At 46.9% G+C, this 52,130-nt stretch overlaps 1 protein-coding gene across 1 annotated transcript; it reads right to left on the reverse strand.

The window, feature by feature from the left end:
• Positions 1–335: 335 nt before the first annotated feature.
• On the reverse strand, positions 336–29,767 carry LOC122916797 (NUT family member 2G-like). Its single transcript, XM_044264179.1, has 8 exons — positions 29,752–29,767; positions 27,810–28,509; positions 26,796–26,924; positions 26,256–26,395; positions 25,514–25,809; positions 24,683–24,799; positions 24,147–24,319; positions 336–504 (listed from the first exon to the last, which is right to left on the reverse strand). The coding sequence occupies exons 1-8, from the start codon at positions 29,765–29,767 to the stop codon at positions 336–338; spliced, it is 1,740 nt and encodes a 579-aa protein (XP_044120114.1).
• Between the last annotated feature and the right edge of the window lie 22,363 nt (positions 29,768–52,130).

The raw sequence follows: 52,130 nt of genomic DNA on the forward strand, positions 1-52,130 counted from the left end.
CTTGTGAGGCGGCGGTCTGGCGTCCACACTTGGGGACCTGGGGTCCGGGCGGCCCGTTGGTCTGGGGTCGGTGCTTGGGCGTTTGGGCTACCCGGGACACGAGGGTCTCGCTTCGGTGCTGGGGGATTTGGGGGTCTTTGCTCTGGTGTTTGGGGAACCAGGGGCCCGCGGGTCTGGGTTCTGCACTTGGTCTGGCGTAATGGGGGGGGGCCGAGGGCTTGGGGTCTGTGCTCGGGGATTTGGGGTCTGCATTCGGGCATCTGGGGTACTGGCACATGAGGGTGTGGCTTCCGTGCTCGGGGATATTAGGGTCTGAGTTCGGGTGTCTAGGACACTCAGGGCCCCCGGGGTCTGGGGTCCGCGCTTGCGGGTCCGGGGTCTCGTCCGGGGATCTGGGGTCCAGGCTTCGCACTGGTCACCTCCGTATCCCGGGGCCTGGTGTTGGAGCGGGTCGGCGGCAATTCGGGGCGGTAGTTCCGGTGTGAGTGTAGGCGCTGCGGCGAGCTGCGTGGAGCGCAGGTGGGGCTGATGGAGGAGCGAAGCAAAAACGAAGGATGGCGGTGGGTTCCCATCAGGTATTCGGAATGTACACACAAGAGTGTTGCAGCTATGTAATTACTGGTAAATAGGTGCTGCACATCCGTCCTGTGGTTCAAATTAAGTGTGTGTGTGTGTGTTTGAATTTGAATCTGTAAACATTTTTGGGGAGAGCTGGTTCTGATTGTGAAGACTTGGCCAGCCCGCTCCTGCGTGGTCATTTGGGACTTAAGGTGGTGTATGCTCGGATCCTGTGGGACTGAAGGGACTGTGTGGGTATGTTTGTAGTGCAAGATGTATGTCTGTGTGTTCATGGGTTGTTGAGATTTTGCACTTGTTTTGGGGGGTTTGTGGTGTGTATCAGGAAACGTGGTTTATGTGTCTTTGTGGTCTCTGGTGGATTGTAGAACTTCGTGGCCGAGGGTGGTTTTGTGCATGTCATATTGGAGTCTCCTGGGAATATGTTTAATGAATTCCTAGTTTGAGGTTTATTTGTGTTTTAAGATCGTAGGAATCTGACTGGGATATCCTCATGTGTGGGTTGGTGAGGTGGATATTTGGGGCTAACAGGAAGCCCTGAGTGTGTTTTTCTGAGGGTGAGGGGAGTTAAGTTTATTGAGAGGGTTGGAGCTGTAATTCAGGCACACTCAAGGTGTTTGAGTAACGCGTGTGTGATTTAGGACTTTGCGAATGTCTGTGTATGGGTGTTAGCCCTGTGAATGTTGGCAATTTGTGTGTGATGTCAGGTTTGGAAGGGTTATTACTCTTGGCATAGCGTCTGTGTAGATCTTTTCTGTGGAAATGAATAAAGGAAACCCTATTTAATAGGGACTCGGAAGCTCTCAGGCACTACCACTCACTCCCGTTGGTAGACCCGGTAGGAAAAAGCGTTCTTGACTACTCCAGCAGTGGAAGATCTTTCTCCTTGCCCAGCAGCAGCCCAGCGAATGAAAAGCTGCCACCAAACCGAACTCTTGATCTTCTCCAGCGAACTTTGATTCAAACCCCCTCCTCCCAGCTTACCCCTTTCCTCTCTAAAAACAAGCCCCTCTCCTTTGTTCTCTGCACTGCCTACTATTTATCGTAGTTATCGTGTTCCAAATTGTACTTCCTCTGCTGTTCCTGAATAAAGTCACTCTGCTGGTAAACTGACTGGCTATTTTATTTTTAAGGTTGACATTTTGATGTCATCATCCATTACAATTTTAGTATATGTGCTGCCGAAGCGAGCACTCATTATCCATTACAGACGGATCCTCTGTGCATTCAGGGCACACTGTCTGGCTACATGCATTTTTTTGGTGATTTTCAGGAGCTGTGAGCACATATCTGGGGGTGTAAGGGCAAGTGTGTGACTTACAGGATTGGTGGTAAGTCTCATACGTGCAAATGAATGGGTTGGCGTATGAATGGTGGGTGGGTAAGGTGTAGGCTTAATCTGTATTCTGGAAGATGGTGGAGTTATTGAGTATTTGAGAGTGATTGTGTGTATGTGGGTAATGTGAAGCTTCATGTGTGTTTGGGGGTATAAGGTGGTATGTTTTCATATTTGAAGCATGCTGGGTATTTTGGGGTATATTGGGGGTATGGGAAACGTGTGTTTGTTTATGTTCATGGAGCATGGCAGGTGGGATAAATATTTTTATGGCACGTATCTGCCTTTTTCATTAGGGGATTATTAGTACATATCTGGGAGTACTTTTGTACTGATACAGTAATGAGATACGTTTATACAGGGGAGTTGGATTGTATTTGCATGTACTGGGGGTATGGAATATGGTTTTGTGAGGATTAAGGAAACGTGGAAGTTTGAAATCCTTTTTAAATTGGGACCTGAAAGGGTTTTACATGTATTTATATATGATGTGCTAGAGATGTTTCCTTGTGTTGTAGGAGTGTTTACTGGTTTGTCTTTACATTTATCAGCACGTGGGTGAATTATATAAGGTTATTCATAGGATTTGGGGTTGTCAGGAATAGTGAAAGTGATTTTCTTTGGAGTATGCTAGGGTTTTTGTACATTTTTTGGAATGTCTGGGGATTGTGGTGGTAACATTGTATTCTAGAAGGGTGAGGATGGTGTATAGGGTGAGGATGGTGTATAGGGTTTTGGGTAATGTCTATTTGGAGATTGGGGGAGTGTATGTGTGTTTGTGTTCATGGGTGTGTAAGGGTCATGAGTGTAGGATACAAGGGCTGTTGGTGTTTTGAGTACATCTGAGTGTGAAGGGTGTATGTCTATTGATGGCTAGTTTGTGAGTATGTATGTTTGTGGGTTTAGGGATCCACTTCTGTTACTTCTGAATGTAATGGTTGAAGAAGTCGGTGGGGTTGCTTATATGCATGCTTTCAGTGTTTGTGGGGGTATTCTTTTATGGATTTGGTAAGTTAGGTTGATTGTGGCTGTGTGTGTATTTGGGTTCATCGGTGGCTTATGAGGTATGTATTCTACAAAATGCGGATGTTCGGTGTGTGTATTTGGAAACAGTCTGCGTAGGTTGTGTGTGTTTTCAGAAACTGTAGAGTATGTGCATTTTAGAGGTGTGAGATTGTGGGACTATTTTTGGGTGGTTCATGAAACAACTGTATATGTGGTATTTTTTGAGAGCCTGTCCTTTTAGGCTATTTTTTGTAAGCTTGTGGGTAACATGTTAGCTGTTTGTTTGTGTGTGGGCATGTGTGTATAGAGTTGTAGGCATGGCATGTGAGTATCTGAGGTTTGTAGGATTTTTTCTGTAAAAATCTAGTTAGTAAGAAGAGGTTTATATGTGTATTCAGGGTGCAGCTAGGAACTGTATGTGTTTAGGTGTATGGAAGACTGTACATTCTGAGATGTATTCTGGAAATACGTAGTGCGTTTCTGTTTGTTCAGGGTATTAGTTGGGGTACAAGTGGATTGTGTGCACATGTTCATATGAAAGGGGATAAGGTGCGATGGAACTGGCTTGTAGTAGCTTGGGATAGTTAATGGTGCATATATCTTCCTAGTTCTGTGACTTTAGGTGGAATTAGTCATGCCGAGAATATTAACACCAGGTGAATTGCTAAATGACACAGATTAATGCTTTACCACCCACCCCTAAGGAACATCTTATGAAGCATTTGCCAGTATTTACCACTGGTGTGTGTGAAGCAAGGATATCCGGGCATTGGTGGGTATGTTTATGGAGTCTCTGCATGAACTGTTTGCAGGGCATCTGTGGCTGTAGTGTTTGTATGTGTGCCTGGTCATTGTGAATCACCATGTTGCTCCTAATTGGTTCATCCATTCTTTGGGGCCAAAGAATATCCCCATTAATGTTGGTGATTTGGGGCTTCTTTTTTTAAAATAATTTTTTAAAAATAATTTATTTATTTGACAGACAGAGATCACAAGTAGGCAGAGAGGCAGGCAGAGAGCGAGAGGGGAAAGCTCACTCCCTGCTGAGCAGAGAGCCGATGCAGGGCTCGATTCCAGGATCCCAGGATCGTGACCTGAGCCGAAGGCAGAGGCTTTAAGCCGCTGGGCCACCCAGGCACCTCTTGGCTTCTCCTTATGCAGAAGGATTCAGGGATGTCTGTATGCTGTACAGTTGGATGCTCCTTCAACATTCATGTTATCTTGTAGCCGCTATTACCCCTTTACCTGATTCTCACACACTAAGCCAGTACTCCTCCTGACCTTAATCATCTCAGGGTTAGACACCAGGCAACAAGAGACAACCCCCATGGCCTAAAACCCACCAGAACTGTTCAAGCCAGGCAATCCTAAACTGTTTATTCAGCCCTGCTTTGCCTTTCCTATGGACACTCCAGTAAAGAATCTGGCATAGGCTTCCTCCTTACTCCTTTTTCTGCCTTGTGCCCAAACCTGGTGTTTCCCTGGGGCTGTACATGGTATGCTGTGCCCTCCTGTTTGGAGAAATGCGAGTAATGAATGCTGCTTTCAGTGGCATTGGTGCTCCATGTCATCATTCAGTCACCTCTATAAGTTAAATGCTGTGCATGGTTTGAGAACAATCTGCACAACCAGCAGCATGACTCAGTGTTCAGTAGAGGGGCTCACTCTGCACTGCTCTCAGCTGCCCAGCTGGTACTACCACACAGCTGGTTCCGCCCGAGAAGGCACCGCCAGCTGTTGGCACCGTTGTCCTCGGATGCTCCCACTTTGTGCCATGTCCTCTGTATGCTGCCTTGGCATTCCAACTAAAATTTTTATAGCATCTTAAAGGTGGTATAGTGTAGGTCTGCAGGGGCCACAGTTCCCTACTTCATGCCTTCCTCAGGAGGGTTGATCTCATCAGCCTTTTTCCTGAGACCTACAGGACTAGCTTCTGGGCTGGGGACCCCAGGGGTTACTAGAATGATGGGCTAACATACAAGGCAGAGGATTTCCCCAAATGTGAGCAAGGGGAGTCTTCCTCCACTAGACTGTGTTGGGAATGAGTCTGATCATCTAAGCCAATAGCGTTGATTCAGAAGTAGGCTACTGGTTTTTTCCATCGTTATTGAAGTATAATTGACACAGAACATTGCTTAAGATGTATGGTGTGATGCTTCGGTACACTTATACATTGTAAAATGATTGTTACCAGAGGACCTCCATCACTTCACATCATTTTTTAATAGTTAAACCATTTAAGATCTACTTCTTAGCAATGTAATATCGTTAATGATAGTCACTGTGTTGTAAATTAGGTCCCCAGAACTTACTTGCCTTATAAATGAAAGGTTACGTCTTCGACCAACATTGTCCTGTTTTCCCCGCTCTCTGGCTTCTGGCAATCACAACGATTCTGCTCGGTTTCCATGAGTTTAGCTTATTTACATTCCCTGTATAAATGAAATCATATAGTATTTGTCTTTCTCTGACTCAGTTCACTTCGTGTAGTGCCCTCAAAGTCTATCCATATTGTTGTAAAGGGAAGAATTTCTTTCTCTTTCATGGCTGAATATTCCAGTGTGCGTGTAATTATCTATGTATCTGTTGATGGGCACTTGGGTTGTTTACATATCTTGGCTGTTGAGAAAGCTGCAGTGACTATGAGAGCGGAGCTGTCTTTTTGGTGAGGTGATTTCATTTCTTTTGGATCTATACCCAGAAGTGGGATTGCTGGATCGTATGTTAGTGCTGTTTTAAAAAAAATTTTGAGGAACATTCATATTATTCCCCATAGCGGCTGTACCAGTGTACATTACCACCAATAGTGCACAGGGGTTCCCTTTTCTCCATTTGTTATCTCTTATCTTTTTGATGATAGCCATTCTAACAGGTATGAGGTGATGTCTCAGGGTGGTGTTTTTCCTCTTCCAACTTTTATTTAAATTCTAGTTATCTAACACATAATGTAATATTGGTTTCAGAAGCAGAATTTAGTGATTCATTACATACATGTAACACCCAGTGCTCTTCATAACAAGTGTCCTCCTTAATACCCATCACTTCTCACTATGTTTTTAATTTTCATTTCACTGATGATCATTAATATTGAGCATCTTTTCATATACCTAGGAGTCATTTGCATGTCTTTTAAAAAAAACTGTGTGTTTAGGTCCTCTGACCATTTTTAATTTGATTATTTTGGGGGGGGAGGTTTGTTCCTGAGTCATATGAATTCCTTATGTATTTGGAGTACTAACCCTTTTCACTGTAGGTTCTCTTTCCATTTAGTTGAATGTTTCTTCGCTTAAGCAGTAATGTTTAGTTTGATGTCCATTTTTAAAAAGATTTTATTTATTTATTTGGCAGACAGAGATCACAAGTAGGCCCAGAGGCAGGCAGAAGGAGAGGGAGAAGCAGGCTCCCTGCTGAGCAGAGAGCCGGATGCGGGGCTCGATCCCAGGACACTGGGATCATGACCTGGGCTGAAGGCAGAGGCTATAACCCACTGAGCCACCCAGGTGCCCCTGATGTCCATTTTTTTGTTTATGACTTTTTAAAAAGATTTTTATTTATTTATTTGACAGAGATCACAAGGAGGCAGAGAGGCAGGCAGAGAGAGAGAGAGGAGGAAGCAGCCTCCCCGCTTGAGCAGAGAGCCCGATGCGGGGCTCGATTCCAGGACCCCGAGATCACGACCTGAGCCGAAGGCAGAGGCTTTAACCCACTGAGCCACCCAGGCGCCCCTTGTTTATGATTTTGTTGCTGGTTTTGGTGTTGTATTAAAAAGCTTGTTGCCAAAGCTGATGTCAAGATTATTTTTTCCCTGTGGTTTCTTCTAGGAGTTTTACAGTTTCAGACCTTGTGTTTAAATCTTTAATCTATTTCTAGTTAATTTTTGTGAGTGGAGTAAGGTAGGGACCCAACTTGATTCTTCTGCATGTGATTATCCAGTTTTTCCAACACTATTTATTGAAGAGACTGTCCTTCCCCCAGTGAGTATTCTTGGCTCCCTTATCAAATATTCATTGAATGTGTATTCATGGATTTATTTCTGGGATATTTACTCTGTCCTGTTAGACTGTGTGTCTTTTTTTTTTTATGCCAGTACCGTACTGTTTTGATTATTGTAATTTTGTAATAAAGTTGGAAATGAGGAAGTTTGTTACCCCCAGCTTTATTCTTTGTCCATATTGCATTGGCTATTTGTGGTCTTTTCTGACTTTGTACAAATTGTAGGATTTTTTTTCCTATTTCTGTGAAAAATGCCATTGAGATTTTGATAGGGTTTGCATTGAAAATAGAATGGGGGGGCACCTGGGTGGCTCAGTGGGTTGAGCCTCTGCCTTCGGCTCAGGTCATGATCTCAGGGTCCTGGGATGGAGCCCTCCATTGGGCTCTCTGCTCAGCAGGGAGCCTGCTTCCCCCTCTCTCTCTGCCTGCCTCTCTGCCTACTTGTGATCTCTGTCTGTCAAATACATAAATAAAATGTTATTTAAAAAAACAGAAAATAGAATGGCCTTGGGTAGTGTGGATATTTTAATAATGTTAATTCTCCTGATCCATGAAATATGGCATATCTTTCCGTTTGTTTGTCTCTTCAGATTCTTTCACCAAAATCTTACTTTTTAAAAAAAGATTTTATTTCTTTGACAGAAAGCTCAATCCCAGGATCCTGAGATCATGACCTGAGCCAAAGGCAGAGGCTTAACCCACTGAGCCACCCTGGTGCCTCAAAATCTTACTGTCTTAAGTGTTTAGATCTTTCATCTCTTTAGTTAAATTTATTCCCAAGTATTTTATTGTTTTTGTTGCTATTGCAAGTGAAATTCTTTTTGATTTCTTTTTCAGATGTTTGGTTGCGAGTGTAAAGAAGCATCACTGAATCTGAAATGTTGATTTTTTGTATCCTGTAACTTTACCAATTTATCAGTACAGTTTGTTGGTGGGGTTTTAGGATTATCTGTATTTAAGATCGTATCATCTACAAACACAGTTTTCCTTCTTCCTTCTGATTTGCATGCCTTTTATTTCTTATTTTGCTTGATCACTCTGGCTAGGATTTCTAATACTTTATTGAATAGAAGTGGGGAGAGTAGACATTCTTGTCTTGATCTTGGAGGAAACCTTTCGGTATTCACCATTGAGTACAAAGTTAGCCATGGGCTTGTCATAAATGGCCTTTATTCCCAATGTGGTTTTTAAAAATTTTTTATTTTTTATAAACCTATATTTTTATCCCCAGGGGTACAGGTCTGTGAATCGCCAGGTTTACACACATCACAGCACTCACCTTAGCACATACCCTCCCCAATGTCCATAACCCCACCCCCCTCTCCCAACCCCCCTCCCCCCAGCAACCCTCCGTTTGTTTTGTGAGATTACGAGTCACTTATGGTTTGTCTCCCTCCCAATCCCATCTTGTTTCATTTATTCTTCTCCTACCCCCTTAACCCCCCATGTTGCATCTCCACTTCCTCCTATCAGGGAGACCATATGATAGTTGTCTTTCTCCGATTGACTTATTTCGCTAAGCATGATACCCTCTAGTTCCATCCGCGTTGTCACAAATGGCAAGATTTCATTTCTTTTGATGGCTGCGTAGTATTCCATGGTGTATATACACCACATCTTCTTTATGCATTCATCTGTGGATGGACATCTAGGTTCTTTCCAGAGTTTGGCTATTGTAGACATTGCTGCTATAAACATTCGGATGCACGTGCCCCTTCGGATCACTACGTTTGTATCTTTAGGGTAAATACCCAGTAGTGCAATTGCTGGGTCATAGGGCAGTTCTATTTTCAACATTTTGAGGAACCTCCATGCTGTTTTCCAGAGTGGTTGCACCAGCTTGCATTCCCACCAACAGTGTAGGAGGGTTCCCCTTTCTCCACATCCTCGCCAGCATCTGTCATTTCCTGACTTGTTGATTTTAGCCATTCTGACTGGTGTGAGGTGATATCTCATTGTGGTTTTGATTTGTATTTCCCTGATGCCGAGTGATATGGAGCACTTTTTCATGTGTCTGTTGGCCATCTGGATGTCTTCTTTGCAGAAATGTCTTGTTCATGTCTTCTGCCCATTTCTTGATTGGATTATTTGTTCTTTGGGTGTTGAGTTTGCTAAGCTCTTTATAGATTTTGGACACTGGCCCTTTATCTGATGCGTCGTTTGCAAATATCTCCTCCCGTTCTGTCAGTTGTCTTTTGGTTGTTTTTTTGTTTTTTTTTTTTTAAGATTATTTATTTATTTGTCATAGAGAGAGAAGCGAGAGCAAGCACAGGCAGACAGAGGCAGAGGGAGAAGCAGGCTCCCCGCCAAGCAAGGAGCCCGATGTGGGACTCGATCCCAGGACGCTGGGATCATGACCTGAGCCGAAGGCAGCCGCTTAACCAACTGAGCCACCCAGGCGTCCCTGTCTTTTGGTTTTGTTAACTGTTTCCTTTGCTGTGCAAAAGCTTTTGATCTTGATGAAATCCCAATAGTTCATTTTTGCCCTTGCTTCTGTGGTCTTTGGCGATGTTCCTAGGAAAATGTTGCTGCGGCTGCGGTTGAAGAGGTTGCCACCTGTGTTCTCAAGGATTTTGATGGATTCCTTTCTCACACTGAGGTCCTTCATCCATTTTGAGTCTATTTTCATGTGTGGTGTAAGGAAATGGTCCAATTTCATTTTTCTGCCTGTGGCCGTCCAATTTTCCCAACAGCATTTATTGAAGAGGCTGTCTTTTTTCCATTCGACATTCTTCCCTGCTTTGTCGAAGATTAGTTGACCATAGAGTTGCGGGTCTATTTCTGGGCTCTCCATTCTGTTCCGTTGATCTGTGTGTCTGTTTTGTGCCAGTACCATTCTGTCTTGATGATGACAGCTTTGTAATAGAGCTTGAAGTCCGGAATTGTGATGCCACCAACTTTGGCTTTCTATTTCAATATTCCTTTGGCTATTTGAGGTCTTTTCTGGTTCCATATACATTTTAGGATTATTTGTTCTATTTCTTTGAAAAAAATGGATGGTATTTTGATAGGAATTGCATTAAATGTGTAGATTTCTTTAGGTAGCATAGACATTTTCACAATATTTGTTCTTCCAATCCAGGAGCATGGAACATTTTTTCCATTTCTTTGTGTCTTCCTCAATTTCTTTCATGAGTACTTTATAGTTTTCTGAGTATAGATTCTTAGCCTCTTTGGTTAGGTTTATTCCTAGGTATCTTATAGTTTTGGGTGCAGTTGTAAATGGGACTGACTCCTTAATTTCTCTTTCTTCTGTCTTGTTGTTGGTGTAGAGAAATGCCACTGATTTCTGTGCATTGATTTTATATCCTGACACTTTACTGAATTCCTGTACAAATTCTAGCAGTAGAATTTGTAGAGTCTTTTGGGTTTTCCACATATAACATCATAACATCTGCGAAGAGTGATAGTTTGAGTTCTTTGCCGATTTGGATGCCTTTAATTTCCTTTTGTTGTCTGATTGCTGAGGCTAGGACTTCTAGTACTATGCTGAATAGCAGCGGTGATAATGGACATCCCTGCCGTGTTCCTGACCTTAGCGGAAAAGCTTTCAGTTTTTCTCCATTGAGAATGATACTTGCGGTGGGTTTTTCAAAGATGGCTTTGATAATATTGAGGTATGTGCCCTCTGTCCCTGCAGTTTGAAGAGTTTTGATCAGGAAGGGATGCTGTGCTTTGTCAGATGCTTTTTCAGCATCTATCAAGTGTATCATATGGTTCTTGTTCTTTCTTTTATTAATGTATTGTATCACATTGATTGACTTGCGGATGTTGAACCAACCTTGCAGCCCTGGAATAAATCCCACTTGGTCATGATGAATAATCCTTTGAATGTACTGTTGAATCCTATTGGCTAGTATTTTGGTGAGAATTTTTGCATCTGTGTTCATCGAGGATATTGTTGTGTAGTTCTCTTTTTTGATGGGATCCTTGTCTGGTTTTGGGATCAAGGTGATGCTGGCCTCATAAAATGAGTTTGTAAGTTTTCCTTCCATTTCTATTTTTTGGAACAGTTTCAGGACAATAGGAATGAGTTCTTCTTTAAATGTTTGGTAGAATTCCCCTGGGAAGCCGTCTGGCCCTGGGCTTTTGTTTGTTTGGAGATTCTTGATGAGTGTTTCAATGTCCTTACTGGTTATGGATCTGTTCAGGTTTTCTATTTCTTCCTGGTTCAGTTGTGGTAGTTTATATGTCTCTAGGAATGCATCCGTTTCTTCCAGATTGTCAGATTTGTTGGCGTAGAGTTGCTGATAGTATGTTCTTATAATTATCTGTATTTCTTTGGTGTTAGTTGTGATCTCTCCTCTTTCATTCATGATTTTATTTATTTGGGTCTTTTATCTTTTCTTCTTGATAAGTCTCTCCAGGGGTTTATCAATCTTATTCATTCTTTCAAAGAACCAGCCCCTAGTATCATTGATTTGTTCTATTGTTTTTTGTTTGTTTGTTTGTTTGTTTCTATTTCATTGATTTCTGCTCTGATCTTTATGATTTCTCTTCTCCTGGTGGGTTTAGGGTTTCTTTCTTGTTCTTTCTCCAGCTCCTTTAGGTGTAGGATTAGGTTGTGTATTTGAGACCTTTCTTGTTTCTTGAGGAAGGTTTGTACCGCTATATATTTTCCTCTCAGGACTGCCTTTGCTGTGTCCCACAGATTTTGAACCGTTGTGTTTTCATTATCATTTGTTTCCACAAATTTTTTCAATTCTTCTTTAATTTCCTGGTGGACCCATTCATTCTTTAGAAGGGTGCTGTTTAGTCTCCATGCATTTGGGTTCTTTGCAAATTTCCTCTTGTGATTGGGTTCTAGCTTCAGAGCATTGTGGTCTGAAAATATGCAGGGAATGATCCCAATCTTTTGATACTGGTTGAGACCTGATTTAGGACCGAGGATGTGATCTATTCTGGAGAATGTTCCGTGTGCACTAGAGAAGAATGTCTATTCTGTTGCTTTGGGATGAAATGTTCTGAATATATTTGTGATGTCCGTCTGGTCCAGTGTGTCATTTAAGGCCTTTATTTCCTTGTTGATCTTTTGCTTGGATGATCTGTCCATTTCAGTGAGGGGAGTGTTAAAGTCCCCTACTATTATTGTATTATTGTTGATGTGTTTCTTTGATTTTGTTATTAATTGGTTTATATAGTTGGCTGCTCCCATGTTAGGGGTATAGAAATTTAAAATTGTTAGATCTTCTTGTTGGACAGATCCTTTGAGTATGATATAGTGTCCTTCTTCATCTCTTGTTATAATCTTTGGCTTAAAATCTAATTGATCTGATATAAGGATTTCCACACCTGCTTTCTTCTGCTGTCCATTAGCATGGTAAATTGTTTTCCACCCCCTCACTTTAAATCTGGAGATGTCTTCGGGTCTAAAATGAGTTAATTGCAACATATAGATGGGTTTTGTTTTTTTATTCATTCTGATCCTCTGTGTCTTTTTTTTTTAAAGATTTTATTTATTTATTTGACAGAGATCACAAGTAGGCAGAGAGGCAGGCAGAGAGAGAGAGGAGGAAGCAGGCTCCCTGCTGAGCAGAGAGCCCGATGCGGGACTCGTTCCCAGGACCCTGAGATCATGACCTGTGCCGAAGGCAGCGGCTTAACCCACTGAGCCACCCAGGCGCCCCCCCCCGTGTCTTTTGATTGGGACATTTAGCCCATTAACATTCAGGGTAACTATTGAGAGAGAGGAATTTAGTGCCATTGTATTGCCTGTAAGGTGACTGTTACTGTACATTGTCTCTGTTCCTTTCTGATCTACTACTTTTAGGCTGTCTCTTTGCTTAGAGGACCCCTTTCAATATTTCCTGTAGAGCTGGTTTGGTGTTTGCAAATTCATTCAGTTTTTGTTTGTCCTGGAATTTTTTTTATCTCTCCTTCTATTTTCAGTGATAGCCTAGCTGGATATGGTTAAGTCTGCTTCCAATCTAATATTTTTACCATTGTATGTTACAGACTTCTTTTCCCGGGCTGCTGTCAGGATTTTCTCTTTGTCACTAAGACTTGTAAATTTTACTCTTAGGTGACGGGGTGTGGACCTATTCTTGTTGATTTTGAGGAGGGTTCTCTGCACCTGCTGGATTTTGATGCTTGTTCCCTTTGCCATATTGGGGAAATTCTCTCCAATAATTCTCTCCAATATAGCTTCTGCTCCCCTCTCTCTTTCTTCTTCTTCTGGAATCCCAATTATTCTACTGTTGTTTTGCCTTATGGTGTCACTTACCTCTCGAATTCTCCCCTCATGGTCCATTAGCTGTTTGTCCCTCTTTTGCTCAGCTTCTTTATTCTCTGTCATTTGGTCTTCTATATCACTAATTCTTTCTTCTGCCCTATTTATCCTAGCAGTGGGAGCCTCCATTTTTGATTGCACCTCATTAATAGCTTTTAAAATTTCAACTTGGTTAGATTTTAGTTCTTTTATTTCTCCAGAAAGGGCTTTTATATTTCCTGAGAGGGTTTCTCTAATATCTTCCATGCCTTTTTCGAGGCCGGCTTAAACCTTGAGAATCATCATTCTGAACTCAAGATCTGACATATTACCAATGTCTGTATTGATTAGTTCCCTAGCCTTCGGTGCTGCCCCTTGTTCTTTTTTTTTTTTGTGGTGAATTTTTCCGCCTTGTCATTTTGTCCGGATAAGAGTATATGAAGGAGCAAGTAAAATACTAAAAGGGTGGCAAAGACCCAAGGAAAATATGCTTTAACCAAATCAGAAGAGATCCTAAATCGTGGGGTGGGAGAAAGGGGATAAAAAGAGGTTCAGGGAAAAAAAAAAGAGAATTAAAAAAATAAAACGAATAAAGAAAAATATAAAAAAGAACATATATAAGATAAAGTAGTTAAAAATGTTAAAAAAAAGAAAAGTGCAAAAGTTAAAAAAAAATTAGCAGCAGAAGAAAAAAAATTGAAAAAGAGAAAAAATTAAATTAACTGCAAGACTAAAGAATCATGGGGAGAAAGCCGTGAGTTCCGTGCTTTGCTTTCTCCTCTGGAATTCCACCACTCTCCTTGGTTTTGAACCTGTACTCCTTGGTAGGTGAACTTGGTCCTGGCTGGATTTCTTGTTGATCTTCTGGGGGAGGGGCCTGTTGTAGTGATTCTCAAGTGTCTTTGCCCCAGGCGGAATTGCACCGCCCTTACCTGGGCCGGGCTGAGTAATCGGCTCAGGTTCGCTTTCGGGAGTTTTTGTTCCCTGAATGTTTTCCGGAGAGTTCTGGAGGACGGGAATGAAAACGGCGGCCTCCCAGTCTCCGGCCCAGAGGAGCCGAGAGCTCAGCGGGGGCCCACTCCTGAGTGCGCCCTCAGAGAATAGCACCCAATTACTCCCCTCTCCCTGGCCTCCGGCCGCGCTCCGAGCTCACCAAGCCTGCGACCGGTTCAAGGTAACCCCGGGCTGAGAGCTCACTCCTCGGCTCTGTCTCTGAGGAGTGACAGAGCGTCTCTGTCTCCTCCGGCTTCCCCGTTCTAATACCTGTAAGCTCTGCGACACTCAGACACCCCCGATCCTTCTGTGACCCTGCGGGACCTGAGGCCACGCTGACCCCGCGTGGGCTTCACCCTGGATTAGCCTCCGGAGCGATGTCCCTCAGCGGAACAGACTTTTAAAAGTCCTGATTTTGTGCTCCGCTGCTCGGCCGCTTGCCGGGATCCGGCCCCTTCCCCCGCAGTCTACCTTCCCATCATTTTGGATTCACTTCTCCGCCAGTCCTACCTTTCAGAAAGTGGTTGATTTTCTGTTTCTAGAATTGCGGTTCTTCTTCTCTTTGATCTCCTGTTGGATTTGTGGGTGTTTGCAATCTTTAGATAAGCTATCTAGCTGATCTCCTGCTACCTGAAGTAGTCTCAGCCTGCTACTTCTCCGTCATCTTGACTTCCCCCGTCCTCCAATGTGGTTTTTTTTTTTTTTAAGATTATTTATTTATTTATTTGACAGAGAGAGATCACAAGTAGGCAGAGAGGCAGGCAGAGAGAGAGGAGGAAGCAGGCTCTCTGCTGAGCAGAGCCCCATGCGGGACTTGATCCCAGGACCCTGAGATCATGACCTGAGCTGAAGGCAGCGGCTTAACCCACTGAGCCACCCAGGCGCCCCCCCCCATCTGGTTTTTTTTTTTTTTTTAAAGATTTTATTTATTTATTTGAGAGAGAGAGACAGTGAGAGAGAGCATGAGCGAGGAGAAGGTCAGAGAGCGAAGCAGACTCCCCCATGGAGCTGGGAGCCTGATGTGGGAATCGATCCCGGGACTCCAGGATCACGCCCTGAGCCGAAGGCAGTCGTCAAACCAACTGAGCCACCCAGGCGTCCCCCCCCCATCTGGTTTTGATTTGAATCTCCCTGATGGCTAATGATGATGAACATTTTTTTTTTTATGTGTCTGTTAGCCATTTGTATGTCTTCTTTGGAGAAGTTACCGTTCATTTCTTCTGTCCATTTTTGGACGGGATTATCTGTTGAGTTTGAGGAGTTCTTTATAGATCTTGGATATCAGTCCTTTGTCTATAGTGTCATTTATGAATATCTTCTCCCATTTCATGGGTTGCCTCTTTGTTTTGTTGACTGTTTCCTTTGCTGTGCAGAGGCTTTTTATTTTGTTGAAGTCCCAAAAGTTCACTTTCGCTTTTGTTTCCTTTGCCTTTGGAGACATGTCTTGGAAGAAGTTGATGTGGCCATTGTCGAAGAGGTTACTATCTGTGTTCTTCTCTAGGATTTTGGTAGATTCCTGCCTCGTGCTGAGGTCTTTTATCCATTTCAAGTTTATCTTTGTGTATGGTGTAGGAGAATGATCGAGTTTCATTCTTCTATACCTAACTGTCCAATTTTCCCAGCACCATTTATTGAAGGGACTGTCCTTTGTCCATTGGATCTGTTTTCCTGGTTTGTTGAAGATTATTTGACCATAGAGTCCATATCTGGGTTCTCTACTCTGTTCCACTGGTGTATGTGTCTGTTTTTGTGCCAGTACCATGCTGACTTGGTGATCACCACTTTGTTGTAAAGCTTGAAACCCGTCAGCGTGACGCCCCCAGTTTTGTTTTTCTTTTTCACCATTTTCCTTGGTGATTCAGGGTCTCTTCTGGTTCCATACAAATTTTAGGATTGTTTGTTCCAGCACTTTGAAAAAATGTCAGTGGAGTTTCTATCGGGATGACATTGAAACTATAGATTTCTCTAGGCAGCGTAGACCTTTTAACAATGTTTATTCTTCCGATCCATGAGCATCCGATGGAATGGTTTTCCATCTTTGTGTCTTCTTCAATTTCTTTCATGAGTGTTCTGTAGTTCCTCAAGTATAGATCCTTTACCTTTTTGGTTAGGTTTATTCCCAGGTATCTTATGGCTCTTGGTGCTATAGTAAATGGAATCAATTCTCTAATTTCCCTTTCTCTATTTTCATTGTTAGTGTATAAGAAAGCAACTGATTTCTGTACATTGATTTTGTATCCTGCCACATTACTGAATTGCTGTATGAGTTCTAGTAGTTTGGGGGTGAAGCCTTTTGGGTTCTCCATACAAAGTATCATGTCATCTGTGAAGAGAGAGTGAGTTTGACTTCCTCTTTGCCAATTTGAATACCTTTTATTTCTTTTTGTTGTCTGATTGCTGTTGCTAGGACTTCTAGTACTATGTTGAGCAAGAGTGGTGAGAGTGGGCCTCCTTGTCATGTTCCAGACTCAAAGGGAAGTCTGTCAACTTTTCCCCATTGAGAATGAAATTCGCTGTGGGTTTTTCAAACATAGATTCTATGAAGTTGAGGAATGTTCCCTTTATCCCTGTACTTTGAAGAATTTTAATCAGGAATGGATGCTGTATTTTGTCAAATGCTTTTCTGCATCAAATGAGAGGACTGTGTGGTTTCTCTCTCTTCTCCTGATTTGTTCTGTCACATTGATTGACTTGCAAATGTTGAACCACCCTTGCATCCCAGGGATGAATCCCACCTGGTCATGGTGGATAATCATTTTAATGTACTGTTGGATCCTATTAGCTAGGATCTTGTTGAGAATCTTGGCATCCATATTCATCAGGGATATTGGTCGGAAATTCTCCTTTTTGATGGGGTCTTTGCCTGGTTTGGGGATCGGGGTAATGCTGGCTTCATAGAAAGAGTCTGGAAGTTTTCCTTCTGTTTCCATTTTTTGAAACAGCTTCAGGAGAAGAGGTATTATTTCTTCTTCAAATGTTTGGTAGAATTCCCCAGGGACTCTGTCAGGTTCTGGACTCTTGTTTTTTGGGAGGTTTTTGATCACTGCTTCACTCTTGTTACTAGATATTGGTCTAGTCAGGTTATCAATTTCTTCCTGTTTCAGTCTTGGAAGTTTATAGGTTTCCAGAAATGCATCCATTTCTTCTAGGTTGCTTAACTTACTGGCATATAGCTGTTGATAATAATTTCTGATGATTGTTTCTATTTCCTTGGTGTTAGTTGTTGAGATGCTACCTTACACCAGTTAGAATGGCCAAAATTAAAAAGACAGTAAACAACAAGTGTTGGAGAAGATGTGGAGAAAGGGGAACACTCTTCCACTGTTGATGGGAGTGCAAGGTGGTACGGCCACTCTGGAAAACAGTGTGGAGATTCCTTAAGGGACTAAAAATAAAACTACCCTATGACCTGGCAATTGCACGACTGGGTATTTACCCCAAAGATACAGATGTAGTGAAAAGTAGGGCCATCTGTACCCCAAGGTTCATAGAAGCAAAGGTCACAATTGCCAAACTGTGGAAAGGGCCAAGATGCCCTTCAACAGATGAATGGATAAAGAAGATACGGGTCCATATATACCATGGAATATTGTGCCTCCATCAGAAAGGATGAATACCCAGCTTTTGTATCAACATGGGCGGGACTGGAGGAGATTATGCTGAGTGAAATAAGTCAAGCAGAGAGAGTCAATTATCATATGGTTTCACTTACTTGTGGAGCGCAAGGAACACAGAGAACATTTAGGAGAAAGAAAGGAAAAGTGAATTGGGGGAAATTGGACAGGGAGACGAACCATGAGAGACTGTGGACTCTGAGAAACAAACAGAGGGTTTGGGAGGGGATGGCATGGGGGGTTAGGTGAGCCTGTTGGTGGGTACTAAGGAGGGTACGTATTACATGGAGCACTGGGTGTGCTGCATAAACAATCTTGGAACACTGGAAAAAATAAGATTTTAAAAATTGTGTTTATACAGAATTTTTGGATAGTTTTTCTTAGGGTTTTATTTATTTGAGAGAGACAGTGAGAGAGAATACAAGTGGGGCGGAGGGGCAGAGTGTGAGGGAGAAGCAGGCTTTCTGCTGAGCAGGGGGTCTGGCATAGGACTCGATCCCAGGACTCTCAGATCATGACCTGAGCTGAAGGAAGATGCTGAATGACTGAGCCACCCAGGCGCCCTCCTGGATAGTTTTTAACATAAAAGTATGTTTTGTTTTGTCAAATGCTTCTTTTTGCGTCTGTGGAGATGATCATTTTATCTTTTTACCAATGTGGTATATTGCATTTATTGACTTTCATATGTTGAGCCAGCCTTACATCCCAGGAATAAATCCCCTTTGATTGTGGCTATGACCCTTGTTATATGCGGTTGAATTTGGTTTGCTAGTATTTTGTTGAGAAATTTTCACCCATATCTGTCAGAGATACTGGTCTGTAATCTCTTCTTGTAGTGTTTTAATCTGCTTTGGGTATCAGAGTAATACTGGTCTTATAAAATGAGTTTGGGAGTGCTCCCTCCTCTTCAGTTCTTTGGAAGAGTTTGAGAAGAATTCAAATTTAATTCTTCTTTAAATCTTTCGTAGTATTCACCTGGGAAACCCTTTTTTCCTGGGCGGTTTTTTTCTTTGTTAGGAGGTTTTATATTACTGGCTATAGCCTCACTTATGTGTCTGTTCAGACTTTCTGTGTCTTTATGATTCAGTCTTGGGTAGTTGTATGTTTGTAGGAACTTTATCTGTTTCTTCTAGGAGGTAGAGTTTCTTGGTGTATAATAGTTCATAGTAGTCTCTTGTGATCCTTTGTATTTCTGTGGTATCGGTTGTAATATCTCCTCTTTAATTTCTGCTTTTGAGGTTTTTGTCCCTTTTTCTTAGGCTACTCAGAGGTTGTCAATTTTGTTCATTCTTCCAAAAATCAGCTCTTACTTTCCCTGGATTTTTCTGTTGTTCTTCTGGACTCTATTTATTTTTGCTCTGGTCTTTGCTTTTTCCTTCCTTTTTCTAACTTTGGGCATATTTTTTCTAGTTTCTTGAGGTGTGAAATTAGGTAGTTTATTTGGGATCTTTGTGTTTTTTTTTTTAAAGATTTTTTTAATTTATTTATTTGACAGACAGAGGTCACAAGTAGGCAGAGAGGCAGGCAGAGAGAGAGGAGGAAGCAGGCTCCCTGCTGAGCAGAGAGCCCGATGCGGGGCTCGATCCCAGGACCCTGGGACCACGACCCGAGCCGAAGGCAGAGGCCTTAACCCACTGAGCCACCCAGGTGCCCTGGGATCTTTGTTTTTAATGTAGACATTTTATCATTATAAGCTGTCCTCTTAGAACTACCTCTGCTATATCCTTTAAGTTTTCATATGTTGTGTTTCCATTTTCATGTTTCAAGATATTTTATTTTCCTTTTGATGTCTTCTTTAACCCTTCGGTTTTTCAGGAGTGTGTTGTTTAATTCCACACATTTGTGAGTTTTCCAGCTTTCCTCCTATTACTGATTTCTAGTTTTATAACATAGTAGTGTAAAAGATGCTTAGTATTGAGCTCAGTCTTCATCTGTTTGTTAAGTAAGACTTCTTTTGTGACCCAGCATATGATCTATCCTTGAAAATAGTCCCTGTGCATTTTAGAAGAATGTATATTCTTTTTAAAAATTTTATTTATGGGGCGCCTGGGTGGCTCAGTGGGTTAAAGCCTCTGCCTTCAGCTCAGGTCATGATCCCAGGGTCCTGGGATTGAGCCCCGCATCGGGCTCTCTGCTCAGCAGGGAGCCTGCTTCCTCCTCTCTCTCTCTCTGCCTGCCTCTCTGCCTATTTGTAATCTCTGTCTGTCAAATAAATAAATAAAATCTTTAAAAAAATAAAAAAATTTTATTTAGTTAATTTTATTTTTCCTTATGTTCAGTTAGCCAACATATAGTACATCAGAAGTTTTTGTTGTAGTGTTCAGTGATTCATTAGTTGCATTTAACACCTAGTGCTCATCCCCACACATGTTATGCGGCTGTTGAATGGAATGCTCCGTATTCATCTGTTAGGTCCATTTGGCCTAAAGTATGGTTTAAGCTCAGTGTCTCCTTACTGATTTTTTTTTTGGTCTAACTGATTTATCCATTGTTGAAATATTATTGTATTGTGGTCTCTCCCTTCCAATATGTTAGTATTTGCTTAATATATTCAGGTGTTCTGATGTTGGGTGTATATAAATTTATGATATGTCTTCTTGATGAATTGACTCCTTATCATTATAAATGACCTTCTTATTCTTTTATTGCAGTACTTGAGTTAAAGTCTATATATCTAAGTGTAGCTATTCATGTTCTCATTTGCATGGATGATTTTTTTCCATCCCTCACTTTCAGTCTTTGTGTGTCCTTGAAGCTGAAATTAATCCCCTGTAGACAGCATATTGTTGGGTCTTTTGGTGGAGGCGGTGTCTTTTGTTTTTTTTTAATACTTCTGCTATGTCTTTTGATTAAAGAAGTTAATCCATTTACATTTAGAGAAACTACCGATAGGTAAGGAATTACTAATGCCATCTTATTAATTGTACTCTGGCTATTTTACAGCTCCCTGTTCGTCTCTTACTGTCTTTCCTTGTAAACTGATGATTTTCCATGTGGTATACTTTAATGCTCTTCTCCTTGTTTTTTGTGTATCTACAGATTTTTCTTTTTGGTTACCATGAGGCTTACCTAAAACATCTCATAGATAAAACAGTCTATTTTAAACTGATAACAACTTAATTTCAATTGCATACAAAAACTACACCCTTTTACTCTTACATTTACAATCTCGCATTTTTAAGCTCATTTTATGTTTTGGGTGTCGAAAATTGCGTCTTTTCGTATTAGGTATTCTTTAACAAATCATTTCAACTGTTGTTATTTTTAATACTTTTATTCTTTAGGGGTGCCCGGGTGGCTAAGTCAGTTAAGTGTCTGTCTTTGGCTCAGGGTATGATCCCCGTGTCCATTTCAGGCTCCACGCCTAGTGCAGAAGCCTGCTTCTTCCTCTCCCTCTGTTCTCCCCTGCCCCACTCATTTTCTCCCTCACTCTGCTCTCTCTCAAATAAACAAAATCTTTTAAGAAGGAGTTTCATTCTTTAATCTTTGTGCTAGAGTTAGCTTACTTTCACAACACCATACTACATTATTACTCTATTCTAAATTTGTCTGTATACTTACCTTTAGCAGCATGTTTTATATTTTCATACATTTTCATTTTATCAGTTAGTGCTATTTCCATTCAACTTTAAGAACTTTTGGGGGCATCTGCATAGTGCAGTCAGTTAAGCATCTGACTCTTGGTTTTGGCTCAGGTCATGATGTCAGAGTCATGGGATCAAGCATGCTCAGCACAGAGTCTGCTTGAGATTCACTCAATGTTGAAGAGGTTACTGCCTATGTTCTCCTCTAGGATATTGATGGATTCCTGTCTCATAGTGAGGTCTTTCATCCATTTAGAGTTTAACATTGTGTATGATGTAAGAGAATGGTCGAGTTTCATTCTTCTGTATATAGCTGCCCAATTTTCCCATTATTTATTCCCACCATTTATTGAAGAGACTATCTTTTTTCCATTGGGTATTTTTTCCCGCTTTGTTGAAGATTATTTGACCGTAGAGTTGTGGGTCCATATCGGGGCTCTCTATTCTGCTCCATTTGTCTACGTGTCTGGTTTTTTGCCAGTACCATGCTGTCTTGGTGATCACAGTTTTGTAATATAGCTTGAAATCAGTCAATGTGATGCCCCCAGCTTCGTTTTTCTTTTTCAAAAGAAGAAGGCTTTTGCACTCCACCAATACAGGATCCTGGAGGCTCCCTCCCCCTTCTGTTTATCTTTTTTTTTTTTCAAATTTCTTTTCAGCATAACAGAAATCATTGTTTTTGCACCATACGCAGTGCTCCATGCAATGCATGCCCTCCATGATACCCACCACTTGGCTACAGAAAGGGAAATTAGAGAATCGATTCCATTTACTATAGCACCAAGAACCATAAGATACCTGGGAATAAACCTAACCAAAGAGGTAAAGGATCTGTACTCAAGGAACTACAGAACACTCATGAAAGAAATTGAAGAAGACACAAAAAAATGGAAGACCATTCCATGCCCTTGGAGCAGAAGAATAAACATTGTTAAAATGTCTAAACTGCCTAGAGCAATCTATACTTTTAGTGCCATTCCGATCAATATTCGACCGGTATTTTTCAAAGAGCTGGAGCAAATAACCCTAAAATGTGTATGGAATCAGAAGAGACCCCGAATCGCTAAGGAAATGTTGAAAAACAAAAATAAAACTGGCGGCAAAATGTTACCTGATTTTAGCTTTACTACAAAGCTGTGATCACCAAGACAATATGGTACTGGCATAAAAACAGACACATAGACTAGTGGAACAGAGTAGAGAGCCCAGATAGGGGCCCTCAACTCTATGGTCAAATAATCTTCAACAAAGCAGGAAAAAAATACACAGTGGAAAAAAGACAGTCTCCTCAATAAAGGGTGCTGGGAAAATTGGACAGCTATATGTAGAAGAATGAAACTCGACCATTCTCTTATACCGTACACGAAGATAAACTCGAAATGGATAAAACACCTCAGAGTGAGACAGGAATCCATCAGAATCCTAGAGGAGAACATAGGCAGTAACCTCTTCTGTTTATCTTTTGATATCTGCCCATAGAATGATGGCTCCCCGCTTCATACCTCAAGACTAACCGCCTGAGATATTCTGTTTATAGAGATCCAGATATACCTCCTTACATCACAGGGACAGGGACAAGGCGCGGTGACAGGCAAGGGGGCGGCCTCTGATTGGGTCTGGTTGGGCCCCTGAGCCCCTTCCTCTCTGTGAGGCCCAGCTGGACAGGGAGGGGCAGCCGCTGGGGAGTGCGACCAAGAGGAAACCTCTGCTTCTGGAAGGGGCAGGAGGGTGGGGAGCATTCCAGAGCCGCCTGTCTGGAAAGGGAGGAGCCCTTGTGGGGTGGCCTGAGGATTCCGTACAGCAGGACAAGGACGCCGGCGTGAGTTCCTTTCTCCACCAAACTCTTTGCTGGGGTCAGGAGGAGGGAAGCCGGCGGCAGCCCACACGCCAGTAGGAAGACAGTGGCCCAGAGCGTTAACCACAAAACGAACTTTATTCCCCATTTACACACGGTGCCCCAGTGGCCTACTGCCACCCCGCTCCCACAGTCATGGCCTTCCTCCCTCCCTCCCTCCCTCCTTCCTTCTCTCCCTCCCTTCCTCCCTCCCTCGCTCCCTCCCTCCCTCCTTCTCTCCCTCCCTCCCTCCGTCTCTCTCTCCCTCCCTCCCTCCCTCTCTCATTCTCTCCCTCCCTCCCTTCCTCCCTCCCTCCCTCACCTAGGATCAGCACCAGGATGAGAAGGACCCCCTAGGCTCCTTGGAGGGCCCCGGGGTGTGCCGGCCCTGGAGGGTAGGCCCACTTCTCCCTACTGGCTGCAGTGATGCTTCCTTCTCCTCCCTGTGACCAAGGAGTCACACCTTCTCTTTGCAGGCTGTGAGGGGTGAACCAGCCCCACAGCCAAGGCCGGCCTCCCAGACACCCCGAGGTTGGCCCCAGGCAGGGGCATCTTTGCCACAGAGGCAGGACCCTCACACAGAGCCCGCTTCCTGGACTTTGTAGCTGGGGGGGCGGCCGGGCCGAGGCCTATTCTCTGAGGAGAGGGGGCCCGTGGAGCCCCCTGCGGCCCCCAACCGCCAGGGCTGGGGATGACTGAGGCAGGAGCGGGACTCTGGGAGAGCCCCCAGGGCAGCAGGCTGTGCTGAGAGGCCAGGAGGAAGGCCAGGCTGGGGAGCTCCTCCTCGTCCTCACTGGACCCATCCACCAGCCCTCGAGTGTCCCTAGCAGGAGGGGCCTCTCTGAGAACCGGGGCATCCCTGGGGCCCGGTCCAGGGGAGGCGCCCCTTTGACCCTGGGGAGGGGCGGGGACCCGTCCAGCCCTGGGTGCAGGGGCCTCCTGTCGTCCGGGAGAGACAGCAAAGGCTCTGGGCCTTGACAGGTGTGTCTGTGCTCGGCCGTGCCTCTGAAGGTCCTGGCCGTCAGTGTCTGCTGGGCAGGCTTTGTCGCTGACCCCCAGCCCCTTCCCGGGACCGGTCTCGTGCTCAGCACTGGGGCCCGACCGGGCCGCGCAGAGACGTGGCGGTGCCTGCACACCCTCCTCCGGATTCAGGGCCGCCAGTCTTTTCTCCACCAGCTGAGGAAGGAGGGGACAGTGACTGGCCAGCATAGGTCAGTGAGACGGGGGCATGGGATGGTGGCACCGGGAGAGGAAGGGAGGGTGACCCACGAGGCTGTGGCTCTGCTGACATCCCCGAGTCCCTCCCTCCCTCCCTTCCCAGGCTCCCCATCTTCCACTTCCCATTCTCTGCTCTGTGCCCACCCGACGCCAGCCTCCCCAGTGCTGTGATTCGCAAGAAGCAAAGGGGGACAGAGTCAAGTGGGTCTTTGTTTTGGAGTCCCCTCCTCGGGCTCACCTGGGACCCCACTCCCTCCCCTGCATCGCCTGGGTCCCCTCCATCCCCCAGCTTGCCTGGAACCTGTCCTTCCCCTGGCTCACCTCTGCAAGGCTGAGCCCTTCCTCCTGCTCCAGTTTCTCAGCCAGGGCCAGGAGGTCCAGCTGTGGTTCCGAGGACAGCAATTCCGCCAGGAAGCTGGGGTGGATGACTGCCTCCACCTGGGACAGAGGAAAGAGGCTGGGGCCATACTTGGCAGGGAGCCCCCTGTGAGCCAGGAGGGTCTGCAGGAAATGTGGAAAAGTGAAGACGCACCCATCCTTCGCCAGACAGTGGGAGAAGTTTTAACGTTACAGTCACTGGCCCCCCTCTCTCTCTGTACCTCTCTCTATCTCTCTCTCTCTCACACACACAAACATTCACACATATGTGTACACAGAGAGACAAAACCTGGACATGCAAACACACACACACACACACACACACACACACAGAGACACAATCACCCAAAACATACGTGCACTCTCAGAGACACAAAGGACATTCCCCTAGGCAGACACACACGTGAGCGCACACACAGGACCACATGCAGACATACAGAAAGACATCCACACAAGGCACAAATGCACACACACGTGCCTCTACGCACACACGCACGGGTGTGCACATGCACAAACACACACGTACACACAAACACGATGCTTGGGCATGTGTGCACACACATGTCCACGTATGTACGCACGCCTGCGCGCATAGCAGTATACACACATGCCTGCACGCACACGGGCAAGTACACAAGGATGCACACACACATGCACGCACAGCCCAGGAACAAGGAAAGCGCTTAATGCCAAAGGCCTGGGCTCAGCCCCGAACTGGGCGTTGGAGTGCCAGTCCCTGGAATCTTCCAGACACCAGGCTGCGGGCCAGCGCACCTTGGTGATGAAGTCTTCCTGGGAACACAGCTCGTCAATGTAGCTCAGGAGACCCGGGTCCGGGTAGGTCGCGGCCTCGTCCTGCTGTGGCTCCTTTCCGTCCTCTCCCCATTCACCTGCCGGGCCCCCCGGGGCTGAGTGGCCAGGCCCCAGCAGCCCCTCCATGATGTCCACGTACTCTCTCACAGCCTCTGGAGGGATCTCCTTGGGCGCCTTGGTCTCTCGGCGCCGTGGGGGTCTGTGTGGCTGCAGGCGGGAGGGCTGGGCCCTGGAACCCGCCTTCCTGGGAACGCACGCTGAGGCGGAGCGAGAAGGAGGGAGGAGGCGTGAGGGGCTCCGGCAGAGCATCGGGAGGGCAGTGTTAGGGGGACACTGAAGTCCCTGGGGGCTGGGTCAGGGCCACGGGAAGCTATGAGCACCGTGGGACTGGCAGAGCGGGAAGGAGGAACGTCTCACAGCCAGCCACGTGAGCAAGGGCGGACCCACCGATCGGCCAGGGGTCTCCCCACAGCCCACTTCCCAGGCAGACTTGGTGCCGGGTCCTCTGACAGGCGTGGGGCGAGGAGTCAAGAAATTCACCAGGTCAATACCCGTCCTGACAAAGGGCAGCTGAGACCCCCGGCTGCTCTGGTCAAAGGACCAACGTCCCCTTGTGGGAGCAGACACGACCCGGGGACAGAGGCCTTCCCCCGGCCCCCACTGCCATGGTCCACCAGCGGTCATGGGAATGTGGGGGCCTTACCTGGCTGCGGGCCCGCTTCCGTGGCTGGGGGCCCCCGCCGTTCAGGCTTCGGGGGCGCTGGGGGAGGCAGGCCCTGGGCCACCTTCACCCACTGTAACTTCCGCATCTGCATCTCCTCCTCCATCTCGAACTCCATAAACCTGGGGGTGAGGAGGCCCAGGCCGCACTGAGGAGGGGGCCCGGCCCTGGAGCCAGCAGGGCCAGCAGCAGGTTGAGGGACCGGGAGAGGCGGGGCCTTGGAGGGACGGCCGTGGCCCCAGCCACCAAGGAGGAGGCAGGAGGGCTGTCCGGCGCATCGCCTCCACAACCCCCTCAGGGAGTAGAGTCGGAGGGAGTCTGACCCCAGGCCAGGCGGCCTCAGGATCCCCAACCCCGTCCTGAGACCTTCTGGTGGAGGCAGGGGTGGGTCCAGAGCAAGGGAGGGTGGAACCGCCAGGGAGGTGGGGAGGGCGGCCCTCTGGACCAAGCGAGCATCAGCACAGCCAGACCCTGCCCCCGGCCCACTCGCCCAGCAGGCCCGGGCCAGAGACCCTGACTCACTTTCCCGCCATCTCGTAGTAGATCAAGCGGTCAAAGTTGCTTTTGCTCTCCCACTCCTGCACGGCCCGCCGCACTCCCTCCTCCAGCGTCATCGTGGGCTTCAGGCGCGCCAGGGACCGCAGCACCGGGCTGTAAGACGTCGAGGTCAGGGGCCGGCTGCAGTCCGGTCACCCCCAGCCTTCCCCGTGTCCTCTGGAGCCCGTGTCCCCCACCCAGCAGGACCGAGTGCTGGCAGGTGACAGGGGGTGTCGGGGTGTGCAAATCCACCTTCTCCACCGCCACAGTCACCGCCTCCCACCACACCAGCCCTGGGCCCTGGGCTCCAGGCTGACTGTCCACTGACAGCAGCAGGGACGTGGTGGCCTGGGAAGTCAGTCCTTCTGCACTCTGCCTCTCGTAATAATACTCGCGGACATCAAGGTGCCCAGCAATGAGTCTAGCCTCTGCAGGAAATGCCATCACCCCGTGTTCATGTGGGACCCCAGATGCCGAGGCCGGGCCTGCCTGGTCAGAGCTCCGCAGGAAGGATCCCGCACCCTCACGCCTACACCACCTCTGCTCCCTCCCCTCCCGTTCTGAGGGATCCTCTGGGACAGCGAGGGTGGGGCCCGCACAGGACCTCTGCTGGCCCTGCAGGTCCCAAGCCTCCTCTGCTGGGCTGGTCCCCTGGCCGTGAGATGCCCCAGGCCCGTGTTGCCAGGAGACAGGGTGACAGAGAGTGCGGCGCCCAAACCACAGCCTCTGACACCCGGACCCTCTCTGCCTGTGAGTCCCCAGCGACTGTCACTGTGATGTCTCTGCAAGGTGCAGGTTGGCTGGACAACCCCCCCCCACACACACACCGCCCCAGTGTTAGCTGAGATGCGTGACTGAAAGGTGTCCTGGACCAGAACGTGCCTTCCTAGAGCAGGGACCCGGCCGCAGCCCTTCCTCCCAGCGGCCCCAGATCGCCACCCTGTGTGCGCGCCCCAAGGTGGGCCTGCGTGAGGGCTGCGGGAGAGCCGAGCCACTCACATGAGAAAGCAGGAGAGAGCTTCTGCGTCGGGGCTCTGCGGGAGGTGCCTCCGGGCCAGCGACTTGAAGCGCTGCCAGCGCCGGAAGTTCTCGTAAACACTCTTGGGGTTACAGGAGTCCGCGGGCGAGGCCGAGGTCCGGCTCCTGGAAGCTCCGTGAGGCTGTGGCCTGGCGTTGACTGGGGGCACGACGGTGGTCAGCCGCGCGACTGGGGGCTGAGCCGGACGTGGAAAGCTTGGGGCCAAGCCTCCCTTGCTGGCCTGGGAGCCCCCATGGGCCGAGGCAGGCATGCTGGTCTCCACCGCAGAGGCAGTCACGAAGATGGGTGCGGGACACGCAGCACCCCCACAGAGGGCCCCTGGAGCACTCCAGCTGAGGGGGGCCGGAGTGAGGACGATGGTCTGTGTCTGGGGGGTCACTGAGCACCCCTGTTCTGACCTGACCTGCACAGTGACATTGCAGGTCCCAGTCCCATTGGGGCCAAGGCCAGCCTCTCCTGCCACCAGCGGAGTCCTGGAGAAAGCTGGCAGCACCAGGGGGCCACCAGGAGGGAATGGCGGGGTCAGGAGGGGCGGCGGGTGCTGCCCCCAGAGTGGCCGGTGGGGCGCGCCGGCAGTGGGTGGGGGGAAGGGCCGTGCCATGAAAGCAGGCAGGGAGGCTCCCGGGTCCGTGGCCACATGGCGTCCCAGCACTGCAGGTGCTGTGGACAGAAGGAAAGGGCCGGATGGGGTCAGAGAATCCGCAGACGGGAGGGAGGACCGGGGACCCCCTTAGCCCCCGGGGGCAGAGCAGTGAATCCCGTGGCTTCGCGTGAGGGACATCACAGGAAAAGGTGCACTTTGCCAGTGTCCCAGAGTGATTTCCATGCTCTGGCCTCCCGCAGGGAGCTCCCGCCCCCGCCCCTCCCACCACGACATCCTGTCTGCCCAGCAGAGGCGGTTGGGCCAGCACTGCCTCTGAGAACCACCCACGGACCCCCACACACGACTCTCCAGCCTCACGGGCGGCCTCCCAAGACTCGGGCCTGGCTGGACCCCTGACCTGTGGGAAATGGCCTCAGCAGCCTCCCTGGCCGCTGGAGACCTTCTGCAAGGTCCCTCCTAGGCACATGTAGGGCCCCTGTGAACAGACAGCGTCTGAACCAGTGGGGCCCCTGTCCCGCCAGCCTTCCCGTTGCCGACGCTCCCAGGGAATCCCCCCCTCTCCTCCCGGGCCCAGCACAAGCGAACAAGAACGCTTGACCTGCATCTCTGCCAGGAAAGCTCCCCCCAAACCCTGCGGTAGGCCCGTCTCAGAACCATCCACACAGCCCGGACACAGGGGCCAGCCGGGGTCAGCAGCCCAGAACACAGGACTAGAGGAAGCAGGTGGGAAGTGCGTTTCCTCAAGAGGGAGAGCGACCCAGAGCCGCTGAAGAACCCAAGCCCTACCTTGAGGCCACCTGGTGCCCCGACCCTGCCGAATCCGAGACAAGGCCTGTGTGGCCTGGGGGCACGTGGGCTCAGAGTGACCACCGGCCCAGGTCTCGGGGAGGACACGCCATTGCACACGCGGCCGCACACAGCCCCATGGAACGACGTTCTGGCCAAGACCGGCCTGTGCCGCCGTCATGACACACTCCCACCGCTCCCTGCAAACTGCCCGAGGAGGCGTGTGCCCCGGAGAGAATCGGCGAGACTGCCGCCATCCTTTCTCCACACACACAGGGCGTTTCCCCCGACAGGGCCTGACCCACCTCCAAGGAGCCCCTGCCCAAGGTCCTTGCAGGTTTCTGCAGACTCCCAGCCTCTCAGCCCCCAGGCCAGCTGTCCCTGGGGGTCCAGGGCGCTCCCTTCCTCTACCTAACCCCACCCAAGTGCCCCTGGCCGGCGTCACATTTGATTCCCAAGGACTTCAAGGGTGGCCTGGGCCCTGACACGTCCAACCCAAGCCAAAGGCTCACCTCCTTGGAAAGCCATCCGCACAGGCAGAGGACGCTGCCGCCTGGCAGCCTCCACAGTGAGGAAAGTCAGGTCTGGGCCCCACACGGTGAGGGGCTGCAGGAGACACCCAGGACTCAAGCCAAGGACTGGGAAAGTTTGAATCTAAACAGGGCAAGAATGCAGGACCTCATGACATTCTGTGGCGGGGGAGGGGCGGAGGGCCCCTGCCCTGGCTGGGGGTGGGGAGACATTCCATGAGTCAGGCTCTGGCAGGTGGGCCAGAACCCCAAGTTCCTGTCCAACGATAAAGGGGCAGCACAATTGGGGCGCGCCTTTCCAGGCAGTTCAGACACTGTTTTCCAGATTCACCGCACCGCGGTGTGACCCGGTGCTCCTCTGGTTGGGTTTTGTATCCAGCAACCTCGGCTTGTGTCCCTCCACCCGCTCTGCTGCCTACCTGGCTCTTGACTTATTCAACAGGGGCTGGACTTCCTGAACAAAACCCAGAACAGATATGCTGATGAGCACACGCGTCCTTAAGGCCAGCGGAACTGAGGGTTTCAAACCGGCACGGTGTCAGCAGATCCCGTGGGTTTGCTTGCACCTCGTTCTCCAGCCACGGGTGCTCCTGTGCCCAGTGGCCTGCGGAGCTCGGAGCCGAGCAGATCCAGCAGCACCGGCCTTCCTAGGGTCCCTTTTTCTGGAAAGCCCCGGTGTCTCGCAGAGAGAGTTCGTGCACCCTACCATGCGCGACCAGAAATCACGACGTCCTGTTCCCTGGCGTATTGTGTCGCTGTCTGATAGGGATTTCTAACCTCTTCCACTACCTTAGTGGAAACTTTCTAACAAGCAATACCTGTGGTTCAAAGTCACACTGTGCATAGCAGACTGCGCAGGGACGCCTCTTCCTCCCACCTCTTACTCCCGGCAACCCGGCCCCTTTCTCCCAGGAACCCAGTGTTACCTGTGTCTTTTAGATCTTTAGAGAGATGGCATTGTGCCTCATAAAGTCAATGTACGCTCTTCGTTTCTTGAAGACTGAAAGCATATTTCTCTCTGGTTGAAGGTTGATAGAGGTCCCAAAATGTGTGTGGATATGCACAGTGATTGTTCTTGTCCTGGTAATGCGGCTCCTCTCCTCCTTCTGGAGGCTAGATGCCCAGAAGTGCTACAGTCCTCTAAAATTCGAAGGGCCCCATCGAATAGCGTGGCCAATTTTAGCAAGTAACAATAATGGACACTCAATTAAATTAGAATTGCAGATAAACATGGAATCGGCGTTTCCAAGAATTGTGTCCCATACAATATTTGAGATATACTTTTCTTTAAAAAAAAAAAAAAGATTTATTTATTGGGAGGCCTGCGTGGCTCACTTGGTTAAGGGGCTTGCTTTTGGCTCAGGTCATGATCCCAGCGTCCTGGGATCAAGCCCCGCATCGGGCTCCTTGCTCAGCAGGAAGCCTGCTTCTCCCTCTGCCTCTGCCTGTCACTCTGTCTGCCTGAGCTCACTCTCTCTGACAAAAAAAAAAAAAAAACGAAAAAAAGAAAAAAGATTTATTTATTTATTTGACCGACAGATCACAAGTAGGCAGATTGGCAGAGAAAGAGAGGGGGAAGCAGGCTCCCTACTGAGCAGAGAGCCCGATGCGATGCGGGGCTCAATCCCAGGACCCTGGGATCATGACCCGAGCCGAAGGCAGATGCTTTAACCCACCGAGCCACCCAGGCACCCCTTGATATATACTTTCAGTGCAGATCTTTTCGCCCTTTACCTAATTTTGCATTTGGGTGGGATTCTGCATTTTATCTGACATCTCTACCAAAAATGTGTAACGTATCCAGTTATTATTAGTCACTTACCTATGAGAAAAAGATCTTGGATATGAACACTCCAGAGTGCTATCTTGGCTTCACTGCAAAGCTCATTTGTGTGTACACACACACACACACACATACACACACACCCACAGAGTGTCTGCAGGCTCTTTGAATGATTTGGAATTTGGAAGAGCCATCATACATCACTGAGTGTCTAGGCTTAGTGGGGTTGAGGACAGAAAGAAGGCGTAGGAGATCTTCCGCTTTCTTATTTCCAAGGGGCATAGAAAGACCCGATAGCCCTGGTTTTTTGAGCTGTTACAATCAGTACTCATGAAATGGATGTGCCCCTTGAGACAAAGCCTCCTGGGGTATCCACTCCTATCCATTTCCCACTCACACAATCAGCTTCCCCTAAGGACTGGCCGGCCACTCTGAGCCTGGAAGCCCTGCTCTGAGCTTGCAAATGGTAGAGCCTCGTTCTTTGGCAACCAGGCTCACACTGAATGTGGCCCCATGTACGTGGGAATCATGGTAGCACCCCCTTTAAAATCTCATTGACTCTTGGGGCGCATCAGGCTCCATGGGCCAAGGGTGATGAGGGCTGAGAACTTCAGAGGCTGAAGCCAGATGTCTCAGGAGACAAGCCTCATTCCCACCGCCATGACGGCAGAGTTCCTAGGACAGCAGGGTGTTGGGGAAGGAAAGGGAGCTTTAGAACCGTGGCTCCACTCTCTGAACATGCACTGAACAAGAACTCTTTTTGGTTAAGGTGCCGAAACAGTTCCTTGCCTGGCCCCACGCCCCGCGAAGGAAAGTTGACTCCCAAGTCACAAGGTTCTCGCTCCTGGCTCAGATGTAGGATCTGAAGGAGCCTTCTCGGGGCCACTGATTCAAAACTGGCACTGTGGAAAAAGGATCTCGTCTCAATTCTGCAACCATTTCTGTACTGCTTCAAAATCCTACAGCCCAGAAGCAGATGGAATCAAATTCGCCCACATGCAATTTGGGAAGACCGGTCGTGGAAGGCAGTACCAGAAGTCCTTCGCGTGCTGGTCTCTGAGCATGCCTGCAGTGACTGCCGAGAGAGAGCCGTCTCCGGACAGGGCTCCCAGGTCTGCGGAGAGCCACGACCGAAACAGCCCTCCTCTGGCAACCGACTGGAAAGAGATGGGGTGATTGAAGCTTCTTCCAAAAATGTCACAAAGTCAGGGCAGTCCGTTGCACCCTTTTTTCACGCGCACTGAAGTCCTTCGATATTCCAGAGGAGGAGGGAGGGCAGAGCAAAACTGCGGCCATGCCGCCCGCTAGATCACCTGCATCAGGCGCGTGGTGACCCAAGGCGGAAGACGCGCCTTGCGAGGAAAGCTGTGTGGACGCTCCCAGTCACTGAGCAGCTCCGCCAGGAGACCTGCTGTGGACAGGCTGTGCCCGGGGGAAAGTCTGGGAATGGAGTCAGGGAGGATCGCGTCGAGTGTTCCCCGGGTCTGAATTCTCCGCCAGAACTGTGCTTCCATGGAACCTTGGGGGGCTCAGGGGCTCAGGCGGGCGCAGAGGGCGCAGAAAGGCGGGAAAGAGCAGCAGATGCGCAGTCCGGACGGAGGTGGTCGGCCGCGGGGCCCTCGGGCTTCGGAGGCACCTGTCCCAGGTCGTTCGCAAGGTCGCGTCCGAGGCCAGGGAGTGCACGTCTGCGATGTTAGGGCCGTGAGCGCTCACTTCCCACGCGCTGGCTTGAAGGCAGGAGGACCACAAAGAGTGCGGGAGGGTAGTCGTCCCCGTGCAGCCCCCGGCTCCTGGACCCATTGCTTCCAGCCTGTCCTGCACGGCTCTCGGGGCCCTGTTGGGCTTGCCCTGCGCGCGGCCACGCAGGCGCAGGTCCACGCAGGGTCAGGTACGCGCACGCGTATACCTCCCGAGGGGCGGGGCTGAACGTCTCCCGGGCCCGCCCCCGCAACGTCTCCCAGCGTCCGTTGTGGCTGCCCGCGGGGGAAGGCGCGCCTGCGCGGGCTCGGGGGCGGGGTCCCTACCCTAACGGTCCTCTGGCTGGGGGCGGGGCCGTGCGTGGCCGCCTCGTGCTTGCGTGAGGTAGGCTTGATGAAGGCGCGTGCTCCCGGGCGTGCAGGGGTGCCGGCCCGCGGTGTGTGGCGTTCTTGCTTCGCGTTGTGTGCATCCTTGAGGTGTGAACGCGGGGACCGGAGGACTGGCCTTAGGTTTCTGCAGTTTTGACTGTTTGCTGAGGTGCGTCGCGCGGCCTCTCGCGTGGGCTGTTTGCACCCTGACCTTGTAGGGGTGAGGTCGGTTCCTGGGATTTGGGGACCGCGTTCTGGGCTCCGCGTTGGGTGACTAGCGTCCCGGGGGGCCCGCGTGTTTGGGTTCAGTGCTCAGGTCTCTGGGGTCTGGGGTGTAGGTTATGGAGGGTCTGAGGGTTTGCGGTCCGCGCTCGGGGGGCTAGAATTCAGTGCGTCTAAGGGATTGGGGTCCGCGCTCTGGAGTCTGGGGTCTCGAGAGGCCCACGGGTGTGGGGTCTGTGCTTGGGTCCCCGGGGTCCTGGGGTTCGGGGTCTGCGCTTGTGGGTCTCAGGTTCAGGGGCCCAAGGGTTTGTTGTCCTGGCGGGTTGTGGGTTCCCCTTCAGCTGACGGCTGTAGTGGTCCCTGGGGCCTCGTGCGGTGGGCGGGAGGCCCTGGGGGCGGGTCCGCGGTGAGGAGCGGTAGTGGTTCCAGGTGTGCCGGCCGGGCCGGGAGGGGGGTGGAGCACAGGTGGGGCTTGGAGGGGCTTGTTAGGTCCGAGTGGGCAGGTGTATGCTGATGTGTGGCTATTTGTGTAAAAGGGGCGGTGAAGCTTGTGTGTGTGAGAATGGGCTGAGTGTGGTTAGGAGGGTGTTAAGAGGTCAGGGTCCATACAAAGTCAAGGAGCTGGTGCTTAGGGGTTTGTAATTCGGGGTTGAGTGGAATATGAAATACGTGTGATTTTCCCCGCATGACTTGGGGATCCGTGTGCATAAGAGCAGATTTGAAAGCATTATGTGCATGTGGGTAGGGGCATGCTTGGAAAAGTGTGTATTCGTTTAGGTAGACCGCGCTCGGTTTTTACATACGGGCATTGCAGGAGGATCTTGGTGTATCCGAGCATGTTGAATGGTTCTGTGTATCTTTTTCTGATTGGCAGTAGTCCTGTTTGTATTGGTGTGTTGAGGGTAAAGCTGTGAATCGTTGTATGGCACTGGTGGGTGTTTTATATGTGTGATATGGGTTTTGTATGACTATTGTGTGAGATGGAAGAGTTGATTCTGTATGAGCATTTGGGACTGTGAGGTTATGTATGTAGAGGTGGTGTGGCATATGTGTATGTGAAATGGTGTGGGTGATAAATTTTTATAGTTGTAGTGTACTGGGTTATTTTAGGTATATTTCAGGCTTGTGGAGAGATGTGTGTGTATTGAGTTTGTGTGTGTATTCAGGGACCATGGTTATTTGGAGGAATATTTGCTGGGGCCGTGTGTTTGTATTTTTCAGTAGGGGGCCATTAAGCTTGTGTATTTTGGAAAGTGAGCAAGTATGTATCTGATGGGGAGATGGGGCTCAGTGTTCATGCAGGAGAGTTGGAGAATTGTATTTCTCTGTATTAGAGGTATGTGATATGAGTATTTGCAGGTGTGAAAGCTGGCTGCTACTCAGTACAGATAGTTTGGGATTTAGAAGTTGTTTCATGTATGGATTGTGAGGGATGTTTGTGACGTGTGTGTGTGTGTGTGTGTATATATATATACACACACACACATATATATATGCACACACATACACACACACATATATATGCACACACACATACACATACATGTATTGGTTTGTGTATATCTACTGGTTTCTGTAAATATCCAGCATCAACTGCATGAATTATCAAGTTTGTTGGTAAGGTTTGAAGTTAGGAGTATTCAGAGTGTGTTTCTTTGAGTAGTGCTACTCTGTGTCTGAATGTGTTTGGTAGTAGATAGTAGAAGGTGGTTTCTGTAATTCAGGATGAGGATAGAAATGTGTGTGTGTGTGTGTGTGTGTGTTAGGAGATCTATGTGTATTTGTGTATGTATCTTTGTATATATATGCACATATGTACAGATATATGTAGTGTTTTGTGTATGTATCTGGGGTGGGAGTTGATTCCCTACTAGGCGTATAGTGGATTGTGTGCCTATACTTATATGAGAGGGGATGTGGTGCACTGGAACTGGCTCATACGAACTTGGGGTGGTCAGTGGTGCATCTCTTTTCCTAGTTCTGTGTTTAATGACTTTAGGTAGGTAGCTTGAAATTAGTCATGCTGGGAATATTTATGCCAGGTAAAAACCACAAACAGAAGCCTTTCCCACCTTCCTCTGAGAGCATTTTATGAAGTATTTACCAGCACACCACTGGTGTCTATGTGTGAAGCAGGCATCATTGGGTGTGTGAGTGGGGGCATCCAGAGCGTTGGGCCCTTGTATGTGTGCCTTGACCCTTGTAATTCTGAACCGCTGCATTACTCCTAATCAGGTTGGCCCATTCTTTAGGGCCAAAGGATCCCTATATATTTGGTGATTTCCAGTTTTTCGTGCAGGTAGGTTCAGGGGTGTTTATATGTTAGGCAGGTGGACACTCCTTCAGGATTTGTGGTCCTTGCATCAGGGCATCCCAAGATGGATGGCCCTGGTAGACATGGCTTTGCGGAGCAGAACCTTCATAAATGTGTTGTTGCTGTGACAGGCAACATTCAGAACATTGTGGGGATTCCTGGAGAGGAGGTCAAGAGAGCGTGCTCTCCCAGACAACCCCTTGTAAATCACCTAGGTAAGCTTCAGGCATCATTGTCTCTTCTGGAGCATGGCCGGTAGGCAAGAACACCCTCTACATGGGTCCAGGAGGCGAAAGCCTGCAGAACCACTTGCCCAGAGTCTTGGGGAGTGTTGGGAATCACTAGTTCTCAACCAGCCTATCTCAGTGGAAACCTGAGTCCTCAGGGCTAGGCAGGACCCCTAGGGGTCAGCGAACTGACAAGGCTGGGGCTGGGGAGGCTTTGTCCATGAAGAAGAGCTAGGGGCTGTGACCCAGAAGGACTGGGATGTTCTGCTCTGAATGGATATGGCTCTCATGTTCCCAAACCCTTTAGAAATGCTCTCCTTTCTTTTCTGAATGTTCAGGATGCTCCTAACACTGGGAAGCACATAGCTTCATGTTTCTCTGAAAGGAAAACCTGATGCTCTTTCCTCTGTCCAGGTGGAGCTGCAAACCCAGCAGCCACGTGATGAGCATGGCCACCAGCTGGCCACATAGCTGCCTCCTGCCTCCCACCTCCCTTGGACCCACCCAGCATTTCTGGGCCTTCCTTATGGTGAGTCTCCTGAATCTCCCTCCAAAAGAAGGTGCTATCGCCAGCTTCTTGAACTGACTTTCTTAGTACGGGTGGATTCCTAGTAGCTCTCACTGTCTCCTTCATAACCTGTCCCCAATAAAATGCCGGTGTGGTATGCTAATTGTATTGTGTTTTGTCAGCAGAATGGAGCTCTGCCTGCTTTTCTATTTTAAAGAGTATTCTAAAGAGTATGCAATATGTGTACAAGGTATACATTCTTGGGTTTAATGTGCCTTGTCTTTGACGTGGGAAGATGTAGACTCTGAGATTTAAGGGAGAGAAATAGGAATATTGTGGTATTGAACCAGCACTGAAAACCCCCCACTCAGATGGAATGAATGGGAATTGCTGGAATGGCGAGGCTAGTCAGAGCTGGTTGTTCTGGGGCCTCAAGTTTTTTTTTCGGAGTGTGTACCATGGGGCATAGCCTTTGTTCCCTCGAATCTCCATGGACAGAAGGAATCCTCTGTTTTGTACTGAGTGGCCCCTTTGGCCAGGCCATTAGAAGCCCCAACTTGCTCTACTTCTCAGAAGTTGTTGGGGAGAGAGGACCTGAACCCTCTCAACCGCCCTGGGGCATGCAGCAACACAAGAGTGGATCTGAGGAGATCCAAAAGGTGGCTCTGTGGCCACGAGGGAACTGTTCCTACAAAGGACACTGTTCTTTCTTTTTTAATTTTTTGATTTAAATTTAATTTTTTGATTTCTTCTCATTCAGTGCCCCCTCACCCCTATTGTCCTCTGCACTATTCCTTATGTTCCCCTGTGAGTGAAACCTTACGATAATTGTGTTTCTCTGATTGACCTATTTCACTTAGCATTATACCCTCCAGTTCCATCCACACTGGTGTAAATGTTAAGTGCTCATCCTTTCTAATGGCTGAGTAATATCCCGTTGTATATATGAAACATATCTTCTTTTTCCATTCATCTGTTGAAGAACATCTCAGCTCCTTCCACAGTTTGGCTATTGTGGACATTGCTGCTATGAACATTGGGGTGTATGTGCCCCTTCTTCTCTACTACCTCTGTATCTTTGGGGTAGCTCTATTTTTAACATCTCGAGGAACCTCCATACCGTTTTCCAGAGTGGTCGTAGCAGTTTGCATTCCCACCAACAGTGTAAGAGTGTTCCCCTTTCTCCACACAAAGGACCCTGTTCTGATGTCTGCTAGGGTCCAAGAGAGGAGGCTTACAACCTACAGAGACCAGGAAAGGCAGAACAGGGTCAGTGGGACACTAGGAACAGAGGAGGGAGAAGATGGGACTCAGGACGAGGCTGGAGGCAGGCTTTGACTCCGCTGGGTGAGAGGGTGGGAGCACGTGGGGAGGTAAATTCCTCCACCCTCAGCCAGACTCTGCTCCTGTGGCTGCTAGTAGTTGGGGATGCTGAGAGAATTCTAGTTTGGGGGTCAGTGGTGTACGTCCTTCCTGCAGCTTTCTCATGCTTCGAGCAAGAAACCTGTCCTGACTTACAAATCTTTTTGCACCTTCCCCCACTTCCTCCCAAGAGATCAAGAGTCCTTTGTCACAGTCTTGACTGTGCACATGCATGCATCCAAGTCCATGATATAACCATATGTTCATTATCTCTTTTCTCCCCTGGAATGTAAGAGCCAGGCGAGGGGTCTTTGTTGTGTTCCTTGATGCTTGATAATTGTCATGGGTGTGTAGAGTGTCATAGTTTGGAACACAGAACCAGACACAGAGTTTAGGAAACAAGGTATTTACTGAACAGCACCTGTGAGGGTAGAAACAGGAAGAACTGGGCACAGTGGTCTTTCAGCAGACTCCGGAACAGCCTCTGCTTCTCCTCCTGGAGCTGAGGAGCTATGCTGTCTCTCAGAGCTGTCGCCGTTGGAAGAAATTGGCCCGGCCTTCATCAGCCCGTGAGACAAATGCCTTCCTGGAAACAGGATGCCCCCCGGCAAGGCTATTCTCTGTAGTTGCCGCCATCCCTTAGGGAGCAGGGGGCTGACGCTGTCTCCCAAAGGTGCTCTTGTCAACTCGGGACGCATGCCATTGTCATCAGACTCCTGCCTGTTACAGCTTATGGCAATTTCTTTACATAGATTCTGAGTGTGTGAGTGTCTTCAAGGTGGAGGCAATTGTGTATGCACGTGTTGGGGCCTTGAGTGTCTGTGTGGGTCAAGTCAGGGAGCATGGAGGGGTGTGCTTGTGTCGGAGGGAGGTTGGGATGGCCCTTGTGTATGGTTTGGAGGTATGTTGGGGGTCCCGAGCCTGGTACACTGTATTGCGAACCTGCAGGGTATGACTTGCTGAAGGAGGGAGCTCCCTCAGCACCTGCACTCCCACTTTGGGGAAGTGGAGGCACAGTTTCAGTACAGCCCCTCCAAAGGACATGGAGTCACAGCATTTACTTACAGATCCCAGTAATGGGGTGTGTGCAATGGAAGGGCAGTTCTCTGTCTCAGGTCACAGCCAGCAGGACATAGAGAGCAGAGTAGCAAGCACTGAGGACTTACAGGTGGTTGGGGTGGAGGTCCCTAAATTTTCGTGGCTCCCCTCTTTAGTGGTTACCTGTAAAGGTGCCCTAGGAAAAGTAGAGTGGGAGCTTGGGGTGGAAATTCTGAGCTCAGGTTTTTATGGAACTGTCCAGACTGGGTGTGAGCAGGTTGTCATGCTGTAGAATGTGCTGGCAGCCCCTCAGAAGAGCTGTTCTCTCATCATGAGGTTGGAGCTCTGTGTACAAGTGTGTGCTTGTGTACATGCTGTGTACACACTGGCATTGTGTGAGTGCCTCTGAATGTTCACAGTGCTGGTAGGAAGTTGGTGTGGGTGTATCGAGTGTCCATAGCACAGGGTGGGCTGTGGTGTGTGTAAATTCAGAGTGTTTAGTGAGGAATCTAATACATATATTTGAGGGTTGGGGATTGCTTATGTTCTGGGTGCATGTATATTTGGGGCATTAAAGGTTGCACATGTGTGTATTTATGTAGGGGTTCTAGGAGTGTGTTTGATGAATTTGGAAGAGTTCTTGTGTATTTTAAGAGGTTTGAGGGACTGGCTCTGTATATTCAAGGTTTTGTTTGTTTGTTTTTTAGATTTTATTTATTTATTTGACAGAGATCACAAGTAGGCAGAGAGGCAGGCAGAGAGAGAGGAGGAGGCAGACTCCCCGCTGAGCAGAGAGCCCGATGCGGGGCTGGATCTCAGGACCCCGAGATCATGACCTGAGCCGAAGGCAGAGGCTTCAACCCACTGAGCCACCCAGGCACCCCTGTATATTCAGGTTTAAGAAGATATGATGAGTACTTATTTTTTTCTGGAGACCTTGGGTGGGGACAGGAATTGGAGGGATTGTTGTGTGTGTGTGTGTGTGTGTGTGTGTGTGTGTGTGTGTGTTGTGTTTGGAAGGAGGTTGGGGAGAAAACCTGGATCCGGACATATCGGTATGGGGGGAACCTATGGGTGTATTTTTGGGGGATGGATGGTTCAGGATAATTTTAAAGATATGTAGCAACCGTGTGTGTGTCTGTGCATTTTGAAACTATTGTGAATATGTGTCTGTGCATTTGAGAAGACCTAATGTTGTGTGTTAATGCTTTCTGTGTTGGCTTTATGTGTATTTGCACTATCAGGGCTGTGTGTATACTTATTTAGTCAGGGTAAGAATTTAGGGAGTAGAGGGCTTTGGGAGCTTCAGATTGTCAGTGTAGTGGGGTGTTGTGAGTTGTGTGTCTGTAATTGAGGGGTATAGACAGATGCCATTTCTAGGTTATCAAGAGGGAGACAGGTATATGTTTGTATTGGGGTGGTGAGGTCATTCTTTTGAGGAGTATTTAGGAGAAAGTAGGAAACCCCATGTGTATCTATTGGATGGTATTTGTGTGTTGAGTTTTGGAGGCATTGTACATAAGTGGACGTTAACAGTTCTAGGGGACTATATATGTGGTATATTTAGGATTATGGGATTGTGTTTAATATTAAGCATGTGAGTTTGGTTTTAATGTGTTCAGTTATTGTTGGAAGGTTTGCGTGATTTCAATGGGGAGTGATACAGGATTTTTTTTAAGATACGAGGATGTGCGTATTTAAGTGTTTGCTTATTGGGGGATGGTTGGGAGTACATTTTTGTATTCAAGACCATGGCTGTAATTTTATTGGGGTTGAAGGTGTATGTCTGTTTGGGACATGAAAGTTCTAGGTGCACTAGCAGGCATCTGGTGGGTAGGGTCTGTGTGTTTGGAGACATGCAGAGCTCTGTGGGACTGTGATAGTGGCTCACTGTGTCTAGCTGGAGTGTGTGTTGGTGTAGGAGGGGGACATGGGGCATATTGGTGACTGTGAGGCTCTCCCATGTGGACTCACCCTTGTTTGTTGTGATCTTCTGTTGCTCAGACTCATCCTGTCTCTGTTCTAGAGCAGCCATTCCCCTGGCATGGTCAGTGGTCTTCTTAAGCTTACCTGGATGGGTCTGGGAATATCACTTCTACTAGTGGCTGGAAGCAGAGTGGGGCTGACTTCCCCAGGAGTCCTGTCCTCAACGGAGTGGCTGGGAGATCAGGGTTTCTCCTCTAGGAGGTCAGACTTGACCAGTTCTCTCCAGAATGTGCTGATGGGAGTGACCCATTGGATGAACTCTGCCAGGAAGTGGTAGATCCAAGGATAGTTCCTGAGGGAGGAATCTGCTTTCTTCTTTGGATGGCTCCCACAGAGGGTAAGGGCCAAGTTCCCCGCAGGGTCTTTCTCATTTCTCAGGCCTGGCCCTGCTGACTGGCCTGTCTGTGCATAGGTTCTGCTGTACTTTGCGTCCTCTGGCGACATCAGCGTGAGGCCTCCTGCATGTCAGTTCTCACTGCCCTTCCACAGCCTGCCCCGGCTTCCCATCCTGCTTTCTTTCCCCTGACACCGTGGGTGAGAGTCACCTTCTCCAGGTAGGAGGGATTCCTCTTCCCCATGTTCTCACACCATCCTCCTGCCTCTCATTTCCGCCTTCTTGGCACCCACTGTTCCCAGAACAAACTCGACTCCTCACAGTGTCCCTTCCTCGGCACCTTCTGGTCTGACCTCCTCTCACTGCCGCCCCGCTGGCCTTGGTCATGAGCCCCAGGTGCAGCAGCCTTCTTTCTGTTCTTGAAAGGCACATTGGGGCCTCTTCGTTTTCTGTTTCCTCATGTTAGAATGCTTCCCTATTCTCTTTATGGAGTGCCTTCCGGACTGAGATCTGCCCTGTTACTCTCTTGGCCCTCATCCTGCTTCACTGTCCTACAGTGTCTCTCTCGAGGCTAAAGTGGGAAGCTGCTCAGTGTCTTAGCGAGTATCATAACTCCAGGAACTGGTAACCACTGACACATGAGACACCAGGCCATCCACGAGTGAATGAACCGCATGGTCCACTTTGTCAACAGGACCTGTGAACCTGCTGCCCGGTGGCACACATGTCCCTCAGGATGGGAGCATTGAGTCTTGATCACTTGCCTCCAGGGCATGTCCTAGGCCCGATCACTGTCAGCTCCTATCACTGGGAGGCAGAACAAATTAAGCCAGCTGGCACAGGACGCATGGCACCCTGCAAAGCAACAAACCCAGATGTTGCTCACGAGAAAACCTAAACTCCTATGGGTCATAGTTCAAATGCAGTGAAGCAGGCATAGCATATAAGTTAAAATAAACTGGGTATAAAATTCTCAATGTTCTAAATTAGATTGCAGCTTGCTTCCCGTGATCCGGATGTCAACAGCCAAAACTGTTGGTGTCCTGGACCTTACGGTAAAGGAAGAACAGACCCAAACTGAGTGCCCAGCTGCATTCATCAGGCTCTGGTGAAAAGTAAATTTGCATCATCACTGCACCACTCAGTTTTTAGCACGTGCCAGGCACTATGAGGAATACATGCATACTCATGCTTGCCAAATCCATTAAAAAAAAAAACCCTAGTGGGTACATTATTGTCTCACATTTCAGGTGATGAAATTGATGTTCAGAGGTAAGCAGTTATGACCAAGCACTTGTATGTGCCGAGTAGCAGTCAAACTGGTTGACCCATCCCTGCAAACTAAACATAACCTTTATCAATGCATCTGGATGCCAGGCTATGAAGATGCAAAATACATCCCAGTGGCAGAATGAGCAGTGTGAAATACCCCAGCCGTTCTAGCAGGTGTGAGGTCATACATCATTGTGGTTTTAATTTGCAAATGCCTGACAATTAGTAATACTGAGCAACTTTTCTTACATCTGTTGGCCATTTATAGGTCTTTGGAAAAAGATCTATTCAAATACTTGGTTGACTTTCTTTTGAATTATTTGCTATTTTGCTGTTGAGTTGAAGGAATTCCTCATATATTTTGGATCTTAACCCCTTGTCAGATATATAGTTTCAAATATTGTCTCCCATCCCATAGCTTCCCTTTTCATTTTTTGATGGTTTCCTTTGCTGTGCAGAAGCTGTTAGTTTGATGCAAATCAACTTGTCTGTTTTTACCTTTTGGTTGTCATTGCTGTTGGTATCAGATCCAATAGTTATCGCCTGGATTAATGTTAAGAAGTTTTAGTCCTTTGTTTTTATCAGTTTCAGGTCTTAAGTCTTTTTTTATTCATTTAATTTTGTAGATGAAGTTAGATAAGGAACCAGTTTCACACTTAACTATGTAGTGATCGTTTTTTCCCGTCATTTCTTAGAGGCTAACCTTTCCCCACTGTGAGTTCTTGGAAACCTTCTTGAAGATCACACTATATATGGATTTATTTGTGGGCTCTTGGATCCACTGATCTATAGGTCTAAATGCCAATAGTAATATATTGTAGATTTATAATATATTTTGAAATCAGGAAGTGTGATGCCTCCAGCTTTGTTCTTGTCCAAACTGTTTTGGCTGTTCAGGATCTTTTATGATTCCGTATGAATTTTTGGATTGTTTTTTTTCTATTTCTGTAAAGAATTCCATTGGGATTTTAAGAGGGATTCTGTGGGGGTGCCTGGGTGGCTCAGTTGATTGAGCATCTGATTCTTGATTTTGGCTCAGGTAATGATCTGAGATGGAGCCCCATGTCAGGTTCTATGCTGTGCGTAAGGCCTGCTTAAGATTCTCTCCCTCCCCTCTCCCTTTGCCCTCTCCTCCCTCTCTCTCTCTCAAATAAAAAAGTGTGGGTTTTATGGTATCTGTAGGTCACTTAATTTTTTATACTTCATCTTTTTAAATTCCATTAACCAAGATAAGATACATCATTAGTTTCACATGTGTTCAATAATTCATCAGTTGCATTTAATAACACCCAGGGCTCATCACGTACCCTCTTTAATGCCCATCCACCAGTTACCCCAACCCCCCCCACCTCCCCTTCAGCAACCCTCCGTTTATTTCCTGGAGTCAGAAGTCTCCTGGTTTGTATCCCTCTCTGATTTCTTTCCATTCAGCTCTCCCTCCCTTATGATCCTCTGCACTGTTTCTTATAGTCCACATATCACCGAAACCATATGATAACTGTCTTTCTTTTTTTTTTTTTTTTAAGATTTATTTATTTATTTGACAGAGAGAAATCACAAGTAGACGGAGAGGCAGGCAGAGAGAGAGAGAGGGAAGCAGGCTCCCTGCTGAGCAGAGAGCCTGATGCGGGACTCGATCCCAGGACCCTGAGATCATGACCTGAGCCGAAGGCAGCGGCTTAACCCACTGAGCCACCCAGGCGCCCCTGATAACTGTCTTTCTTTGGTTTACTTATTTCACTTAAGTGTAATACCCTCCACTTCCATCCACGTTGTTGTAAATGGTAGGTATTCATCCTTTCTGATGGCTGAGTAATATTCCATTGTATGTATGTACCACATCTTCTTTATCCATTCATCTGTTGAAGGGCATCTCCGCTCCTTCCACAGTTTGGCTATTATGGACATAGGTGCTATGAACATTGGGGTGCATGTGCCCCTTCTTTTCACTACCTCTGTGCGTCTTTCGGGTAAATACCCAGTAGTGCAGTTGCTGGGTCATAGGGTAGGTAGCTCTGTTGTTAACTTCTTGAGGAACTTCCATACTGTTTTCTAAAGTAACTGTACCAGCTGGCATTCCCACTAACAGTGCAAGACGGTTCTCCATTCTCTACATCCTCACCAACATTTTTTCCCTGTTTTGTTAATTTTAGCTATTCTAACTGGTATAACGTGTTATCTCAATGTGGTTTTGATTTGTATTTCCCTGATGGGTAGTGATGTTGAACATTTTTTCATGGGTCTGTTATTTGTAGGTCTTCTTTGCCCATTTTTTAAAGACTTTATTTATTTATTTGACAGACAGAGATCACAAGTAGGCAAAGAGGCCGGGTTGGGGCGGGGGGAGGGAAGCAGGCTTCCCGGCTAGCAGAGAGCCCGACGTGGGGCTTGATCCCAGGATCCTGAGATCATGATCTGAGATGAAGGCAGAGGTTTAATAACCCAGTGAACCATCCAGGTGCCCCGTGTGTTTTGAGTGTTGAGTTCGATAAGCTCTTTATAGATCTCGGATACCAGCCGTTTATCTGATAGGTCATCTGTAAATGTCTTCTCCCATTCCATAGGTTGCCTTTTATGTTTGTTGATTTTCCTTTGCTGTGCAGAAGCTTTTATCTTGATAACGTCCCAATAGTTCATTTTTGCCTTTGTTTCCCTTGCCTTTGGTGACACGTCTAGCAAGAAGTTGCTGTGGCTGAGGTCAAAGATGTTCCTTCCTGTGTTCTCCTCTAGGATTTTGGTGGTTTCCTATCTCACGTTTAGGTCTTTCATCCATTTTGAGTTCCATCATTGTGTGTGGTATAAGAGAATGGTCCAGTTTCAGTCTTCTGCATGTGGCTGTCCCAGTTTTTCCAACACCATTTATTGAAGAGACGATGTTTTCCCCATTAGATATTCTTTCCCGCTTTGTCAAAGATTTGCTGACCAGAGTTGAGGGTACATTTCTGGGTTTTCTATTCTGTTCTATTGATCTATTTATCTGTTTTTGTACCAGTACCTATGGTCTTGATGATCGCAGCTTTATGATATAGTTTGAAGTCAGGCATTGTGATGCCACCAGCTTTGTATTTCTTTTTCAACATTTCTCTGGCTATTTTGTTTTGTTTTGTTTTGTTTTCTGATTCCATACAAATTTTAGGATTATTTGTTCCAGCTCTGTGAAAAATGTCGATGGTATTTTTTTATGGTGTTTTGATAGAGATTGCATTGAATGCATGGGAAGCATAGACATTTTAACAAAGTTTATTCTTCCATTGCATTAACATGGAATATTGTCCATCTCTTTGTGTCTTCTTCAGTTTTTTTTAAAAACATTCTGTAGTTTTTTAAATTTTTTTATTTTTTTAAAAGATTTTATTTATTTATTTGACAGAGAAATCACAAGTAGGCAGAGCAGTAGGCAGAGCGGGGGAAGCAGGCTTCCTGCTGAGCAGAGAGCCTGATGCAGGGCTCGATCGATCCCAGGACCCTGAGATCATGACCTGAGCCTAAGGCAGAGGCTTAACCCACTGAGCCACCCAGACCCCCCTGTAGTTTTTAGAGTACAAATCCTTTACCTCTTTGGTTAGGTTTATTCTTAGGTATTTTATGGTTTGGGGTGCAATTGTAAATGGGATCGATTCCTTAATTTCTCTTTCTTCTGTCTCATTGTTAGTATATAGAAATGCAACTGATTTCTGTGCACTGATTTGATATCCCGCCATGTTGTTGAACTGCTGTATGAGTTCTAGCAATTTGGGGGTGGAGTCTTTTGGGTTTTCTACATAAAGTTTCATGTCATCTGTGAAAGGTGAGAGTTTGACTTCTTTGCTGATCTGAGTGACTTTTATTTCTTTTTGTTGTCTGATTCCTGAGGCTAGGACAGCTAGTACTATGTTGAACAACAGTGGTGAGAATGAGCATCCCTGTTATATTTCTGACCTTAGCAGAAAAGCTCTCAGTTTTTCCCCATTGAGTATATTTGCTGTGGGTTTTTCACAGATAGCTTTTATGATATTGAGGTATGTTCCCTCTATCTCTACACAGAAAAGTTTTTTATCAGGAATGCTGTATTTTTATCAAGGATGCTGTATTTTGTCAAACGCTTTTTCTGCATCTATTGATAGGATCGTACGGTTCTTGTCCTTTTATTAATGTAGTGTATCACATCGATTGATCTGCAGTTGTTGAACCACTCTTGCAGCCCAGGGATAAATTCACTTTGTCACCAAGAATAATCCTCTTAGTGTACCGTTGGATCCTATTGGATAGTATCTTGGTGAGTATTTTGACATCCATGTTTATTAGGGATAATGGTCTGTAATTCTCCTTTTTGTTGGGGTCTTTGTCTGGTTTTGGGATCAAGGTAATGCTGGCTTCATAGAATGAGTCTATTTTCACTTCCACTTCTATTTTTTGAAACAGCTTCAGGAGCATAGGTATTATTTCTTTTTTGAATGTTTGGTAGAATTCCCATGGGAATCCATTGGGCCCTGGACTCTTGTTTTTTGGGAGGTTTTGATCACTACTTCAATCTCGTTACTGGTTATTGGTCTCTTCAGATTGTCAATTTCATCCTGATTCAGTCTTGGCAGTCTATAGGTTTCCAGGAATGCATCCATTTCATCCAGTTTGCTTAACTTATTGCCTGCCATATAGTTGTTGATAATAATTTTTTCTTTTTTTAAATTATGTTAGTCACCATACAGTATTTCAATTAGTTTTTTTTCCCAATTTATTTATTTTCAGAAAAACAGTATTCATTATTTGTTCACCACACCCAGTGCTCCATGCAAGCTGTGCCCTCTATAATACCCACCACCTGGTACCCCAACCTCCCACCCCCCCGCCACTTCAAACCCCTCAGATTGTTTTTCAGAGTCCATAGTCTCTCATGGTTCACCTCCCCTTCCAATTTACCCAAATTCCCTACTACTCTCTAACGCCCCTTGTCCTCCATGCTATTGGTTATGCTCCACAAATGAGTGAAACCAGATGATAATTGACTCTCTCTGCTAGACTGATTTCACTCAGCATAATCTCTTCCAGTGCCGTCCATGTTGCTACAAAAGTTGGGTATTCCTCCTTTCTGATGGAGGCATAATACTCCATAGTGTATATGGACCACATCTTCCTTATCCATTCATCCGTTGAAGGGCATCTTGGTTCTTTCCATAGTTTGGCGACTGTGGCCATTGCTGCTATAAACATTGGGGTACAGATGGCCCTTCTTTTCACGACATCTGTATCTTTGGGGTAACAACCCAGGAGTGCAATTGCAGGGTCATAGGGAAGCTCTATTTTTAATTTCTTGAGGAATCTCCACACTGTTCTCCAAAGAGGCTGCACCAACTTGCATTCCCACCAACAGTGTAAGAGGGTTCCCCTTTCTCCACATCCTCTCCAACACATGTTGTTTCCTGTTTTGTTAATTTTGGCCATTCTAACTGGTGTAAGGTGATATCTCAATGTGGTTTAATTTGAATCTCCCTGAGGGCTAATGATGATGAGCATTTTTTCATGTGTCTGATAGCCATTTGTATGTCTTGATTGGAGAAGTGTCTGTTCATATCTTCTGCCCATTTTTTGATGTGTTTGCCTGTTTCGTGTGGGTTGAGTTTGAGGAGTTCATTATAGATCCTGGATATCAACCTTTTGTCTGTACTGTCATTTGCAAATATCTTCTCCCATTCCGTGGGTTGCCTCTTTGTTTTTTTGACTGTTTCCTTTGCTGTGCAGAAGCTTTTGATTTTGATGAAGTCCCAGAAGTTTATTTTTGCTTTTGTTTCCTTTGCCTTTGGAGACATATCTTGAAAGAAGTTGCTGTGGCTGATATCAAAGAGATTACTGCCTATGTTGTCCTCTAGGATTCTGATGGATTCCTGTCTCACGTTGAGGTCTTTTATCCATTTCGAGTTGATCTTTGTGTACGGTGTAAGAGAATAGTCGAGTTTCATTCTCCTGTAGCTTTTTAATATAACTCAAAGTCCAGAATTTTGATGCCTCCAGCTTTGCTTTTCTTTTTCAAGATTGGCTTGACTCCTCGGGGCCTTTTACAGTTTGATACAAATTTTAGGATTGTTTGTTTTAGTCCTGTGAAAAATGCTGGTGGTATTTTGATAGGAATTGCGTTAAATGCGTAGATTGCTTTGGGTAGTATAGACATTTAAACAATATTTACAGATGACACAATGTCATAGGAAACATGAAAGACTCCACCCAAAAAACTGCTTGAACTGATATATGAATTCAGTATAAATTTTCAGGATACAAAATAAATGTGCAGAAAACCACTGCATTTCTTTTTTTAAAATGTGTTTGACAGAGCTAGTGCACATGAGCACAAGCAGGGGAAGCATCAGGCAGAGGGAGAGAGAGAGCGAGAAGCGGGCTCCCTGCTGAACAAGGAGCCTGATGCAGGGCTCTATCCCAGGATACTGGCATCATAGGATGATGACCTGAGCCGAGGCAGATGCTTAACCGACTAAATCACATAGGCACCACAACTGTTGGCTTTCTGGACACCAATAATGAAGTAGCAGAGAGTTTAAGAAAACAACCCCCTTTACAACTGAAGCCAAAATAATAAGATATCTAGAAATAAACCTAACCAAAGAGGCAAAGGACCTATACCAGGAAAAGTATAAAAGACTGATGAAAGAAACTGAAGAAGACATGAAAATATGGAAAGACATTCCCTGCTCATGGATTGGAAGAAAACTGTTGTTAAAATGTCTTGATTGATTTTTAAAGAAATACTTCTATTTCTGCTTTTGTGTTTCCTACCTTAATACTGTTGTTTTTGGTCTCCTTTCTACTCAGCGTCCCCTTTAATATTTCTTGCAGGGCTAGTTTCATGGTTATGAACTCCTTTAGTTTGTGTTTTCTGGGAAACTCTTTTTCTCCTTTTCTGTTATGAATGGTAGCCTTGTTAGAGTATTCTTGGCTGCAGTTTTTTCCCACTCAGCACTTTTTGAATATATCATGGCACTTTCTTCTGGCCTGCTAAGTTTCTCCTGAAAAACTCCCCCAGTAGCCTTATGGGGATTCCCCTGTTTGTTCCTGCTTTTTTTGTCTTGCTGCTTTAAAAAAAAATTTATCACTACAGTTTGCCAATTTAATTAAGTCTTGATGTGGATGTGCTTTTGTTGATTTTGGCGGGGTTTTCTGTGCTTCCTTCATCTGAATATCTGTTTCCTTCTCCAAATTAGGGAGATTTTCATCTATTATTTCCTCAAATATATTTTCTGCCCCTTTTCTCTCTCTTCCTTCTGGGATCCTCACAATGCAAATGTTACTATGCTTGATGGAGTCACTGAGTTCCATAAGTCTCTTCTCATTTTGTATAATTCTTTTTTCTCCCTTTTTTTCAGCTGATTGCTTTCCGTTACTCTGCCTTCTAAGTCATTAATTTCATTCCTCTGCTTCTTCCAGCCTGATGTTCATTCCATCCAGCATGTTTCTTATTTTGTTTATTGAGCCCTTCATCTCTGGTACGTTATTCCATGTCTGTGTTAAAAGTCCCTTGTCTTCTACTCTTTTCTGAGTCCAGTGAGTATCCTTATGATCATTGCTTTAAAAACTCCCTCAGGGGGCACAGATTGCATGGAGCACTGGGTGTGGTGAAAAAATAAGGAATACGGTTTTTCTGAAAATAAATAAATTGAAAAAATTTAAAAAAAATAAAAAATAAAAATAATAAAATCAAAGGTTGAAGTCTAAGTTCTGTGACTAGAACCAATGTCAAACTCTGCTTGGACACTGTATTATAATTAAGCAAGCTATTACCTTAGAGGAAACAGCTTGAAGGTTACATGACACGGGACCTCCTGTTACAACTTTCTGTGAATCTCTTCTTATTTTAAAAAAATGTTTTATAAATAAATAAATATGTAAATTAAAAAAACAAAAAAACTCCCTCGGGCATCGGTTTCACTTAGATCTCCAGCCATGTTTTTGTCCTTTTATTTCATTTGGGATTAATTCCTTTTCTCATTTTGTCTATGTTTCTGTAACTGTTTCTCTGTGTTGGAAAAGTCAGCTAAGTCTGTTCTCAAGAGTAATGGCCTTGTGAAAAAGAGGTTCTATAGAGCCCTGTAGTGTATGTGCTTCCAGGAGTGTCTCTAGTGTGTGCTGCGTGTGCTCTGCTGTTGAGTACTGGATGGCTGCTTTGTCCTTTAGGCCAGTCATCTGCAGAGGTTCTCTTGGTGTGCTCTGGGCAGTGTTTGGTCCTTGGCCTGAATGTGGTACATTTTAACTAGGTGTACTCTGATCTGCTCGTGGAAAGAAACCTCTTGCCACTGCCATAGGAACCAAGACTCCACAAACCTCCCATTTGGAGGACGGGTGTGAGCAGTTTGGGCAGGTCTGGAGGAGAGGGCCTGCCACACTGGGACTGAGGCTGGTAACTGGGAAGGGTGGTTCCACCAGAGTGTGTCAGGGTGGAGCTTGGTGTAAGCAAGTTATTAGGTAGTGAGTGTTGATGCTACACTGGGTCCTGTGGTTTGACCTGTGCTTATGCTGGGGGTAGAGGAGAGAAATGGCTCCAGACAGTTCTTTTGTTCCCAGGAGGGTCTCTCCATGAATGCTGCCTCTCTGGGATGTGCTGTCAGATAAGCACATGACTTCCTCACTGTGTGCCGCAGGTGCTCATCCCATCCCTGTTTTCACACAATATGTCCCCCAGTTGTTTGCCTGCCTTCACTCCAAGAGCAGCACTGTGCCCTCTAGGCTCTATTCCCAGCCAGGCCCACTGACCTTTAAAACTTCAGGCTTTAAGCCCCACTGGTTGCCAGAAGTCATGGACTTTGGCCCATCTTGCTTTCTAAGCTAGTTGCTATGGGAATTAGGTTTTGCTCTGAGCTCCGGTGTGTTCATCTGTCTCTTGCCCTCTCCTTGACTGTGGCTCCCTCCCCACCACAGTGACCACAGTCTGTCTCCTGAATTGCCTGCCTCTCCACACTTCCTACCTTCTTTGATGCGGCCTCTTGTCTCTCTTTTTTGTTTTATCTGAGTTTGTTCTGCCAGTCTTCAGGTCTATTTCTGGGGTATAGTTGGGTTTGTGGGAGAGGCAGGCCTAGAGTCCTCCTACTGCTCTGGCATCTTGCCATCTTCTAACCCATCCATGAATTTTTAAAATTTATTTGATTGCTTCACTGACTCGATGGCTGTATAGTAGCAGATTGTTTATCCTCCACATGTTTGGTTTTTTTTTTTCCAGCTTTTTTCCTTGTAATTTGTTTGTAGTTTTACATTGTTGTGGTTGGAAAGGAT

Source organism: Neovison vison, chromosome 9 (assembly GCF_020171115.1).
Source record: "Neovison vison isolate M4711 chromosome 9, ASM_NN_V1, whole genome shotgun sequence".
NCBI classification, from domain to species: Eukaryota; Metazoa; Chordata; class Mammalia; order Carnivora; family Mustelidae; genus Neogale; species Neogale vison.

Bases quoted from the DNA above. Each gene is read 5' to 3' on its own strand.
- LOC122916797 (XM_044264179.1), bottom strand. The intron at 25,810-26,255 runs GTAAGGCCCCCA...GCTCCGCCTCAG, and splicing joins GGAAGCGGGCCCGCAGCCAG to CGTGCGTTCCCAGGAAGGCG. The intron at 24,320-24,682 runs GTGAGCCAGGGG...CTCCTTCCTCAG, and splicing joins AAGGGCTCAGCCTTGCAGAG to CTGGTGGAGAAAAGACTGGC.